General features: G+C 36.9%; 1 protein-coding gene across 1 annotated transcript; it reads left to right on the top strand.

The window, feature by feature from the left end:
- The first annotated feature begins 67,227 nt into the window (after nucleotides 1-67,227).
- On the top strand, nucleotides 67,228-71,407 carry Ripply2 (ripply transcriptional repressor 2). Its single transcript, XM_047558621.1, has 4 exons — nucleotides 67,228-67,531; nucleotides 67,707-67,788; nucleotides 68,074-68,138; nucleotides 71,155-71,407. The coding sequence occupies exons 1-4, from the start codon at nucleotides 67,413-67,415 to the stop codon at nucleotides 71,300-71,302; spliced, it is 414 nt and encodes a 137-aa protein (XP_047414577.1). The 5' UTR covers nucleotides 67,228-67,412; the 3' UTR covers nucleotides 71,303-71,407.
- Nucleotides 71,408-72,089: the final 682 nt, after the last annotated feature.

Below are 72,089 nucleotides of genomic sequence, written 5' to 3'. Positions count from 1 at the left end.
AAAGATCTCCCATGTTCTTGGATAGGCAGAATTAATATTGCCAAAATGGCCATACTACCAAAAGTGCTATACAGATTCAATGCAATTCCAATTAAAATCCCAATGATGTAACTCACAGAAATAGAGCAAGCAATTATGAAATTCATCTGGAAGAATAAGAAACCCAGAATAGCTAAAGTAATCCTTAGCAGAAAGAGCGAAGCAGGGGGTATCACAATACCAGATCTTCAACTCTACTACAAAGCAATAGTAACAAAAATGGCATGGTATTTGTACCAAAGTAGACAGGTAGATCAATGGTACAGAATAGAGGACATGGACACAAACCCAAATAAATACAATTTTCTCATATTAGACAAAGGGTCCAAAAATATGCAATGGAGAAAAGATACCCTCTTCAACAAATGGTGCTGGGAAAACTGGAAATCCATATGCAACAGAATGAAATTAAACCCCTATCTCTCACCCTGCACAAAACTCAACTCAAAATGGATCAAGGACCTCGGAAACAGACCAGAGACCCTGCATCTTATAGAAGAAAAAGTAGGTCCAAATCTTCAACATGTTGGCTTAGAATCAGACTTCCTTAACAGGACTCCCATAGCACAAGAAGTAAAAGCAAGAATCAATAACTGGGATAGATTCAAACTAAAAAGCTTTCTCTCAGCAAAGGAAACTATCAGCAATGTGAAGAGAGAGCCTACAGAGTGGGAGAAAATCTTTGCCACTCATACTTCAGATAGAGCACTAATTTCCAGAATCTATAAAGAACTCAAAAAACTCTACACCAAGAATACAAATAATCCAGTCAACAAATGGGCTAAGGAAATGAGTAGACACTTCACAGAAGAAGATCTACAAGCAATCAACAAATATATGAAAAAATGTTCAACATCTCTAGTAATAAGAGAAATGCAAATCAAAACTACCCTAATATTCCATCTCACCCCAATTAGAATGGCGATTATCAAGAATACAAGCAACAATAGGTGTTGGAGAGGATGTGGGGGAGAAGGTACACTGATACATTGCTGGTTGAGTTGCAAATAAGTACAGCCACTCTGGAAAGCAGTATGGAGATTTCTCAGAAAGCTTGGAATGGAATCACCATTTGACCCAGCTATCCCACTCGTTGGCCTATACCCAAAGGACTTAAAATCAGCATACTACAGAGATACAGCCACATCAATGTTCATAGCTGCTCTGCTCAATTCACAATAGCCAAATTGTGGAACCAACCTAGATGTCCTTCAATTGATGAATGGATAAAGAAACTGTGGCATATATATACAACGGAATATTACTCAGCCATAAAGAATGATAAAATTATGGCATTTGCAGGCAAATGGATGAAATTGGAGAATATCATGCTAAGTGAGATAAGCCAATCTCAAAAACCCAAAGGATGAATGAAATCGCTGATAAGTGGATGATGACACATAATGGGGGGTGGGAGGTGTTAGTGTTATGGTTAGAGTTAGGTTTTGGGTTAGGGTTAAGGAGGGTGGAAAGAGTAGAGAAAGGAAAGACTGTATAGAGGGAAAAGAGGGGTGGGAGCGGTGGGGGGAAGGAAAAAAATAACAGAATGAATCAAACATCATTGCCCTATGTAAATTTATGATTACACAAATGGTATGCCTTGACTCCATGTACAATCAGAGAAACAACATGTATCCCATTTGTTTACAATAAAAAAAACCAAATAAAGTAGGAGTTCTTTTAAAAAAATTTCAAATGCTTTCAACCATATTGATTTTTCTCATTGTTTTTGAGTCTTTGCATAACTCCAAGGTTATAAACCTGTTGGTATATTTTAAAAATCTTATAAAATCTTCCTGTTGGTGATCCAGCATGGCATGCGTGGTGAGGTCTTTTCTGCTAAGATGACAAGTTAGTTTTCTAGGAAGAATAATAAGAAGACAGCCCCAATGATGGTTAGACAACCTGGGCATAAAATGCTTACTTCTTTTTAGTAAATCTATAAATTGCCAGGTATTTGGAAAGATTCTCTTTAGGAATAATTAGCCTTAAAAACTATAAAATTTTATAAGAAGTCCGGATGGATGATAAAGATGATAGCAGTAATCGATGAAATATCTGCTCTTCCTCATTCTTCAAGCCTCCTTTTGGTCTACTAAATCCTTAAGATTTTTGTCCTGGTCTTAAAGTTGCAACTTGCCTCTTATAATTTTTGCATTCTGGGATTGGGGCTCCTGACTGAATTCTCTTGCAGCTCTAATTCTTAGCATTAAACATCTGCCTGCCTTGGTTCAATCTTGAGACTTTGATTCCATTAACTTTCCTCATTTACTAGTTCAGTGAGGCAAATATCAGGACTTTACATTTATCTTGTTTAAAGATTGAAGACCATTTTGTAAATACAAGCTAGTTGCCAGAGCTTTGATCCTGTAGACAGGAACCACTGGCCACCCTATCAAGATTTCTGATATTACACACCTGTGCTTTCCATCATCTTGCCAGTTCCTTCAGCCTAATGGGAAATAACATCACAGCTGGGACTTCTCCACCCAGGGTTGACTGTGATTGAATCCTGAATGGAGCTATTCAAATAGGTCAGCCAAGCCAGAAGCTACAACCCCTAGACCTTTTCCACATGAAAGACCCCTCAAGAAATCTTCAGAAAAAAGAAATATAAGATATAGTGTCCAAATATAACATGACAAAGTCACCCAGAAAGACACAAGCTGTTACCTGAGACACAAAGATAGAGGTGCAAAAACTAGAGAGAAGAATAAAGAAAGGAAGACCCTAAGCAAAACTGGGATCAAGGCAGAATAGGCAGAAGTCTCTGGAATAAGGCCTGGGTGAATAGCAGAATCTGCACAAAGTAAATGGTGCTAGTGGGAGACAGACCAACAAGCTCCCTTAAACAGACTTGGTGTACCCTTGAGGATGTGGGTAGGGTGAGGAAAGAGTCCAAAGTGCTAAGCTTTACTAGCAGAATGCCTGCTTTTGTCTTCCGCACTACTTCATTCTAGTTAACCACTATGACTTGCTTAAAAAGAAAAATTCCCAAAATACAGCAGTCAGATCCCTTCTGATTCATCGATTCTGACATCCCAGACTACGCCAAGGGCATTTACATGAAAATAAGACATTTTATTTTTGAATACATTAAAAATTCTTTTCTTGTTGAAATTACTACAAGGTAGTTGTAGAAAATTAGGGAAATGCAGGTAAAAACAAAATTATTCACAAATATGCCACTTGTTTACAAAGTATTGTTAGTATAAATAGTTTTGGTGTTTCTACACTATTTACATATGAAATATATATATCTCTTTATCTATCTCTACTTTTTAAAATATGATGCTATGCTGCATACTATTTGCAGTTTGTTCTATGTCATGGATCTTTAACAGAATCATTTTCACAGTTCTTTTCTTTTTTCCATTTTCCTTTCACAGAATGATAAGACAACTCTTTAATTTTGTACATCCAGTAATTTCGAATCATCCGATACTAGTTTTTTTCGTAAAGTATGCTTTAAAAAAAATCTCATACTAAATGCAATTGGTTATAAAGAATTTTAACTGAGAAATTGTAAGGCAGGCAAAGAAAAAAAGAAAAAAAGACTGACTAGGGAAGTATTGACTTGAAAGAAAAGACTTAACATACTTGAAGTTTTCTTCCTGATTTTTAAATGAAAAAAAAAAATCACTCCAATTCTCAATTTGTCTCAGAGCTCTTGTGGCAGATATTTTTGATCAACTTAAATGATTACATGTTCTTATTATAATTGTATTTTGTTGTTGTTTTTTAATTATTTTTATTTTTTTAGGTGTTGATAAGCCTTTAATTTGTTCATTTATGTATAGCAGTGCTGAGAATGAATCCAGTGCCTCACACATGCTAGGTAAGGGCTCCACCACTGAGCCACAAGCCCAGCCTGCTTATGATTGTATTTCTATGGATAAAACATGCAGTAGGTGTCTATAAGGCAATCATTCTGTGAAGGTACACGTCCTAGCAATGCATTTCCACATGAGGCCTTGAATTAGTTGTGATTCTAAATTTCATGGGCTTTCTAGGACAGAGAAGTCCACTGTATGGGGTCATCTCTGAGGGTTCTTTACAGATATTCTTACACAAAAGACTTTCCTAGCTGCTTTTCGCCCCTACCTGGAGACATCTACCTGGATCATGAGATCTCCCACCTCCCAGTGTGGAATATTTCTTTTTTCTGGTTGATAACAAAGGTCAGGCTGGGGTCTATTCCCCCTCTGTCAATTTTATCAACAACTCCCTGTCTTTGACAGTGTGTGTAAATTCCTGTCTCGATCATTGTCTTGAGAAATATCTTCTAACTATCACATAATAAATATTTTCCTTGCATGATTTAATCTTGGTTTCAAGGGTTTCAGACTCTTGTTGATCCACCCCATTCAGTAGTTGTGTTATATCACTTTACTGCCTTTACAGGACTTAAACTGGTATGTGTGGCCGCTTCTAGGTCTCTTGTAGTAAAATGATGTATCTTGTTCAAAAATAACCAAAAAGATCTAATGAGTTGTCATTACTTCTGAACATGTGGATTCTGTGGTTCAGACATTCAAGGACAGTTTTAAAAAATAATTAACTTAGAACTTGTGGGGAAGGATATGGGTGCTGTTTTTACATAACTTCTTCTAGAATAGTCATGCTTTTGATGTTCTTATATTCTGTGTGTAAATCCTTATAATTTTTTTCTGTTTGTGGTCTATTCAGCAATTGAATCCATATGATTAGAGAAGCATTTTTAACATATCATTAGCAGTTCTGTCTAAAACTTTTTAAGTTTTGTGATTCTTCTTTACTCCTGAGGAGTGGTTTTCAGAAGCATGACTTGCCTCCTGAGCAGGATTTCAGTGATTTGGTAGTGGGATGAGCTGTGTAAGGACCTCTCTGGTTGGATTTGTAGGCCACTTCTTTTCTTCCCTTAAAAGCTCAACCATCTCCTTTCATTTTCCTGCTCTGAAATGTTCCTCTATATCAACTCTATGTGTGTGTGTCTCTCTCCCTCCCTCTCTTTGTTAGCATTTAGAATCACACCAGGTTTCTAAGAGTTCATAGGATGATATGGTGATCTAGGACCATCAATCTGTCTGCTCCTCTTGAGCTCCATCCATCCTTGCAATACCTGTAGTGTCAGTTCAGCTGAGTTTCTCATTTTCCCAACTTTTTCCATAAAAATCCTGGGAGCACTCCTCATTTGAGGCTCTCTATAACAGGGGACTGAGTTTTCATGCTGTATTCCTTCAACTGAGTTAACTTTCCATGATCCCCATTGCAATGCTCAGGTTTTCTGGTGTTTGTTTTGTTTTTGCTTTGTCTTGGAACACATCCTCTCCTCTCCAATCGTTCAGAACATAAAAGTGATGCCCATCAAACCCTTAGTATAAAGTCTGTAGTAAATTACATTCAAATAGTCTATGCTTGTCTACAATGTGATAGGAATGTTAAAATAATTTTTTCCTTTGAAAAATGTAATGTTAATGTTCCCTTGAACCAAGTTACATGATGCAGAATAGTTATAAATTCAGTAAACATACATTCTGTGGTCTTGTTCTTAATAAGATTCCAAGCTAATCTTTTTCAATGCACATATTTGCTTAATGTTCAGAAATTGTTCCTTGATGATTAGGGTTATGATTAAAGATTTCATCGTGAGATTTAAAACACTTGTCAAATTGGTTTTTTGACTCATATGGTGCACTCTAGTAGGGTCTACTTGAATTATAAATAGTCATGTTCCCAACTCATTCCCACCATTTTTGGGAGGATAGAACATGATTTGGAGAGATAGGAATTAACTAAAAATACATATGGCACAGCATTCATGATTTTAGAAGATGGAGGGCTTTTTAAATAAAATAATTGCAGGTTTAAAAAGGAGGTGGGGATAGCCAGCTTCCTTCATTCCTTCTAAAGCCCTTTACCTATGTCAATCAACCCCGAAGAGAGATTTCTACCCTACACCTGTGTCTTTGGGAGAGGAGTGAATCATGCAGTATAACCATGTATGTGTTCACTTTCAGAAGGTTTCAAATAGGTATTAGACATTACTTTTATCAAATATTTACAGAGCATGCAAATGTACTTGATGCTATGGTTGGTTTTTTCCTTGGGGCTACTACATGTAGTGTAACTGAAGCCAGAATTAAGAACAGGTAGTTAGTGTAGAAATAGGGGATCGGGTCAAATCAAAGAAATGGAGGCCATAAAGCCATCTGCCTCTGGAAGTTGGAGACTGCCCCTGGAAGAATGGAATGTCAAGGAGCCCACTGATTACCAAAATTACCTGCCTTTATCAAGGACTGCAAACAAGGGGCTGCTAATTGGTGCCCCCTGGGCCCTTATCTGCCTGAATCACCCTGGCCCTCCCCCGCCCATGGTTTCTCACTTAATGAAAAACCAGGCCTAGTCACATAGGCAGGAAGGAGAGATAAGGGGGAGAGAACTGGAGAACAAAAGAGACTTTAACCTATAAAAGATGTAGGGTGCGCTCACTTCTGGGGACTTTTAGAACATCAGCCATGGCCCCCTTCTTCCTGCTGGGAGAAGTCTGTATTATTACCTTTAAATAAAACCTGCTTAATATGCTTGCCTTGGCGTGCTTCTCTAGTGTTCAGTCTTGAACATTAGAAGGAGCAGAACTCGTCACCGGTAAACAGCAGTATCATAACTACTGACAAGCCACTACACACAACTATATATTTACCTTCAATTGAGAGACCAATATAGAACTCTTACAGAATGAGGCAATACCACAACCTTGTGGGAAATAGCCATGTTCTGCCAATAATGTTCAGGAGCCAGAGACACCCATCACAGGAAATATCTAGTTCATTCTCCTTCAATGTAGCAATTTGTGTGTGTGTGTGTGTGTGTGTGTGTGTGTGTGTGTTTAAGAAAGAAAATCCAATAGACAATGTAGATGTGAAGCTATGCAGTGTTGAAAAGCAGAGAAGACTGGGTTTGTGCTATTTCACAAGACAGCTGTGAGGCTAGGTAAACCAATGGACTGTCTGGGTGTCCCCTTTCTCATTTGTAAAATTAAGAAGTAGCCAAATATTTCTTCATGGTTTGGTTTTACTTGAGGTTACCTATGAAATTGTATGATTTCCAAGAAGCAAACAATTTTTAGAGTCCCTGAAAAATCTGTGAAAAATCTAGCATATTTTAACATCCATATTAAAGTCCTATCTGCACCTTACCTTAACCCTGTTAACACTAGATGCTTGTTAGCATAATTCATTCAGGCCAAGAAGTGCCACTGAAGAATATTCCTATTTGTTCATGATGTTCACATTGCCTTTGATCACTAGAACTCAGGAGTTATAGAAGTAAACCATACTGTGAGTACAATGAACTCTTGATCATAGTAGAAAGGAATGCCTCATTTCACAAGAGGTTGTTCTTGTTTTTGATAAGCAAATATACATATAGATTGATTCTGTCAGAGTTCTTACACTATATGCTTCAGCTGGGCATGGGAAATTGTTGTTCACAGGGTTTTCTCCATTATTAATATTAGATATTTATATGTTAGTATGTAATATAATAAAGATTTTGTATGCCTAAGATTTTTTTAATGAAGCCGTGCTAAAATGTATATGGATCCTGAATAACATTTCCAAATTCATACTTAAAAGTCAGATGAGCTGGGCATGGTGGTACACAACTGTAATCCCAGCAACTCGGGAGGCTGAGGCAGAGGTACTTCAAGTTCAAGACCAGCCTCAACAACTGAGCAAGGCCCTAAGCAACTTAGCAAGACCTTGTCTCAAAATTTAAAGAAAAAAATTTTTTAAAGGGTTGGGTATGTGGCTCAGTGGTTGAGAGCCTCGGGTTGACTCTGCAGTGCCAGAGGGGAAGGAAGTCAAATAAGAAAGAAATTCTACTACATGAAGCAAAGTGGAGGTAAGAATCAAGACATGAAAGTCTCCTTGAGAAATGATAAAATCCGTCTCTGTTCACAGCTAAGCCTATGCTATGTGGTCAAAAGAGAAGACTGATCTGATTTTAAATGGCATACGGTGATAGGTTTCCCAGTCCTCTTGAGCAGTGCTCACATTTCCATCTCTGTTTCTTCAGACTCCACTCTCCTCCCCAGAATGCGATTTTTAAAAATACTACTGAAGGTTGAGAATTAAATGACATATGGCACATAATTTATGTTACAAATTAATTCCCATTCCATACACATATTTCCACTGATAATCTTGTTTTGCCTTTACCTCACTATGACCATCAAGTAGATGTAGTTGAATAATAGCATCACAATTCAGTCGTTAGTTAAATAATAATTGGCTTCTAGTAGGCACTGGGCAGTATGTGAATACTAAGGTTACAATCTAGCAATTAATTTAATACCTAAACTTGCCATTTTTTCAGTTTTATTAATGCCCCACACTAAACAAAATATATTCTGTGGTTAATTATTTGATACTAAATAGCTGATCTAGTCATCATGGTGGATGACAGCATGTACTCAAAATTTAAATCAAACTCAATTCAAGGACAAAATCCCTTAAGAAAACAACCCTATTAAAATTATATCTGATTCACACCAAATAAAGTATGTTGCTAGAGTGTAATTTAATTTTTACTGGTTTCTCATATACTAGAAAGTAAAATTTTAAAAGTCATCAAAATATTCAAATATTGAATCCCAGCATTATGAACATCCACAAGAATGGGGTCCTAACTAGAATAAGATATATTACATTCTTGTATAATTATATCAAAATTATTCTACAGTCATATATAACTAAACAGAAGTAATAAGTTTAAAAATTTCAGAAAAGGAAAAGAAAGGTTGGCAGCAGCAGGGAGTGTCTCATGAAAATTGAAGGGAGATCAGTAGAGAAGAAGAAAAGGACCAGGGGTGGGGGAGGGAGGACAGGAGGGTAAGGGGGAAACATTGAAGAATGATATTAGCCAAATTATATTGTTATATTGTGTGCATGCATGGATATGTAACAACAAATTCCACCCTTATGTACAACTATAATGCACCAATAAAAATACAGGAAAAAATGTTCAAACATTGCTCATCTAAGATTGGTAAGATTTGACCCTCATACTATCAGAAAGCACTGAAGTTGAGATATGTGTCTTAGTCCACCTCCTGCTGCTGTAATAGGATAACACAGCATGGTAAATAATAAACAATAGAAGTTTACTTGGTTTTGATTCTGGAGGTTGGGGAGGCCAAGTTCAAGGGCGTCTCAACTGATGAGGACCTATTTGCCACATCATACATGGCAAAAGGCATCATAGGTGGACAGAGGAAACAAGATATGGCCAAACTCACTCTTTTTTTTTCCCATTATTATTTTTTTATCTTTAATTTTTTACTGACTGCATTTTGGTTCATTGTACACAAATGGGGCACATCTTTTTATTTCTATGGTTGTGCACAATGTAGATTCATACCATTCATGTAATCATACGTGTACATAGGGTGATGATGTCTGTCTCATTCCACCATTTTTTATATGCTCCTCCCTCTCATTTCCTTCTATATAATCTAAAGTTCCCCCATTCTTCTCTCCCTCCCCACCCCCACCCCCATTATATATCACTCTCCACTTATCAGGGAAAACATTCAGCCTTTGGGTTTTTAGGATGGGCTTATTTCACTTAGCATGATATTCTCCAATTCCATCCATTTATTTGCAAATGCCATAATATTATTCTTCTTTATGGCTGAATAATATTCAATTGTGTATCTATACCACAGTTTCTTTATCCATTTATTGGTTGAAGGGCATCTAGGTTGGTTCCACAATCTAGCTATTGTGAACTGAGCTGCTATAATCATGGATGTGGCTGTGTCACTATAGTATGCTGACTTGAAGTCCTTTGGGTATAGACCAAGGAGTGGGATAACTGGGTCAAAAGGTGGGTCCTTTATAAGTTTTCTGAGAATTCTCCACACTGCTTTCCAGAGTGGCTGCACCAATTTGCAAATTTCACCAGCAATGTAAAAGTGTGCCTTTTTTCCCACATCCACACCAACATCTATTATTGTTTGTGTTCTTGATAATAGCCATTCTAATTGAAGTAAGATGAAATCTTATAGTTATTTTAATTTGCATTTCTCTAATTACTAGAGATGTTGAACACTTTTTCATATATTTATTAATTGCCTGTATGTCTTCTTCTGTTTTATTGATTGGGTTCTTTGTATTTTTGGTGTAAAGTTTTGTAAGTTCTTTATAAATTTTGGAGATAAGTGCTCTATCTGAAGTGTGTGTGGAAAAGATTTTCTCCCTCTGTAGGCTCTCTTTTCACATTATTGATTATCTCTTTTGCTGAGAAAAAGCTTTTTAGTTTGAGTTCATCCCTTTTATTGATTATTGATTTAATTTCTTGTGCTTTGGGAGTCTTGTTGAGGAAGTCTGATCCTAAACCAACATGATGAAGATTCAGGCCTACTTTGTCTTCTGCTAGGTGCAGGGTCTCTGGTCTAATTCCTATGTCCTTGATCCATTTTGAGTTGAGTTTTGTGCAGGGTGATAGATAGAGGTTTAATTTCATTTTATTGCATATGGATTTCCAGTTTTGCCAGCACCATTTGTTGAACAGGCTCTTTTCTCCATTGTATATCTTTGGCTCCTGTGTCTAGTATGAGGTGACTGTATTTATGTGGGTTCTTCTCTGTGTCTTCTACTCTGTACCATTGGTCTGCCTGTCTATTTTCGTGCCAATACAAGCTGTTTTTGTTACTGTTGCTCTGTAGTATAGTTGAAGGTCTGGTATTGTGATACCTCCTGCTTCACTTTTACTGCTCAGGATTGTTTTTGCTATTCAAATTCTCTTATTCTTCCGGATGAAGTTCATAATAGCTTTCTCTATTTCTATGAGGAATGTCATTGGGATTTTAATTGGAGTTGCATTGAATCTGTATAGTGCCTTTGGTAGAATGGCCATTTTGACAATGTTAATTCTGTCTATCCAAGAACATGGGAGATCTTTCCATCTTCAAAGGTTTTCTTCAATTTCTTTCTTTAATGTTCTGTAGTTTTCATTGTAGAGGTCTTTCACCTCTTTTGTTAGATTAATTCCAAAGTATTTTATTTGTTTTGAGGCTGCTGTAAATGGAGTGGTTTTCTCAATTTCTCTTTCAGAGAATTCATCACTTATGAATAGAAATGCATTAGATTTGTGCATATTGATTTTATATCCTGCTACTTTTCTGAATTAATTTATTAGTTCTAGAAGTTTTCTAGTGGAGTTTTTTGGATCTTCTAAATATAGGATCATGTCATCAGCAAATAGTGACAGCTTTAGTTCTTCTTTTCCTATTTGTATTCCTTTAATTTCTTTGGTCTGTCTAATTGCTGTGGCAAGTGTTTCAAGGATGATGTTGAATAGAAGTGGTGAAAGAGCGCATCCCTGTCTTGTTCCAGTTTTTAGAGGGAATCCTTTCAGTTTTTCTCCATTAAGAATGATGTTGGTCATGAGTTTAGCATAGATAGCCTTTACAATGTTGAGGTATGTTCTTACTATTACTATTTTTTCTAGTGTTTTAAACTTGAAGGGGTGCTGTATTTTATCAAATGCTTTCTCAGCATCTATTGAAATAATCATGTGATTCTTAGCTTTAATTCTATTGATGTGATGAATTACATTTATTGATTTCCAGATGTTGAACCAACCTTGCATCCCTGGGATAAACCCCACTTGATCATGGTGCACTATCTTTTAAATATATTTTTGGATGTGATTTGCCAGTATTTTGTTAAGGATTTTTGCATCTATGTTCATCAGGGATATTGGTCTAAAGTTTTCTTTCCTTGATGTATCTTTGTCTGGTTTTGGTATCAGAAATACCATAGAATGAATTTGAAGGGTTCCCTCCTCCTTTTCTATTTCCTGGAATACTTTGAGGAGTATTGGTATTAGTTCTTCTTTAAAGGTCTTGTAGAATTCGGCTGAGAATCCCTCTGGTCCTGAACTTTTCTTGGTTGGTAGACTTTTGATGGCTCCTTCTATTTTGGTGCTTTGAAATTTGTCTGTTTAGATTGTGTACGTCTTCCTGATTCAGTTTGGGAGGATCATATGTCTCTAAAAATTTTGTCAATGTCTTTGATATTTTCTATTTTGTTGGAGTATTGATTTGCAAAGTAGTTTCTAATTATGTTATGTATTTCAATGGTGTCTGTTGTCAAACTCACTCTTACAACAACCCACTAGCAAGAGCAAACCCAACTGCTTGATAGAGCCATTATGACCTAATCACCTCCTGAAAGTCCTACCTCTTAATACTGTTATCATGACAATGACATTCCAACATGGGTCTTGGAGAGAACATTCAAACCATAGCAACATATGATGCTAACTTACTACAGAAGTTTAATCACCTACATTGTAGTTCTATATTAAGACACAAGACAAGAACAATTGAAGAATTTTCCATATAGACACCCAGAAGACATTTCTGCATTTCGTTAGCTACAAATAGATACTATATTTAGTTCTCAGAGTACTTCAGTTATTATCTCTATCTTATAAAAATATTGATGGAAATGAATCATTTTGTAAGTTTTCAAAAATAGCCTAACTTGGCAATTCATTCTAAAAATGTATACTATATAGATTAGCACAGGAAATACAATAAAAGAATTCAATTACCCAGAAATTCACATGCAGTTCATGTCATGAAAGAATTGGTCTCAATCCAATAACAATTACCTTCTATAAAGTTCTTGTCTATCATAGTTTATTTCCTGTCATCCAGGTATGCTCAGATAGTATAAATAAATACAAGGTTAGAAATGTCATGCTATGGCATCTTGATTGATATTTGTTGTGATAAATTAATGAAATATAATCACATATTTTTAACTTGGTCTTTCTATAAACACTAAAGAACCTCAAGAGGATAATCACATGAATATTCATAAAACATTCTATTATCCAGTGCATACAGTACTAAAACTACCTTTATAGAGGTGGAAACATTTAATAGAATTTAAGATCCTGGAGGAATATATTTATATATAACAGAAGTTCTCATTCTAGAAATGCACAAATTTGCTTGAGCTGTTTTCTTCCTGTTATATAAGGACATGGGAGTCAGCCAATGGACATCTTGCCGCAGAGAATTGACAGATGCTTGCAGAGTAAAAGTGGAAACAAGCCAGGAAGTCCGAATTGGCACACTTTACATTAAATCTAGACAAGACATTTGCTTTAATGAAAGATATTCAACTAGTTTTCCAGTTTTGACATAGGTCTTATGACTTTCTGAACACATTTTATTGCCCTCTTCTTTGAGGTTTCTTAATAGTAATTGGTATACTTACTTTCTTAAATGCAATGTTACATTTTATTTTATAGTAAAAATGAACTGCAATATGAAATACTGAATATTTCAATTTTACAGGTATACTCTCTTGCCTTTTTAATTTTTTTCCTATTTTATTTTTTTTCCTATTTTATTTTTTTCCAGAACTAGGAATCTGACACAGGGCTAGTGCTAGGCAAGTGAACTACTACTTTGCTATATCCCCAGTCCTTTTTATTTTTTATCTTGAGACAGGGTCTCCCTAACTTGACCAGGCTGGCCTTGAACTTGTGAATCTCCTGCTTCAGCCTCCCAAGTAGCTAGGATTAGTAGTGTGCTACTGCACCTGGCCATTGTTGCTTTTTGAAATACAGTGAGAAACTATGTGCATGGGGATGATTGATTAGTAAAAGAAAAAAATTAATCTGAAGTTTTATGCAAATAATCATTACCCCACAATACTCTTTTTTTTTAGTGTATTGTGTACTTAAGTTTCCCCTACTTGTTATGGTCATCAGCACATTTCCAGCTGACTGCACAGTATGACAGAAAAGGTGTGGGCTCTGAAACCTGATAGCTCTGTCCTCAAACCTAGCTATCCCACTCACCAGCAGAGCGACCTTGAAATCTGATCCTCTGTTCCATCATTTATACAAGTACAACACTGTTTAATGAGACTGACTGTTAGGAGGAGAAATCAGGATATAACATTTGTCACACTTGGTAGGAGTTCAATAACTGCCATTTCCCTTAAAATCCCCCTTCCACTAAAATCAAACACACACACACACAAACAAAATATAAACAAAACAAAACAAAACAAAAAACAAACAAACCAAGAAAACACCAAAACCTGGGCACTTCATATTTTGGGTAGAATTTAAGAATACAAAATTTGTTTAAAAAGTGCTATTGTTTTGATGTGTCCAAAAAATTTAATGTGTTAGAAACTTGATCCCCAATGCATCGTGTTGAAAGGTGGGATCTTTTGAAATTGGATTGGGTCCTCTGCCCTCATGAATGGATTAATCCATTAATGGTTTAGTGGGTCAATGGGTTATGGAGGGAGTGAATTGATTGAAAAGTGAACTTTCTCAGCTTACTCTTGACTCACCGTGCAATGACTTCCTGCATGCCATGATGCAGCAAGAAGGTCTTGCCCAGTGCTGACACCATGCTGTTGAACTCCTGGTCTCCAGAACTTTGAGCTAAATAAACCTCTATCTATAAATTACCCAGTCTGTGGTATTTAGGCATAGCAAGAAGAAATGGGATGAGACATGATAAATATATATTTAGAAGGAAAAAACAAATTATAACAAGTTAAAGCCTTTTAAAAGCTAATTTAAAAATCCAGATGAAGCATCATGCTTTTTCTTATCACCTTTTCATCTGACAATGTTGTAATTATACTTTTCTGTATCGATAGAAGAAGAATAATTCAGATTTTCTTCTAGCATGGTTGATTAAGCTTTGGTTTTTATTACATGTAGTTTGGGAATTTTTTTTCATACTTATAACTATTTTTGGTAGTGGCATGTTAAATTTTAGAATTGTTGCCCACTTTAGGAAATTCTGCATTACATTTCAATTTCTTTCTAAGTTGCAAGATTGGGGGAATTTGAAGTTTTAAGTGACAAATTTTACATACCTTTAAATTAGCAACATTTGACCAATTTTTGTTTGATGTCTTCATGTCATGATTTGGATAGAGTAGGCAGTAGTCCTTAGAGAAGTTATTTTTGCAACTACTCAGCCAGCAATATACTTACACATGACTTTGTACCCTGCAGTTCCTAGTAAATCCAAACTAAAGTATCTCCAATTCAACTTCCCCTTAATTGCATCTCACAGTAAGGGGGAGGTGGGATTCAAAGTGGAAAGAGAAAGCTCTTATATTCAATTATAGTTAAAACATTTTACTACTGTGATGATTATAAACTTGATCACATGGTTATATATCTAGGTCTTCTCACCAGGCCTTGCAATGGCTCCATGCAAGTGAGGGATTCTGAGACTTAACCTTCCTTAGCTTCTCTGAAAATTTACCTTTGCTTCTGATTTCTTCCATCTTTTCCCTCCCTTTCCTGCTCAAACATTGGCCACCTCTTTGTGTTTTCTCACTGTGTCAGTGCTCTACATGTTGACTTTGAGCTCTATCACATTGAAATTGCTCTTGAATGTGATGACATTCAACTAGTTTTCGTCAATTCTCACCCAACTTGATCTTCTTATCACATTTCAGGCTGATGATCACAGTGCTGTGATCCCAACAGTCCTCTGTACTCATCACCCCTTGAGCTCCAGAGAGCACTCTCAGATCTGGTGGTTCTAGCTGTGACCGCTACGGTGGTTGATTTCCAAACCTCAGCCCCTTTCCTCCTGCTTCACTTTCATCTTCCCATCCAGTTGAAGGGCAGATGTCCTCAGAGGCTCACCATAACTTTAAAATCAAATATTCAAAACCTACCTCCTATTTACTCTTCCTAAATTTATGTTATGTGTACTCTACCATTTGCACTACCTAATTACTTATTGATTTTGAATTATGAATTTTCTCAAAAGATTATAAGCTTATGTCTCCTCCTCTTTCTCATCCTTCTCTCCCTCCTTCTTTTTCCTTAAATTTCTAGATGGTGCTGGTTATATAGTATATACTCAATAGAAATGTGCAGTTTAAATAATTAAAGAATACTTTTTAGAAGGTTGAGGAAAATTCTAAAGTCTGCTTCTGATAGATCATGTTTATCTTTGTTTGCCTAATTTATTAAACTTTCAGGAAATCTTGAAACATGGGGAAATAAGGGAAAAACCATGAAGATTTATTTATGAAGATAAAGGCACATGTACAACACTCCGATTGTTTCTTCCTTTGTTAAGATGGGGAAATTTGCCATCCAAAGAATTATAAAATTAAAAATCACACTCAAGTCAACTGATGACTCATAATGGTAATACAAGTTTGAAAGGCACCACATTATATAATGAGTAATATGGTCTCAAACAATGGAGAAGCAGTGTGGATAGAGGAGGAGGGGAGGAGGAGGGGACAGCAGGGGCAGAAGGAGGAGGACTGAGGTGATTACCCAGTTGCCATGTCACTGCCGAGTTCCAAGACAAGATCATGGGGGAGGGAAGATGACTCAATTAACTATTCTCTGTCCTCATCATTAGCAACCTGCTGTTATGGTGAGCCAGGAAAGTGTTTGATTTCAGGAAGACCTCTTGTTGCGCTTCAATAATATGAATGTTTTTCATTTCTTGATTCAGTCTGATATCAGAGGTGGGGGAAAAATGAAAGATTTGAGAAGCCCTGAGGTCTCACAGAAACGTGGTTCTACCCTAAGAGAAGATTGTTCATGTTTTCTCAGGGGATGACCCACCCCTGAATAGAAAGATGCTCCTAAAAATAACTAGAGAGTGATATTACAAAATCCAAACTAGGAAGTAATCACAATGAAAATAATAACTACCTCCTATTGATTTCTTACTATGTGCCAGGAACCTCTAACCACTGTATGGTTGCTACTTTATTGATCTATACAGAAAACCTATGAATTAGGAACAATTATCACACTGATTACCAATTTCACAGATGAGAAAACTAAGGCACAGAGAGGTTAAGTAATTAACTCAAGGTTATACAGTTTAAAACTATCAGTACCAGGATCTGACTCCAGGAAATCTGATTTCAGATCTCATGTCTTAATGAAGGAACTTATATGCTAAAATACTTCCTTTATGCTAAAATACTATGGTGCATTTTAATAGTTTTAGGCCATTTTGTTATTATGTATGCAGAATAATATGAATTAGTTGTACTATTAATCTACCAAGAAAACTGAAAATTCAGTAAAAATGGGTGCAACTATAATAGCTGCTTCCATTTTAATAAGAGAAACTGCAGCATAGACTAACTGAAAATCAGTGTCAAATATTGACATATATTCATCCTTCCAGATTATATATAGTTTTGCAACTAATTAAAAATCTTAATATATGGTTATGGATTTGTCCATTTTGAAATTTATCTCATTGTTGAAAATTAAAAAATATTAAGTGTATTTATTTTCTACAATGGCAGAGAATTCAATGACAATTTTTACTTAGTTCCTTAACTTAGAAAGTTTGGAAGAATTTACAATATTTATATCTATAATGTGCTTAGGAGTATTGGGCACAAACCATATTACCAAAGTTCCCTTTAAAATAAACTTAATATAGATGAACATTGGATTTTATATAAAAATCAAATATTTGATAACTATCTATCTTGTTCAACCTTCCACAGAAGCAGAGACCCTGAGATAAAGATTTAAGTGCGAATTGTTTGGGACAGAAGACCATAACCAGAAGAAAGTAAGGAAGTGAGATAAGGATGGTAGACAGCTAATACAGGGTGTGTTAGGGAGCCAGCTATCTATGTATTCATGCAGCCTAAATCCATGGGGAATGTCCCCCTCTCCCAGTCAGTGCAGACCAGGCTACACTGACTAGCTAGTTTGGAAGAGGGAGCCAGGACATTCACACATGAACTTCCGCCAAACATTCTTCTGAATAAGGGCTGCTCTGGTGCAGGGCAAGAATCCTGCCGTTCCTCAAGCCTGCCATGAGTGAGGCAGAAGGAGATCTGGTGGCAAGAGAAAGTCCAAGACGTGTGCAGGTGCTACTGCTGGAACCCCAGTGAACGCTGGTCCCAGCAACATCTGTAGCACCACTGCTCCATGCTACCTTTCAGCTACACAATGTCCTTGTCTCCATAAACCTTTACATCCAAATGGCATCTACTCTTGGAAACAAAAATAAATAAATAAAAGATCAGATTATGCAGCAATTAGATTCCTTAATCATGTTGGCTTATGTGAGAGTTCCATGGAGGCAAATACCCAGGGAGAATTCAGGTTCCCTGTTTTCAGCTGCTCCAGATGAGCAAACACAACATTGTGTGTAGAACAGTGCTATGTGAGTTAGTGTGCAAGAAGCAAAATATTGAGTGTACATCCCTTAACGGGCTATCAAGATGCCCTCTGGTATTTTGCTGAATTCATTGATGAGGTCTAGAAGTTTTCTGGAGAAGGTTTTTGGATCCTCTAAATATAGAATCATGTCATCAGCAAATAGTGACAGCTTAAGTTCCTCTTTTCCTATTCGTATCCCTTTAATTTCTTTAGTCTGCCTAATTGCTCTGGCTAGAGTTTCGAGGACAATGTTGAATAGAAGTGGCAAAAGAGGACATCCCTGTCTTGTTCCCATTTTTAAAGGGAATGGTTTCAGTTTTTCTCCATTAAGAATGATGTTGGCCATGGGCTTAGCATAAATAGCCTTACAATGTTCAGGTATGTTCCTACTATCCCTATTTTTTCTAGTGTTTTAAGCATGAAGGGGTGTTGTATTTTATCGAACACTTTTTATGTGTCAACTGAAATTACCATATGATGCTTATCCTTAAGTCTATTGACATGATGGATTACGTTTATTGATTTACGGATATTAAACCATCATTGCATTCCAGGGATGAACCCCACTTGATCGTGGTGCACTATTTTCTTAATACGTTTTTGGATACGGTTTGCCAATATTTTATTAAGGATCTTTGCATCTGTATTCATCAAGGGTATTGGTCTAAAATTTTCTTTCCTTGATGTGTCTTTGCCTGGTTTGGGTATGAGGGTGATATTAGCTTTATAGAATGAGTTTGGTAGGGTACCCTCCTTTTCTATTTCCTGGAATACTTTGAGAAGTATTGGAATGAGTTCTTCTTTGAAGATCTTGTAGAACTCAGCTGAGAATCCATCTGGTCCTGGACTTTTCTTGGATGATAGATTTTTAATGGCTTCTTCTATTTCATTGCTTGATATTGATCTGTTTAAATTGTGTATGTCCTCCTGGTTCAGTTTTGGAGGAGCATATGTCTCTAGAAATTTGTCAATGTCTTCGGTAGTTTCTATTTTGTTGGAATACAGATTTTCAAAGTAGCTTCTCATTATGTTCTGTATCTCAGTGGTGTCTGTCGTGATATTTCCTTTTTCATCACAAGTTTTAGTAATTTGAGTCTTCTCTCTCCTCTTTGTTAGTGTGGCTAAGGGTTTGTCTATTTTGTTTACTTTCTCAAAGAACAAACTTTTTGTTTTGTCAATTTTTTGAATTGTTTCTTTGGTTTCAATTTCATTTATTTCAACTCTGATTTTAATTATTTCCTGTCTTCTACTACTTTTGCTGTTCTTCTGTTCTTCTTTTTCTAGGGCTTTGAGCTGTAATGTTAGGTCATTTACTTGTTGACTTTTCATTCTTTTCTGGAATGCGCTCCATGCAATGAATTTTCCTCTTAGTACCGCTTTCATAGTGTCCCAGAGATTTTGATATGTTGTATCATCGTTCTCATTGACCTCTAAGAATTTTTTTATCTCCTCTCTGTTGTTTTCTGTGAGCCATGCTTCATTCAATATCATATTATTTAATCTCCAGGTGTTGGAGTAATTTGTTTTTTATTTTGTCATTGATTTCTATTCTCAGTCCATTATGATCTGATAGAACACAAGGCAATATCTCTATTTTTTTGCATTTCCTAAGGGCTGTTTCGTGGCATAACATATGGTCTATTTTCGAGAAGATTCCATGTGCTGCTGAGAAGAAAGTGAATCTGCTCATTGATGGATGGAATATTCTATATATGTCTATTAAGTCTAGGTTATTGATTGTGTTATTGAGTTCTATGGTTTCTTTGGTTGGTATTTGTTTGGAAGATCTATCTAGTGGTGACAGTGGTGCGTTAAAGTCACCCAGAATTATTGTGTTGTGGTCTATGTGATTCCTGAAATTGAGAAGGAATCCGTTTGATGTACAGAAATGCACCATTGTTTGGGGCATAAATATTTACTATCGTTATGTCTTCCTGATTTATGGTTCCCTTAAGCAGTATGAAATGTCCTTCTTTATCCCTTCTGACTAACTTTGGCTTGAAGTCCACTTTATCTGATATAAGGATGGAAACCCCTGCTTTTTTACTGAGTCCACGGGCATGGTAGGTTTTTTCCCATCCATTCACTTTTAGTCTGTGGATGTCTTTTTCTATGAGATGAGTCTCTTGCAGGCAGCATATTGTTGGGTCTTCCTTTTTAATCCAATCTGCCAGTCTGTGTCTTTTGATTGATGAGTTTAGGCCATTAACTTTCAGGGTTATTATTGAGATATGATTTGTATTCCCAGTCATTTGGCTTATTTTTGGTTTTTAAGTTGGCTTGGTTTCTCCTTTGAGTGGTTTTTCTCTAAGGTAGTTCCTCCCTTTGCTGACCTCCATTGTTGTTTTTCATTTCATCCTCATGGAAAATTTTGTTGAGAACATTCTGTAGCACAGGCTTTCTATTTGTAAATTCTTTTAACTTTTGTTTATCATGGAAGGGTTTTATTTCATCTTCAAATCTGAAGGTTAGTTTTGCTGGATATAGGATTCTTGGTTGGCAACCATGTTCTTTCAGAGCTTGAAATATGTTATTCCAGGCCCTTCTAGCTTTTAGAGTCTGGGTTGAGAAGTTGGCTGCTATCCGTATTGGTCTCCCCCTATATGTAATCTGATGCTTTTCTCTTGCGGTCTTCAAAATCCTATCTTTATTTTGAATGTTTGGCATTTTCATTATAATGTGCCTTGGTGGATCTGTTTTGATTTTGTGCATTTGGTGTTCTGTAAGCCTCTTGTATTTGATTTCCCATTTCATTCTTCAGGTTTGGGAAATTTTCTGATATTATTTCATTGAATAGGTTGTTCATTCCTTTGGTTTATATCTCTGTGCCTTCCTCAATCCCAATAATTCTTAAATTTGGTCTTCTCATGATGTCCCATAGTTCTTGGAGATTCTGTTCATGATTTCTTACCGTCTTCTCTGTTTGGGCAACTTTATTTTCAAGATTCAATATTTTGTCTTCATTGTCTGAGGTTCTGTCTTCCAAGTGGTCTAGTCTTTTGGCGATGCTTTCCATTGAGTTTTTTATTTGGTTTATTGTTTCCTTCATTTCAAGGATTTCTGCTTGTTGTTTTTTGAGAATCTCTTATCTCTTTGTTGAAATGATCTTTTGCTTCCTGCACTTGCTCTTTCAGCTTATTGGTATTATCATTCATTGCCTGCATTTGCTCTCTTATCTCATCCTTTGCTTCATGAATCATCTTAATCACGTATAATCTGGCTATAAAATCAACACTCATAAATCTAAAGCATTTTTATATGCAAGCGACGAAACAGATGAAAGGGAAATGAGAAAAACAACTCCATTTGCAATAGCCTCAAAAAAAAAATAAATAAAATAAAATACTTGGGAATCAATCTAACCAAAGAGGTAAAAGATCTCTACAATGAAAACTACAAAACATTGAAGAAAGAAATTGAGGAAGACCTCAGAAGATGGAAAAATCTCCCAAGTTCTTGGATAGGCAGAATTAATGTTGCCAAAATGGCCATATTAACAAAAGTGCTATACAGATTCAATGCAATTCCAATTAAAATCCCAATGATGTACCTTACAGAAATAGAGCAAGCAATTGTGAAATTTATCTGGAAGAATAAGAAACCCAGAATAGCTAAAGCAATCCTTAGCAGGAAGAATGAAACAGGGGGTATCGCAATACCAGAACTTCAACTATATTACAAAGTAATAGTAACAAAAGTGGCATGGTATTGGCACCAAAATAGACAGGTAGATCAATGGTACAGAATAGAGGACACAGACACAAACCCAAATAAATACAATTTTCTCATACTAGACAAAGGGGCCAAAAATATGCAATGGAGAAAAGACAGCCTGTTCAACAAATGGTGCTGGGAAAACTGGAAATCCATATGCAACAGAATGAAAGTAAACCCCTATCTCTCACCCTGCACAGAAATCAACTCACAATGGATCAAGGACCTTGGAATCAGACCAGAGACCCTGTATCTTATAGAAGAAAAAGTAGGTCCAAATCTTCAATTTGTTGGTTTAGGATCAGACTTCCTTAACAGGACTCCCATAGCACAAGAAATAAAAGCAAGAATCAATAACTGGGATAGATTCAAACTAACAGGATTTCTCTCAGCAAAGGAAACTATCAGTAATGTGAAGAGAGAGCCTACAGAGTGGGAGAAAATCTTTGCCACTCATACTTCAGATAGAGCACTAATTTCCAGAATATATAAAGAACTAAAAAATTCTACACCATGAATACAAATAACCCAATCAACAAGTGGGCTCAGGATATGAACAGACGCTTCACAGAAGAAGATCTACAAACAATCAACAAACATATGAAAAAATGTTCACCATCTTTAGTAATAAGAGAAATGCAAATCAAAACTTTCCTAAGATTCCATCTCACCCCCATTAGAATGGCGATTATCAAGAATACAAGCAACAATAGGTGTTGGAGAGGATGTGGGGAAAAAGGTACACTCATACCTTGCTGGTGGGTTTGAAAATTAGTGCAGCCACTCTGGAAAGCAGTGTGGAGATTCCTTAGAAAACTTGGAATGGACCCACCATTTGACCCAGCTATCCCACTCCTTGGTCTATACCCAAAGGACTTAAAATCAGCATACTACAGTGATACAGCCACATCAATGTTCATACCTGCTCAATTCACAATAGCCAGAATGTGGAACCAACCTAGATGTCCTTCAGTTGATGAATGGATAAAGAAACTGTGGTACATATATACAATGGAATATTACTCAGCCATAAAGAATGATAAAATTATGGCATTTGCAGGCAAATGGATGAAATTGGAGAATATCATGCTAAGTGAGATAAGCCAATCTCAAAAATCCAAAGATGAATGATCTCACTGATAAGCAGATGATGACATATAATGGGGGGTGGGAGGGAAGCAAGAATGGAGGAAGGAGGGACTGTATAGAGGGAAAAGAGGGGTGGGAGTGGTGGTGGGGAAGGAGAAAATAACAGAATGAATCAAACATCATTACCCTATGTAAATGTATGATTACACAAATGGTATGCTGTTACTCCATGTACAAACAGAAACAACATGTATCCCATTTGTTTACAATAAAAATAAATTTAAAAAAAAAGATGGAAAAAAATAAACACCAAATCTGTACATTTTGGGGTACAGTTTGGAGAGTGCATCTATAAAAACAGCTTTGCTTGTAAAATCAAAATCTCTCTCTGTAGTTTTGTCATGTGAGTCAAAAGTGCAAACAATGAATGCTCTCCATCTTTGTTCATATGTGAATATTTGTTCATTTTAAAAATTTATTTTTTGTAGTTGGAGGCGGATAGTATTTATGTTTACGTGGTACTGAGATTGAACCCAGTGCCTCACATGTGTTGGGCAAGCGCTCTAGCACTGAGCTACAACCCCAGCCCCTGTTCATTCATTTTGAGGGTCATGTTTGCTGGCTGTATGATTCTTGGTTGATTGCCTGCACTTCTTTAGCAGTTTTCCATTGTGCAGCTGCCTGTCCTTCATTGCTTCTAACACGTCAGAGAAACTCAGATAATTGTTACCCTGTGAGTGATGCCATCTTTCTCCTAATATTTCCATAATTTCCTCTTTGTCTTTAGCAGTTTATTATAAGTGTGTCTAAGTGTGGATAGATTTTTGTTTGTTCTATCTGAGGTTAGATGCTACCAATATTGGACAGTGTTAGTCATTAATTCTTCAAATATTTTCTATTTTTTTTCTTTCTATTTTCTCCCTGAGTACATTTGATGTTCCACATACCTCTGAGACTTTGCTCATTTTGATCTTTCCTTTTTTTGATGTTATTTATATTGAAATATTTGTATTTCCCATCTTTAAATTAGTTCCTCTACTGTTACAGATCTGTGCTTGTACTCACCTAGTAACTAAAAAAAATTTTTTTGAAAAAAAAAAAAAAAAAAAATGCCCTCCGGGAAGCCTTTCTCCTGCCCAGCTCTAAAGTAAAATTGTTGCTACTGTGCTAAGCCTTGTGGTCATCCAAGGGAACTAATTTTATTTATTTTATTTTTTATTGTAAACAAATGGGGTACATCTTGTTTCTCTGTTTGTACATGAAGTAAAGGCATACCATTTGTGTAATCATGCATTTACCTAGGGTAATGGTGTTTGATTCATTCTGTTATTTTTCCTTCCCCCCACCCTTCCCATTCCTCTTTTCCCTCTATACAGTCCCTCCTCCCTCCATTCTTGCCCCCTCCAACCCCCCATTATGTGTCATCATCCGCTTATCAGCGAGATCATTTGTCCTTTGGTTTTTTGAGATTGGCTTATCTCACTTAGCATGATATTCTCCAATTTCATCCATTTGCCTGCAAATGCCATAATTTTATTCTTTATGGCTGGGTAATATTCCATTGTATATATATATCACAGTTTCTTTATCCATTCATCAATCAAAGGGCATCTAGGTTGGTTCCACAATCTGGCTATTGTGAATTGAGCAGCTATGAATACTGATGTGGCTGCATCACTGTAGTATGCTGATTTTAAGTCCTTTGGGTATAGACCAAAGAGTGGGATAGCTGGGTCAAATGGTGGTTCCATTCTGAGGGGACTATTGATCCTTCTTACTTTATTCATGAAACCCTAAGGTTCTGTGGGTTTCCAAATCCTTCATTTATGGAGCAAGGGGATTTGTAGTCCAGAGAGACTTGTAGTCCAGAGGCTTGTACTTGGTCATAAACTGAGTCAATGGTTTAACTAAGTCAGAACTTACTCCATATGGTCAAGGAGATGGAAGGATCCAGATCCTGCCTCAGCTTACCCACTGTCCTATATGTTAGACACATGCCAGGTACACCTGCCTTCAAATTTATCTCATTCTTTTCCTCATATGAATTTCAGTTCCCCAAATGACCAAATGACCAGATGGATATTTTTCTTCTCTAGTGTTTCTGTTTCCCATGGCTCTGAGTGATGAGTTGCAGCTCCTTTTTCAGGAGTGAAAGATATGAGATGTGAGATAAATCCTTATGGGTTTATGCATGCATAAAAATGCATAGAACATTTTTACCATCCCTACTGTACCCCGATACCCAGTTTTTACTCATCTGTCTCTCACTTATACAGTCATATAGATAGAAAAATGATTTTATTAATATATATCTTAGAGTTTGTTCCAATTTTTCCCATATTAACTTTCCCTCAGAATATACCCTCATGCCTTGTCCTGAAACATGCTTACTCACTCGTTAGGTAACTTGGTAAGGATGACCAGAAATATCCCCCAAGTTGGGAGAAAAAGCAGTCAAGAAATGTCATGTTTTTTTTTTTCTTTTATTGTAAACAAATGGGATACATGTTGTTTCTCTGTACATGGCGTAAAGGCATACCATTTGTGTAATCATACATTTACATAGGGTAATGTTGTTTGATTCATTCTGTTATTTTTGAAATGTCATGTTTTTAACAACAACAACAAAAACAAAAGCAATGAAAAGTGAAAGTCATGTGTTTGCATAAGAAAGGTGATTTCCACTGTTTTGTTGGATGCCTGGCAGGACTGCTCGGAAGAAGTAAAAAAAGAATTAACTATATGCTTTATATTTGCTCTTTGAAATTTCTCCCTAGCCAGAAATCAGATCTCTGTGTTTACTCAGCTATGAGATGGAATCATATTACTCCTCCAGCTGATGACTCACAGGAATTACCAGATGATTTTTAAACTGAAAAATAAGCCTAGCATTCTTTTTTTCTGGGCATCCTGAAAGGCAGATAAGAGTAGGAGAATGGAAAGTGTCTTCCCACAGTCACCACTGAATAATCCTCATCCAGCTGCAAAAAAAGCAGAAATGCTATTTTTCTTTGGTCTATACACTGGGAAATGTGGAAGTATACAGTTACAATTTAAGTGGATTTATTGGGAGATTTTCTTCCCAGCTAAGCCTCCAGGGAATGTGTGCATGTGTGAATGCATTTATGTGTGATGGAAAGGAGAAAGACATTGACATAGGGCCAGGAGGATAGAGCTTGTAAATCTTCATAACTAGGCTTCATGTGCATTTCCCTTTTTTATCTTTGGAGAGAAACATCAGAAAGGTTTGAAGTACATAAACATAAAGATGGTGATTACAATAATAGAGCAAAATACAGCAGAGGTATCAGAGATACATATCTCTGCAAGTATTATATCAGCCTTACCATAATAACATGTATTCCTATGAAAATATTATATAGAGTACAATATATGCATTACTGGTGTATCTTAATTGCATTAAGAATACTGCTAATCAGCAAATGTTGATTTGATTAAAGCTTTTCAAGAGCATGATGATAATTTAGGGTTAATTTACTTTGCTTGGATATGGTCAAAACTGGTTCAGTTACATACGTAATCCTTTTGTTAATCTGATCTGTGGCATGTCTCTTCATCTATGCTCTAATTCAGACACTAGCTCTTAGGTATGTACTTAAGACAGATGCTGTATTTATTTATAAACATCATGATTTCCCTATAAGGTGCTTAGATGTTCAAGTCAGACAAGAAAATGAATGCCAAGTCTTGATTTCCCAGTGAACTTTTATGTTCTCCTTTTATGTCATACATTGAAGTTTCAGGCTCAAGGAATACATAGGAAATCCAGGTCCTTAAATATAAAGACAACATTATATAACTTTTATAGATATTCATAACCACCAGAGACATTTGAGAATAGTGGTAAATTACTTTAACTATTTCTAACTGATCCACTTAAGTGGAAGTTTAAATTGATGGCAGGAGGAAAAGAAGAAAAGTATCAGATTATTCTAACATTACATAGAAACATTGTGACCTGCAGATGGAAAATGCAGTATATTTTTATCCTGTAAAAAATTTGTGCCCTTGAATCTGCAACACAGAACTGTTTAATGGAACTGTGATGACGAGATGTTCCCTATCTGCTCTGTCCTTCATAGTAGCCACTAGTTACATGTGGAATTTGAAATGTAGCTTGTGCAATGGATACACTGAATTTTTAATTTTATTTAATCAATAAATTTGAATATAAATATCCACATGTAGAGTTGAAGAAATAGCTCATTTTGGAGAGCACTTGCTAGCATGCACAAGGACCGTGGTTCAGATCCCTGGACCCTCACACGGGGATGGGGTGGTTGGGAAAAAAAAAAAAAAGAAATATCCACATGTAGATATTTCTATGGTTACCATTTTGAAGAACATAGTTCTAAGGGGGAAAACCTTTTATTTGTTTATTTTTTTGGTGCCAGGGATTGAACTCTAGCATGCTAATCACAACACCCGCTCTGCTCCTGAGCTATACCTTGACCTCCAAAAGCTCACTTTTGATCCCTGAAGAAAAGTCACAGTACAGTGGCAGGAATGACACAAAGTTAGAGATTTTGGAACCAATAAGCACAGACTGGAAATTTGTAAAATTTAAAAGTAGGTTCTAACTCTAAAGGTTTGGCGATCCTATTTTTAGGACAAAGTTTTTTCAATCCAACATTGACTTCTTTGAGACTTTTGACATAGGTACAAACTCCTCAAAATTCTCTCCTCTTTTTAGGGTTCTTTGACGTTGATTTCTGCATTCTACTCCTATTCCTCTTTCCTTCTCTGACTCTATTGCTAGTTTCTTTGGTTCTCTTTATTTATAGACCTCTTATCTGGGGCACATAAGTAATTTTGCCCCTTAATCCCATAAGACTTTCCCTTGAGAGCTGCTTGCTCCACCCAGTTTTTCAGTTTGCTTCTTGCTCACATAACATACTTTTGACTCTCAAACCATCATCTTGAGCCCTAGACTTAATATTGGGCTACTACCTTCTTCTCAGACCCCTTGTGCCTGAATGGTTCACACAAACCCAACGTAAGAGGTTTGGGCTCAATGACCTCCAATACCTTCTGATACCATTAGGCTACAGTTCTATTAAATTGTAGGGATATTTGTGTGCTTCCAGGTTTTCATCAGTAGCTCAAAAAAGTCTTTCTACACTTTGTTTCCACATTCGTCATCCCATTAGATTTTCATCCATGTGCCTTTTACTTCTATTACAAAATAGCACTATAGCTTAAGCGTTCCAACTTCATATAACTGTCCCAAGGTGGAAAGAAGTATCAATGACAAGTATGTCATCCTGAGCTAGAGAGACTAGGGGAAGGAGAAAAGGAGTGCCATGATTCAGTACTTGGAGGCAGGCCCTGCTCCCCAAACGAAACTGAAATCATGGTGGGAAAAAGAAATGAACTTTGACTAGGCATCTCAGATTAGTGTTTACCCCTCTCTTGCATTTCAGTCTTGGCTGTAAGTTCCTTGAATGAAGAAAAAAAACATTTACATACTCCAGTGTATGCAGTAGTCTGGAAAACATAGTAGCCACTCAGTACTTATTTGATGGTTGAATATTTAGCTACTATTTGGGACATTCCCTATAAGCTCACATTAGGTCTTCATTTTAGGTTCATTTCAGAGTCAGTAACAGTTACTATTTTGAAAATAAGAAAGTCCAACAGTGCCCTGTGAACATAAAGGACAGACATACAAATTTAACATGCTTTATGTGGATTCATACAGAAGCTCAGAAGCCAAAATACAAATACCGAGAAGCTTTTTTTTTTTTTTTTCATTACTCACTGCCTGATATAAACATTTTGTACTTGGCTAAGTGAGAGTCCTTTAATTATCTTTTCAGGAAGGCTTGCTGAGAGCATAGATCCCTAAAGCTACCAGCCAGAGCAGCCATCTGACAGCCTAGGCTTCTTTTAAAAAAGGAGTTAACTCCAAATAATAGTTCCTTTCCCCACACATTATAGTATTTATCTGAACACAAAGTAATTAACATCTCCATCAAGTTAAACCTCTGATTGCATCATATGGCCTGAGCTACTCTCAAGCCACTCACCCATCTGGTTGCATCAATTTTGCCATTTGCCGGCATGTGGGCTTGTGTGTGCAGTGAGGTGGTGTGTAGGGGCAGCAGAGGATTGTTGGGTGTCTGGAGTAACACGTTACCACATGTGCACAGACAGATTTTAACATGTACCCAATCACTCCATTCCTCTGATCAAGTAAGAAAGGGACAACTACTCCTGGTCACACACTCTTGGGTTTCAACTCTGAACATTCCCTGCTTTCTAGAAGGTGCAGAAATAAATGCTTTACAATTAATTGTGTGAAAAACAATAGCCTCGTAACTCCTAAGCTATGAAGGTAAAATTCTAGAGATCAGGAAAATAACAGGCAATTCTAGGTTAAAGACACAAGGAGATTTTGAGCTGTTTGGAGAGAAAAATATATTGAAAAATAGATGCTAATAGTTTCAGCGTACCCATAGTATTTCCAAAGTATACGTACATAGATTAATTTATACATACTGCCCAAACACTGGGGTAAAAAGTGAAAAATTACAAAAATCACTGAGACATTTGTTATAATGACGCTGTGCACCCAGATAATCTGCATCCAACTCTTTAGTTTCCTTTCTGTTGCTTTGAAAGCAGGTTAATGAGATAAACAAACCTGTATAGACATAAAGTGAATTAGTCTAATTTATATAATAATTAGTGCTGAAATTAAGAAGTATTCCATGAAGGATTTTGAGTTGTTTGAAGTTGTTATTTATTAAGCAGGCCTAAGTTGTCATTGAGGGAATCAGATAACAAAGCATATGTGTTAACTGTAACCCATGAACACCCATTCCATGTATATGTAGAAATAAAAGAAAAAACAAGCTACTGATACTCCTACAAGCTAAACAGAGCAGTTGTAACGAGTATCAACAACCAACAAGATTTGCACCAATTATAAATTTTACTTTTATTTCAATATACTGTTAAAATGAGTTTGTTTTCCCTGAGAGAAAAACGCAAACCCAACCTCGATATACTCTCCTGATAGGAGCCACAATGACCTTGTCTGGATATTAACAATTATAGATGCCAAGATGGGTTGGGAAGATGGGTGACAGAGGCACAAGGAGGAAAATGATCAAAAGGTTCCTAACACCCAGCAATGTTCAGTTTGCAATTTGCTGCTGCCCATTGAGTCCAAGCTGATGTTTACCACTGAGAGTGACAGAGGGTGATAGAATAGCCACTGAGTTGTTGGAGTGGTGCTTCTGCATGGGTTGGAATCCTGTTCCACTAGGCTGCAACATGGCTTGGCTTGGCAGCTTGGGCAAGTTATTTGACCTTTCTCAGCCACAGTTACTTTTTTTAAAATTTGGGATAAGTACAGTAACTATCTCAAGGGCTGTGGACAGATTGAATAAAATAATCACGTAAAAAACTTAGCCCAGGGTAAACTCTATAAATGTCAACTGTTATTATTTTAATTATAGTGGTGATAGAGGGGAGGGGCCCAGGAAAGGAGGGATTTTAACCCGACCCTAGACCTCATCCATCCATTTCTTTCTCATTGATTTTCATACTGAGGACCACTATGTTTGGGTAGGCATAACTGTCTAACGGCTTTGGGCGTGACACAAGGTCTTGGTAAAATTCTCAGACAGGTGAAATATGCCTCTCACCTCTTCCCACCTTCCTTGCAGTTGCTGTTGCCCACCCCTGCAGAGAATTGTTTTCTTCCACTGCCCCATGGATCCTGGCCACTCAATGAAACTCTTATTTATAGACCACACTGTCACCTCAGTTATGTCTCACCAAAGTCTCGGATGCTTCTTTTCTCTTCTTTTTTTTTTAATGACTGCTGAATTTTCTGGTGTATGTTGTATTAACAATTTCAGATAATAAGTGCATTTCAAAAGGGACCCTGTTGAGATCCAATGGAGTGAGTTCTTCTCATGCTAGAATTTCAGAGACAAAAGAAGGTTCAGGGTAAAGACTTGTAGTAGATAAGACGCTTAGCACTTCTTAAATTGAATCACACATGTGGTTTTGACTACACAGAGGGGTAGTATGGGAAGAGGAAATGAGGTCCTGCGTAGAGATTTGATGGAGCATAGCATTTAGTTGGAGAAAAAATCTATCAATTAGATAATGATAGTATAAGACCCAATACATGATAACACTGTTTTGAAAGCATATAAAAATGCCAAGTTATTTAGTAATAATAATGAATGTTTGTTGAACATGTCCTAAGTGATATAATATTCTATTGTGGTAAAATGCAGATAATATAAAATATACCATTAATGTCACTTAGACTGATACCAGTGTGACATTTAGTATGTCATTTTTGTATTCACCTTGTGTAAACACCACCACTATCTAGTTCTAGAATATTTTCATCAATCCAAAATTATACTCCCTGTTGTCCCCTTGCCTTTAGTCCCTGGCAACTACTAATTTACTTTCTGTATCTATGAATTTGCTTATTCTTGATATTTCATATAAATTAAATCATATAAGATCATTTTAGATTTGGTTTCTTTTATTTAGAATAATATTTTCAAGGTTCATCCATGCTGTAGTATGTATCATTGCTTTATTCCTTTTAATGACTGAATAATATTTAATTGCATTAATATACCACATTTTGTTTGTCAGTTCATCAATTGGTGGATATTAGGGTCTGTTCTATCATTTGGCTGTTATGAATCGTGCTTCTCTGAATATTCATGTGTAAATTTTTGTTTGGGCACTTATTTTCAATTCTTTTGGGCATATAGTCAGGAGTAGAATTGAGGGATCAGATGTAATTCTATATTTAACTTATTGAGGATCCACCAAGCTTTCGACTTCCATTTTTACATTACCACTGAAAACATATGAGGTTTCTAATTTCTCCACATCATCTTCATACCTGTTATTTTTCAATTTTCAAAGAAATTCTGGACATTCAAGGTGATTAAAAATAATATTTTTATTGTGGTTTCAATTTGCATTTTTTTAGTGACTACTGATGTTCAACATCTTTTCTTATGTTTATTGGTGAGTTGTATATCTTTATATTTTAAATACCTATCTCATTTAATTCTTTTTTTTCTTTTAAAATATATTTTTATTTTTTTCTTCTTAGTTATACATGACAGTAGAACATATTTTGGCATAACATACATACATAAAGTATAACTTATTCTATAGGTTCCCATTCTTGTGGTTGTACTTGATGTGGAGTTACCCTGGTTGTGTATACAAATACAAGGGTAGGAAGGTTATGTCCAGTTAATTCTACTGTCTTTCCTATTCCTTTCCCCCTCCTTTCCCTTCATTTCCCTTTGTCTAGTCCAATCAATTTCTATTATTCCCCTCCCCGACCTCCTTTGTTTTGGGTTAGCATCCACAAATTGGAGAGGACATTTTGACCTTTGGTTTTGGGGGATTGGCTTATTTCACTTAGCATATTTTCCAGTTCCATTCATTTACTGGCAAATTCCATAATTCCATACTTCTTTATGGTGAGTAATATTCCATTGTGTATACATAACATATTTTTTTAATTCATTGAAGGGTACCTAGGTTGTTTCCATAGCTTGGCTATTATGAGTTGAGCTGCTATAAACATAGATGTGACTACATCACTGTAGTATGCTGATTTTAAGTCCTATGGGTATAAACTTAGGAGTGAGATGTCTGGGTCAATTGGTGGTTCCATTCCAAGTTTTCTAAGGAATCTCCATATTGCTTTTCATAGTAGTTGCATCAAATTGCAGTCCCATCAACAATGTTTCCCCACATCCTCACCAACATTTATTGTTACTTGTATTCTTTATAATTGCAATTCTGATTGGAGTGAGATGAAATCTCAGTGTAGTTTTAATTTATATTTCTGTAATTGCTAGAGATGTTGAACACTTTTTCAAGTATTTTTTTGATGATTTGTATTTCTTCTTCTGTGAAGTGTTTGTGTAATTCCTTTGTCCATTTATTGATTGGTTTATTTATTTTTCTGATGTTAAGTTTTTTGAGTTCTTTGTACATCCTGAACGCTAATGCCTTGTATGAGGTACTGGTGGTGAAGATTTTCTCCCAATCTGTAGGATCTCTGAACCCATTCTTAATTGTTTCCTTTGCTGTGAAGAAGCTCTTTAGTTTGATACCATCCCATTTATTGATTCTTGATTTTACTTCTTGTGCTTTAGGAGTCTCATTTAATTCTTATCGTATAGATCTAACAGATATGTTATAGATAAGTAAACTGGGGCTTGTAATTAATATGAAGTAAATTTTCAAGAAATAGGGGAAATGAGACTGAAAAGTGATGAACTTGGGTTGCTGAAGAGTATCCAGAATTCTCAGATGAAGCAAACTTAAGCACAGTGTAACTGCAAACATGTGGGAAGCAATTCATTTTAAGGCAGCCAGTTCTTCCTGAAAGGCCACATAAGGAGGAGATCTTTACCAGTGTTTAGATGGCCTGGCCTGAGGCTTTCACTTTCGCACAGGAGGCTTTTTGGAAGACTCTGTATACCTTTAGAAACTTATTTTTATTTTAAAAAAAAAAAAAAACAAAAAGAAGTAGCCTATCATAATTGTATCAAGATTTAATAGCTTTCATAAAATTTATTTTTATTTGATTAACTGGAACATTGTGAACAGAATGTAAAAGATGAAGTGAGACTTATATAGCCTGATAGGAACAGAATCCAGACTGCTTCAAAGAGCTTCTGATCACTCCGGATGTTCAAAGAGCTTTGAATTAAACAGATGAACAAAGAACACATGTCCCAGAGCCAGCACTTTCCTAACTCACAAACTGGCCCAATGGCTGTGCACGGACATGTTACAGGCATCGCACACACGGAATATATGGGTGCTACTCAGAGGCACACCACATGCATGCCAGAGAGCAGACTTCACACATTTCCTGGTTGACTATCCTACCTCCTCCTGAGATTATTCAGCCATTGATTACATCATTTGGAAATGAAATAAAGCCCAAATTATAATCAAAGTTCCTTAAAGTGCCTTTGATATAGTAGCAACCTGGGTGAGTTTTTCAGGGTAAAAAGATGCCTGAAGTCACATGAATACTGAGCCAAATATGGGGTATTTTAAGTTCTAGTCTATTTTCTCCCAAATACTGAATAACTTTTCATACTCTAAGAGATAGGATAAAAGTGAAGTGTAGTAGGCCATTGTAAATTAGAAGTCTCAAGAGAATTAAATAAACACCAGAACCAGTCAGAGAAACCAAAAGTTTAAATTCAGGTAACTATAAAGCATCTTGACAAGCTACATTAAGGGGTGGAGCTTGCTGCTGGGGCTCTGTGGGAGCACTGTATTTTCCCAGGTACTCGTGTAACACTCGCCTGTCACGTAGCCCTGGACCATGTGGGGTGTTTTCATTAGCACTCACAGGCAAAACTCCAGCAACACCAGTGCTTTCTGTTTATTTTAGAGGAAGTGCAAAGTATAGATGTTTACCAAACCTGGACTAGACTGCCTGATCTTCAAACCAGTTTGGATGAGGTTTCTATTGTTTTTTTAAATGTGTTTCAATACGAATAGAGTAATTTTGGGACAAAACAGGGCAATTCACTTGGATACCTTTTCTCCTGTGATCATGCCTCCCAAGGAATAAGGAAATTGGCAGGAATTTTCCTATCAAGGATGTATATAACATGACCTGTGTTAAGCATACAGTATAACACTTTTAAGAAATACTTCTTAAAGCAAGTGGGGTTTCAAAAACATTTTCCCCAAGAATCTTCTCTCCTATATTAAAAAAAAATCTCAGAGCAAAAGTAACATTCATGCAAAGATTGAGGCATTCGTGGAAACAACTGGGAAGCATTTGCTGGTGCTAGGACTGTATCTGGAGCATTTGTTTCCTGGAGAGTGCAGTGAGATAAAGAAGCTTTTATCCTCAGCATGCAAAATACAGATGCCTCAAAACCTGTCCCAGTATAGGGCTCAAACCCTGAAAACACAGATCCTTCATATCAGGATCTTTTTATATATGACTGACTGATGTAAAGGTACGATCCAGCTGAATTCACTTGAACTCCCTAGATATTGTAAAAATTCAAATGGACCTTTCAAAGCAGCTATATGTATATTTGAACAATGCAATTCCAAAAGTAAAAGTAATAAGGTAGTCCACATTGAAGTTTGTAGCTAATTAAAAGAAGTGAATATTGCTTACTATTTTTATTAAATATTTGAACCTGATCATTTCCTTTGGATAGGTGTTAGAATTGGTACTAATGAGTGAAATATAAAACTTTGAAACTTCATAATATATTTTGCCCCTTGTGCTCTGAACAAACATTCCAATGGAAATTGCATAAAGTCTCATATCATGTTCTACTGCATTACAATCTTATCCAGATTTACTTATTAACACTAAAAAAATAGTTTTCAGTTTGGCATGCTAAAAGTAGCACCTCACTATTCCTTTAATTTGCTTTTTTCCTTGGTGCTGGGGATCAAAGCTGAGGCCTTGTACATGTTAAGCATGCTGTTTACCACTAAGCTATATCCCCAGACCCTGCTTTCTTTCTTTCTTTCTTTCTTTCTTTCTTTCTTTCTTTCTTTCTTTCTTTCTTTCTTTCTTTCTTTCTTTCTTTCTTTCTTTCTTTCTTTCTCTTTCCTCCGTTCCTTCCTTCCTTCCTTCTTTCTTTCATTTTTGAATTTGTTCTTTTTAGATATACGTGACAGATATTTTGACATTTTATACATACCTGGAGAATAACTTATTCTAATTAGGATCCCATTCTTGTGGTTGAACATGATGTGGAGTCACACTTGTGGTGTATTCATATATGAACTTAGGAAAGTTATATCTTTGGTTGCCACCACGACAGTGCAGAGCAGAGGACTGAGTTGTCATCCTGCAACTTGTCCTCTGCTGAGGTGGTTTGCTACCTGTAGTTACTGAGCAGATTGTCACTGGCCACACCTGCAGACCAGGAGGGGCCTGTTTCCAGTGTAGGAAGTTCCACCATTCAGCGCAGCCCCATCCCATCCCCTGCTTCTAAGCACCGTCAACCTGGACTGCCAGCAGAACGGCCACGCCACCTGCCATCCTGCTTCAGGAGAGAATGATGGAAGGATGCTTTCTTATGCAGGCCCATCGTTCACAAACTTACTCTTGGGAATCCTGGGAGGGGATGACACAAAATCCATTCACGCTCTCGCTCATTTATTAATCATACATTTATGAAGTGCCTCCAAAATGTCCTTGGTTTCAAATATCTTGCTGGGTAGCAGGGACACACCAATGAAGAAAACATTGACCTCCCCCGAACCACAGATGGACACCGCACATGCCAGCCCCTGCCTCCCGTGCCCGCGCCCCTGCACCGCGCTGACTCTGCACACCCTTGCTGGGGCTCCCCAGCTTCTTTGTTGGCTGGTGCAGGCATTTTGAATTATCCCTGAGGGCATGGCCACCATCACTGGAGGGGCAGCTCCCTTCCTGAGACACCTACAGGAGACTAGAGGCCCTTTGAAAGGTACCTCTATTTACTCACTTACATCTTATGCCCTTCCCCATTCTCTTCATTCACTACTAGAAATACTGTAAATAAAAATCGAACTCATCCTGTTTACCACAATAATGCTAAAGTCTTTATAGGGGCAATCTGGTTCAGGGCTGCATTTTCTTTGTTTTGGGTGCTGCTAATATTGACCTCCTCTTCAAAGGAGAGGTACTGGAAAACTGCAAGATCACAATAAACCTGCAGGGAGGAAACTTCAGTACCTCAGATCTTCACTGCTAGAAGGGAATATACAGAAACAATATGAAAAAACAGGGGAAGAAAGTGTCCCTAATGAAAACTGGAAATCCATATGCAGCAGAATGAAACTAAACCCCTATCTCCCACCCTGCACAAAACTCAACTCAAAATGTATCAAGGACCTTGGAATCAGACCTGAGACCTTGCATCTTATAGAAGAAAAAGTAGGTCCAAATCTTCAACTTGTCAGCTTAGAATCAGACTTCCTTAACAGGACTCCCATAGCACAAGAAATAAGAGCAAGAATCAATAACTGGTATAGATTCAAACTAACAAGCTTTCTCTCAGCAAAGGAAACTATCAGCAATGTGAAGAGAGAGCCTACAGAGTGGGAGAAAATCTTTGCCACTCATACTTCAGATAGAGCACTAATTTCCAGAATCTATAAAGAACTCAAAAAACTCTACACCAAGAATACAAAACCCAATCAACAAATGGGCTAAGGAAATGAGCAGATACTTCACAGAAGAAGATCTACAAGCAATCAACAAACATGAAAAAATGTTCACTATCTTTAGTAATAAGAGAAATGCAAATCAAAACTACCAAAGATTCCATCTCACCCCAATTAGAATGGTGATTATCAAGAATACAAGCAACAATAGGTGTTGGCAAGGATGTGGGGAAAAAGATACACTCATACCTTGCTGGTGGGGTTGCAAATTAGTGCAGCCACTCTGGAAAGCAGTGTGGCAATTCCTTAGAAAACTTGGAATGGACCCACCACTTGACCCAGCTATCCCACTCCTCAGCCTATACCCAAAGGACTTAAAATCAGCATACTACAGAGATACAGCCACATCAATGTTCATAGCTGCTCAATTCACAATAGCCAGATTGTGGAACCAACCTAGATGCCCTTCGATTGAGGAATGGATAAAGAAACTGTGGTGCACATATATACTGTGGAATATTACTCAGCCATAAAGAATGATAAAATTATGACATTTGCATGCAAATGGATAAAATTGGAGAATATCATGCTAAGTGAGATAAGCCAATCTCAAAAACCCAAAGGATGAATGATCTCACTGATAAGTGGATGCTGACACATAATGGGGAGTGGGAGGGGGGCAAGAATGGAGGAAGGAGGGACTGTATAGAGGGAAAAGAGGGATGGGAAGGGTGGGGGGAAGGAAAAAATAGCAGAATGAGTCAAAAACTATTACCCTATGTAAATGTATGATTACACAAATGGTATGCCTCTACTTCATGTACAAACAGAGAAAGAAGATGTATCCCATTTGTTTATAATAAAAATAAATTTAAAAAAAGTAAGTGTCCCTAACATATCAAGATGCTATTTTGATAGAATTCAATGACAGCATGGCAGTAGAAATGACAGAAAAAGAGTTTAGAATCTGCATAATTAAAATGATCCATGAAGCAAAAGATAAGAGAGCAAATGCATACAAAGCATGATCACTCCAATAAATAGTTAAAATAGCAAATGCAGGAAGCAAAAGAATACTTCAATAAAGAGAAAGAGGGCTGGGGAGATAGCTCAGTCGGTAGAGTACTTGCCTTGGAAGCACAAAGCCCTGGGTTTGATCCCCAGCATCGCGAAAAAAAAAAAAAAAGAGAGAGAGAGAGAGAGATAGTTTGATCCCCAGCATCGCAAAAAAAAAAAAAAAAAAAAAAGAGAGAGAGAGAGAGAGAGATATTCTGAAAAAAAAAAACTCAGAAACACTTGAAATGAAAGAAACAATAAACAAAATTTAAAACTCAATAGAAATCATCACCAACAGAATAGATTCCATGAAGATAGAATCTCAGAAAATGAAGACAAAATATTTAATCTTAAAAATAAAGTTGAACAAACTGAGAAGATGTTAAGAACTCATGAATGGAACCTCCAAGAATTATAGGATATCATGAAAATACCAAATTTAAGAATCATTGGGATTGAGAAAGGCACAGAGATACAAACTAAAGGAATGAACAAACTGTTTAATGGAATAATGTAAGAAAAGTTCCCAAACCTGAAAAATGAAATGGAAAATCAAATACAAGAGGCTTATAGAACAACAAGTGCACAAAATTACAACAGATTAACACCAAGTCATATTATATTGAAATACCTCACACACAAAATAGAGATAGGATTTTAAAGGCTGTGAGAGAAAAGTGTCAGATTAGAAATCAATGATAAAATAACAAACAAAAACTACTCGCACACCTGGAGACTAAATAATATGCTATTGAATGATGCAATGATAACAGAAGACTTCAGGGAAGAAATAAAAACATTCTTAGAGGAAAAGGAGAACAATGTCACAACATATCAAAATCTCTGGGAGATCTTTTCTCTTGCTTTTCTCTCCTACACACTTGCTTACGTTCTCCTCCTCGCTTTCCACTCTCTCTAGTGTGCACCCTTTCTCTTTCCTTTCTCTTTTCCTCTCATTTTCTCTCTTACCCTGCAGGGAGACACTTTGTTTGCTTAATAAACTCCCTTATGTGATTTCCCGTGTCTGGCATGGTTTTCATGGGATCCCTTACATTGGTGCCCTGACTCGGGATGGGATCTTCCACTGTCTCATAAGCTAGTGGAACCTCATCTGAGCCCCAGTGACCCCGGGACACAGCCCCACCTTCCATTCTGCCCGGATGCTCTGCTCTGTATTCATCACCGGACTTCTGATTGGTGAGTCCTCTAGGCGGGTTCCCCTAGGCCGATTTATCTGGGACCCTTGAGGCGGGTGAGGGGTGGGGGTACCACCTGCCACAACTTTTATAGTTGGCCCCTATAGTCGGTCTTATCTGCTGGGTGGATTCCTGTTTTTATGGTGGAGATTCTCTCTCAGGGTTGAGGCTCATCTCACACTCGCGCTCTCACTCGAAAACCCTGATGTCAGGTCCTCAACTCTTCTCAGCTTTTGCCTGGCCCCACATTGATGTTTGTGTGAAGACACCATCTATGTGCTGCCTTCTCGTCTCCAGTCGACTACTCTGTGGTCTCGGGATGCCTGGACACAGACTCGGCTGTATCAGCTTCCACCATGGAATCTAGGTCCTCCATTCCTGCAGATTCAACCCCTCGCCTGACTCCCGGTTTATATTTGGCCACAGTACCCTTTATATAATCAATCCAAAAATGGCCGCGTACGCCCTGGCCACAGACTCGGCTGTATCAGTCTCCACCATGGGACCTGGGTCCTCCAATCTGGCAGATTCAACCCTGGGAACCCTTCGCCTGACCCCAGGCTTAAAGTCATCAAAATTCATTTGTGTAATGGCACACAGCTTCCGTGAGCAAGCGGGCAGATGGAAAGGGATTCCTTATCTTCGAGTCTCTTCTTTCTTGCTTCAAGCCTGTGGGTACGAGCGCCTCTGGCCCCTGTTTCTCCATCTTCCCCTGCTTCTCCATCTCCTTTACCCTGTTCTGTTTCTGCTTCCATTCCCCGGCCCAGCCCACCTAGTCCCCGTGCCAGGAGTTCCTGCATACGCCGGTGTGGAGGGAGTAACCAGCCCAACCATCAGTGGCATGTCCCAGTAAGGAGTATGACCTGTTAGCCCCTTTCAGATCTGAGTCAACGCTTACATTGAAATGTAAATGGAGGAAGCCAGAATGCTCAGTGGGAGACCAGTCTCAAACCCAAGGAAAAAAAGTGTCCATTTAAAATTTCTCCTGGGCTGCAACTCAGAATACTTTTTTTCTCCCTTTCACCTCTTCTCTCTTTCTCATTTTCTCATGCTATAATTAATGGCCATTATAATTTTTCTTCTAGGACTCTTGTTTTTCTTAAATGCTATATTTTTGAGCTCACAATTTTGATCCTACATACCTAGGTTAATGATTTTTGATCAGTTCTTTTTATCCAACTCTAGAGTTATTTTTGAACATCTGTTACATTGCAATGGAGATAAACATTACAAGGCCTTTACTTTTGTGTTAAATATAAGTGCATGTAAAAATTAAAATTTAAAAAATGGATCCAAATACTTTTAATTCACATGATTTAAAAGGTTCAATTTAAATCGGGTAAACTAATAGAAGCAAAATGTCTTTAAAATTAACTCACAAGTCTCTGGGTGGTCAAACTCATTAAATGTTGATGTTTATAAAATGTCTAACATCAATTTTTCTAGGACTTTTCTTCCACAGGAAAGAGACAACAAATACTGTTGGTACACTTGTCTGATATCTTGGTTGTTTCACAATAAGATGAGTGAATTAGAGTTGACATGTATGGAATCACTCAAACATGTTCGTTAGAGACATCTGATTAATTTATAGTTATTCCATTGAGTAACATACTTAAAACATTATTCTTTGTATATTAAATGTGTTCATGTTTTCCAGGTATACAAGTCTTTAAAGCAGAAAATTTAGCAAGCTACTATTCTTCAAATTAAACTTGTCTGTAATGGTAAACCTATCATTTAATATTCTATATAGGATCTGTCATCAGTAGGGTATATGTAAAATTTGTTAAATGTATTTCTAAAAGTTATTGAGAGCCTGATTTGTTTAAAGGTTAAGCATGAAAGCATTTTACCACTTTGCCACACAAAAGGAAACTTAAAAGCTCTCTCAGCCTTTCTTTAATTCATGTTATAGATATAATGTTAAATTGTGTTAACTAATGCTCATATAGACTCAGGAGTCAATATATGTAAACTTCTTAAAATGACATTTAAGAAAGAGTGTAATGCGCAGTAGCAAAAATGGGACAACAGTGGCATGCCTGGTGCCTGGGAGTGCTCCTGTGCAGGGGCACAAGGTGCCTAACTGCTGTGGCAGTACAGTGATCTCAGGCACACAGCTCTTGGGCAGGAAGGAATTCTTTTGCTAGATAACCAGTGTTTCATCAGCTCCCTTCTCTGGTTCCCGCACACCTTACAGTAACTTTGGAACCTAACATGGCACATATATAAAGATTGCTGACATAACTCTTTAGATCTGCATTTTCATCAGAGAACAGAGCTAAAAGCCCCGCCTTACCTGAGATAAGGCTCTGCCTCACAACCCTGCTGCACATTAGAATGGCTCCAAAGTAAGCCAGACTTTAACTCGTTTAAAGTTGTGTTCAAAAGTTTGATGTTTGTTGAAAAGATTACTGTGATCTCAAACAGGGGATATAATGAATAACTCAGCCAAAATTCAAGATAGCTATTGCACAAACTGAATGTTTTACTGTTGGTGATTCCATTTTGTATTTCCTTGTAAACTCTAACTGTTGCCTGACATTTTGCAGAAGTATACCGTAGATTAACCTGAAAAGCCATCACCTAAAGGACAGATAATATAGACCCCAATTAGATAAAAGTGGGTAAATAACTGTAAAGTTATAGACATTGAAGTTAAAGTCCAGTACTCTTACTTTATGACTGGTGAGACTGGCTTGCTGGATGGTTAAGATCAAACTTAGAGATTGAGATTAAATACAGAGGCCAAGAAAAGTCCATATTTGGGTCTTGCCCTCAAAGTCAGCCTGAACCCAGGGAACAAGAGGACTTCTCTAAGGAGCTTTGCAACTCTGGGTGGGTCACACAATCTCTTGATCAAGGAGATTGATGAGGCCACTAGAGAATGAAAAGCCACTCAGTGCACCTGCTGCAGAGAAGGGTCATGGAGAAAGGGAGACACCCCTAATGCTTCTAAGGGAAGCCACCTCATCAAGGAGACCCTGCCTAACCAATGGCACTAATGGAGCTAAGAAGCTGCTCTTAAGTTCTCTATGAGTGACCCCTGTGGGAACTCAGCTGACTCTTTAACAGACAGGAACAGGTCACTTCGACCAATTTGATCTTAAACTCCTAGCAAAACAGTTAAAACCAAAATATAGCCATTCTTGGGCATTTAAAAGAAATAATAGTTAAATGTAACTTAAGATGTATACTTATGTTAGCACACTAGAATAAAAACTAAAAGCTACAAAAGAGAGATTCTTAGGCAAATGTGCCTGATCTCTATCAAGAGAAACTGCCAGAGTCAGAAGTTTCTAGTCAGTTTAAGGTCTAAAGACACAGGTAGGCTTAATCTATGTTTGCTAGTAACAGAAATATAGAGATCTCTACTAAATGTTGTGTTTACATTCCTGATAACCTGGACAATGTTAAAGTTCCCAAATAAAGGCCTTATCCTCTCCAGCCTTTGTTAGGCCTTGTTATGGGAACAACTTCTCAGTTCTTCCACCCCCTGGTGAGGAATTATTGACTTCTCTCATCTTCATGATATTCATTGGCATGTTCCAGATTCTGCAACACTTATATTGTATTAATCTCATTCCAGTACTCACGTCTTTTGTTCTTCTCTCATAGAGGCACCCATCCCAGATGCCTTTACAACCTGCTCTTCCCCAACCAGATTTCTACCATGGACCCCTCGATTAACCCGATTTCTAAAAAGGGAACTCCAAACTGCTTGCCCCACGCTGCCCGCTTCCAGCTCTAAGAAGCCAGAATGGTCATCGCCCCCTTTCCCTACAGCAGTAAAGGAGTTAAGCCACAATTGGGGACAGGCAGTTAGTGTAGATATCGGGATCAGTCAAATCAAGGAAATGAAGTCCATGAAAACCGTCTGCCTCTGGAAGTCTGGAAGTTGAAGACTGCCCCTGGGAGAATGGACCTTTTACATCTCACCTGCAAAACCAGCCCCAGTCACTTAGGCAGGAAGGAGAGAGAAGGCTTTGGAAAGAACTGGAGAAGAAACGATTTTCTTATAAAAACAGAAACGGGGGAATGTAATGTACAAAGATGCTCTCCTGCCCTTTCAGTTGCAGCCATTTCCCCGCCTCCCAACTACTGTCAGTCTGTAAACATCCTAGCTAGCTATTGGTTCTTCAGTCAGCTTGCAAGTATCCTTCTCTGTTATTGGTCCCCTGTTAGCCCGGCAGAATTCAACTGCTTTACGGTAGCTACCCCCGCCATCTTTTCTCTTGCTTTTCTCTCCTACACACTTGCTTACTTTCTCCTCCTTGCTTTCCATTCTCTCTAGTGTGTGCCCTTTCTCTTTCCTTTCTCTTTTCCTCTCATTTTCTCTCTTACCCTGCAGGGAGACACTTTGTTTGCTTAATAAACTCCCTTACGTGAAAAAAAAAAAAAAATCTCTGGGACACTCTGAAAGAATACTAAGAGAAAAGTTCAGTGCATACATTAAAAGTTGAGCTCATACATTAAAAAAATAAAAAAGTCAACAACTAAATGACCTAACATTACGTCTCAAAGTCCTAGAAAAAGAAGAATAGATCAACACCAAAACTAGTAGAAGTCAGGAAATAATTAAAATCAGAGCTGAAATCAATGAAATTGAAACAAGAGAAACAGTTCAAAATATTGACAAAACAAAAAGTTGGTTCTTTGAAAAAGTAAACAAAATAGATAAACCCTTAGCCATACTAATGAAGAGAAGGAAAGAGAAAACTCAAATTACTAGAATTTGTGATGAAAAAGGAAAGATCACAACAGACACCATTGAAATATATAACATAATTAGAAACTACTTTGAAAATCTATACTCCAACAAAATAGGAAATATTGAAGACATTGACAAATTTTTAAAGACATATGATCCTCCCAAACTGAATCAGGAGGATGTACACAATCTAAATGGATCAATTTCAAGCACCAAATTAGAAGAATTAATCAAAAGCCTACCAACCAAGAAAAGCCCAGGACCACGTGGATTTTCAGCTGAATTCAACAAGACCTTTAAAGAAGTACTGATACCAATATGCCTCAAAATATTTCAGGAAATAGAAAAGGAGGGAACCCTTCCAAATTCATTCTATGAGGCTAGTATCACTCTAATACCAAAACCAGACAAAGACACATCAAGGAAAGAAAACTTTAGACCAATATCCCTGATGAACATAGATGCAAAAATCCTCAACAAAATACTGGCAAATTGCATACAAAAATATATTAAAAAGATAGTGCACCATGAACACTAGAAAAAATAGGAATAGTAGGAACATACCTCAACATTGTAAAGGCTATCTATGCTAAGCCGTGGACAACATCATTCTTAAAGGAGAAAAACTGAAAGCATTCCCTCTAAAAACTGAATCAAGACAGGGATGCCTTCTTTCACCACTTCTATTCAGCATTGCCCTTAAAACACTAGCCAGAGCAATTAGACAGACTAAAGAAATTAAAGTGATACAAATAGGAAAAGAAGAACTCAAGCTGTCACTGTTTGCCAATGACATGATTCTATATCTAGAGAATCCAAAAAACACCACTAGAAAACTTCTAGAACTAATAAATGAATTCAGCAAAGTAGCAGGATATAAAATCAATACACATAAATCTAATGCATTTCTATATATAAGTGATGAATTCTCTGAAAGAGAAATTAGGAAAATGACTCCATTCACAGTAGCCTCAAAAAGAAAAAAAAAAAAAAAACTTGGGAATTCATCTAACAAAAGAGGTGAAAGACCTCTGAGAATTCTCAGAAAACTTGGAAAGGACCCACCTTTTGGTTCAGTTATCACACTCCTTGTCCTATACCCAAAGGACTTCAAGTCAGCATACTATAGTGACACAGCCACATCCATGATTATAGCAGCTCAGTTCACAATAGCTAGATTGTGGAACCAACCTAGATGCCCTTCAACCAATAAATGGATAAAGAAACTGTGGTATAGATACACAATTGAATATTATTCAGTCATAAAGAAGAATAATATTATGGAATTTGCAAATAAATGGATGGAATTGGAGAATATCATGCTAAGTGAAATAAGCCCATCCTAAAAACCCAAAGGCCGAATGTTTTCCCTGGTAAGTGGACAATGATATATAATGGGGGTGGGGGTGGGGAGGGAGAGAAGAATGGGGGAACTTTAGATTATGTAGATGGAAATGAGAGGGAGGGACATATAAAAAATGGTGGAATGAGACAGACATCATTGCCCTATGTACATGTGTGTTTACATGAATGGTATGAATCTACATCATGTACAACCATAGAAACAAAAAGATGTGCCCCATTTGTGTACAATGACTCAAAATGCAGTTGGAAAAAAAATACATAAATAATTTACAAAAAAAGAAAACATTGGTTTTTATCCTTTGGCAGCCTGCTGTGTATTAAAATGAGATTGATGTGAACAAATGATAACAATAGCACAATTAGTACCAGGCTGGAAATGTGTACAGGTTAGAGGAGGTACAAAGGAAGATATGAATTATTCCTACTTGGGGGATGAGGAGAGTAGGAAAGGATTTTGAAAGGAGGGCTGTTGGAGACAAGTCTGTTGGTCCTCCAAGCACTGATTTTCTGTGTGTCCATTGATGTCCTCAGTGTCTCATAAGCTATGTCTGACTCCACAGCCAGGTCCTAATGAGCCATTATGTGCTAGCTGAGCATGGTAACTCCAGTGTCCGGGGGTGTGGGTAAGCATCAAGTGGAAGGCTTCTTAGACCAGAGAAAATGGGTCCCAGACTAGAACATAGCATCTCCAAATCAAAGACCCAATCCTCAGAGAAGCCATGGATTTGAACCTGGTGGAGTTTCACTTGGTATTTGTCTTCATTTGTGTTTCTCCATAAACATATGCTGAGACAAAAGTAAATCTTCAATAAGGGCAGAGTGAAAAGCAGATTTATTGTTGATAATTATGTGACATCAATATCTCTGCTTCTCCCAGGTCAGGGTACAGAGAGCACTGTCCACACCCACGTGGTTCTGAGAAACCTTGGTTCACTGGCAGGACTAACAGTAAAAAGAGATCTAGAAGTTTGGTTTCTGACAAGAACCTCCTCCCTAAGGTATGGAATTTCTCAAAGATAATACTTTTCTATTTCATTTCATGAGAATTTAAATAAGCTGCATCCTCACTGATAATAGTCATTCTATTTTTGAAATTAAATTTCAATCAATAAACTCAGTTCAAATAATTAAATATAATATTATGGAATGGATATGTCTTAGAGAGCAGACTACTGAGTCCATTATTTCTTACAAAATGAGCACTATTACACATTACCTGTTTATCTGGGGATAGGCACCTCCAATTGCGAAGTCAGTGGTGGGGGCAGAGAGACATTCTGGATGGTCCTGGAGTCCCTAGACCTTTTGATCCTGAGCTGTGCATACCTTACTTTGAAGATAGTTGACTCATATTTATGAAATTACACAAAATTCTAATGCTGGGTCATGGTTTTAAAATATAAATTTTACATAAATTGAGTATATATGCAGCCCAAGACTGTACACAGATTTATGTTATGTCATTAATATATTATAAAATCTCAATTAATTTGGCATATTCTGAAAATTGCTATCTAGTAATCACTTGAGCAAGAGAGTCTCAAGCCTTTGGTTGTTGTTGCAATCAGCGAGGTTGATGTGACATCATCCTTTATTGCATTTCTCCACCTAAAAATTAGGAATACCAATTTTAGACCATTGTGAAGATATATTAACTGAGAATGATTACACAAGGATTCCAATTGCTTTCCTTCTGGCTTACAGGCCTGAATGTTGGAGCTGGGGTTGGGGGTACAATGGAATAGAGTGCAAACAGAGGAATTTTCAGTGCTGTGCTGGTAAACAGGCTCTTTGGGGAAGAAGGAAAGAAAGAGACCTGATTTGTAGAATTTATTAATTCCCAATATAAACACCCCCACTCTGTTGAATTTCAGTCTACCAGTAGTTTAACAACCAGCTATTCAGATTCCTGAAAAGTTCGCCATCCATTCTTGAGCTAGAGGAAGTGGAGAGTTTATTATAGAACCTCACTGGATTTTGAAACAGAAATGGTCAAAATCCCCATGTCATCAAGGGGGTGACTGAGTTAGTGGAAAATTAATTAGTTTAGCATTAAAATTCATCCCCTTTTCCCATTCTACCTGTATCATAGGTGACAGCATCTACATTTTGAAGTGTATGCAGAAGTAATTTGAGCATTTAAAAGAAAGGACCATTTCTAAACAAAGTAGTCAGTTTCTGTCATTATAACAAACACCTGAGATAATCAACCTATAAAGGAAGAAGGTTTATTTGGCTCACAGTTTATAGGTTTCAAACCATGGTTTCAGCCTCATTGCTTGGGGCCTGCAGTGCACATCATGGTGGAGCACATGGGAGAGCAAAATTGCTCCCTTCATGACTGGGAGATGGGAGCAGCGGATGAGGAAGGGGCTGGAGTCCTGCTCTTTCCTTCAATGGCATGCCTCCAGTGCTGAAGACCTCCCACTAGGGCCCACCTCTTAAAAGTCCCACTACCTTCCAAAAGTGCCACATTGGGGAATAAGCCTTTAACACAGAGAGCTTTGGGGGATATTAAGAACTAAGCATAGCACTAAGTATAAAAAATTTTAGTAATCCCCAACACAAAACCAGATTATGATCAATTTGTCATAGACTTTGATTAGAATCTATGTCAATATAACTAATGATTCCCTAATTCTGATTTAAGTCACATATTTGTGTAATAATGGGAAAGAACAAAAATTAATAGACATATATCCATCATTTATTTTACAAATATATATTTAAAAATAAGTAAGCTTTTTACTTCTTCTTTATTTCCTACTCCCCCCTAACATTATCCTAACCTAATCTTCATCATTAACTGTTATGAGTTTCTTTTATCAAAATAGTTGGAATTAAAGTTATGATTAAAACACATTGCTAACCTCTGCCTTTAAGATTGTAAGACTTTGTGGATGGATTTTAGATTATCCAGTGTTTATTGCTATTCCTGTAAATTCTAAAAGGGTCTGATTTCTCTAGGAGCAAGTTACTAAATTTGCCTTTCTTGTTCAATGAAGGGAAGAGATAACTCTAGGAAAATTCCATTTATTATTCTGAGTGGTGATTTCATAAATTTCTTGGATTCTGATTTTTTTAAGTCATAATTTAAAAAAATTTCACCTCAACATCAGTTCCTTAGCATCTGTCTAGATAACATAACTTGATGAGGAGCCTATATTTGTGAGCATATATCTGCACATAATGCCTATACAAAAATTTGTCTTTCAACCAGACTTGACATATGAAAATCTGAGAAGGGCGTTAATTGCTTCAAGTGTTCACTCAAAGAAATTATTTAGCTTCATTACACAAAATTTTGCTATGATTATTATACTGTCCTGAAGTCCTTGTATATTTTCAAATGTAAAAGTATGTCTTAGATGTCTTAGAAACAACTATAATTATTACCTATTACCCAGAAGTTGACTTATAAATTTAATCCAGATTCATTAAATAATTGGATCCCATCATTGTGATTATTTCTGATTCTATGACCACATGCGTGGGGATAGTATAGGTGAGAAGATTGTCTAACATTGCATAGAACTTGAAGCCCCGTTACATGAGGAAGTCTCTCCTCAGATAGATAGTGGTTGTTTTTTCACATGTAAAGCATATCACATGGACTAATATGAAAAACTGAATTTCTCTCATCACTTTTTAAACACATATTGTAGTTTAGATACTGATTTTAAAACTAGAAATACTTAAATGATGTTTTCTATAGAATAGTGCATGCTGTGGTGTGGCAAGGGAGAAAGTCCTAAATAAGAGATTAGGTAAGGTAATGGGGAGGGAAGGAAAAATGGACTGGGAATGTCCTGAACAAAAGGGATTTTGAGCTGATCATTAAAGCCTGAGTAGGGGTATAGTAAGTAATTAGGTGGATAAGAGTAAGGAGTTGGGGAATAACAAAGATAGATTTTCCAAATGTTTGAAAAACAGTGGTTCTTTTCAATGTGGTTGAAGGAAATAGAGGAATTGGGGTGACATTGGAAAAGTAGCCTGAGACCAGGATGGAAAGATCCTTGGGCACTATATTAGTTTTCTGCTTCTGCTCTAGCAAATTATCATAAACGTACTGCCTCAAAATAACACACATTTATTCTTTTATAATTCTGAGGCCAGGAGTCAAATATAAGTTTTCTGAGGCTAACAGTCAGACGTCAGCAGGGCTGGTTCCTTCTGGAGGCTAGAGGGGAGAATCCTTTCTGTCCTTCTAGCATTTGGAGGCCGCCTGCATCCCTTATCTCAAGGGTTCTTCCTCATCTCACCCAACATCTTTCTGCTATCGCATCTCCTACTACAAACTTTTGTCCTTTTGCCTTCTTCTCATGAGAACTCATGATTGCATTGGGCCCACTCAGATAATCCAGGATAATCTCCCATCTAAGGTCCTTAATCACATCTGCAAAGTTCCTTATACCATGAATATTAACACAGTCACAGATTCTGGGGAATAGGATTTGGACATCTTAAGGAGGGCATTATTTTGCTCACTCGTGGGTATCATACTCTTAAATGTAAGCATATCTTTAAGACTATTGGGAACGATATAGGTTTCTAAACTATGCAATGCCTTCATTAGATTTTCATTTCAGAAGATGACAGTATTCCCTCCTTTGGAGGGAAGAATCAGGACAAGCCCAGGTGGGAGATGGTGAGGACCTGGACCGTAAGAGGACAACATGAATGGGAAGGAAGGGCAAGAAACAGTCAGAGAAGAATATGACATTCCTTCATTTTTACTGTAACATGTGTCTTATTCTTTATTTCCCTTTCTCTTTGCTAAATTAGAGGGATGGATATAATTATTTCCTCTTACTCCCTGGGAGATTTCAAAGACCTTTGTGCCTTTGAAGAAAGGGAATTGACCATTTCTCAGCCTTTCATCTAGGGTCTAGATTTAATGAGTCACTTAAGTCTGTTGTGAGATCACATGGGACATGGGGAAGGATGAAGAGGTTGTGGGGTCGGGGATGACTAAGGAGAAAAGTGCCAGAGATGGGCAATACCACATGGTCCCCCAGAAGCTGGGGAATTGATCTGAGGGAAGTGGTTCAAGAAAGGGAAAAATTCAGTGCCAAGAAAGTGGAACTTGAGTCCTCTTCTGTGATGGTGCAGCTCTCACTGAGTAAGAGCCTCCCATGAGGCACAGCAGAAATATTTTTGGTCTCACCACATGATTTGGTTTTCCTCCCGGGCACACAGGCATCTCCAGCCCCAAGGATCTGAGTGGTACAGTGTGACTGGTTCTGGCCATGGTATACGGTGGCTATAATGAGGGCCATTTCCAGACCGGAACATAAGAAATCATCTATGCCTGATCTTGCTTTCTCTTTCATTGCACCCTGCCGCAGGGATAATAAATGTAATGATGTTTAGTCTGTATCATCTGGCGTTGGGAAGAGCTTGGAGGTAGCCTGTCCTGGAAAGCTGCTTGATGAGGAGCATCTGCAATGGACTTTACCTAAATAATAAATAAACCTTTATTATGTTAAGCTGCTGAGTTTGGGGTTTATTTGTTGATGCAGGATAGCTTATCCTGTCAAAACTATCACCCAGTTGACTGCCAAGGCTGTAAACATTGCAGAGAATGAGAGATTGTAAGGGAGGGTCCTGCCGGTGTCTGATACCAGTCCCCTTCCTGATCGCACCCTGATGTCTTTATGGAGGACTCTTGTGAATGGAATTCTTGGCTCTGATCCCACAATTCCCTGAAAGAAGGGAACAGTTCTGTATTCTTCCTGACCTGAGTGTACTGTATTGAGGAGTAGATGATTCTGGGAGGCAGGTTGTTCACAGCCAATAGGAAAAATCCAGTTTCCCACAGTAGTGTACAACTCGATAACTACCCTTGCAGTTCAGATAAAGGACACCTCCAGACCTTGCATCCTGAGAGAGTATAGCAAGGGTGGGAACAATCTGACCATCAACCTTACACAGTGGTGGCCTTACCAACAATGTTCTAACCAGGCTGTACCTTTTGGGTGATGGTCTTTTTTCCACTTCCCACATCGACTTGAGTTTTCTTGTTTTTCTCATTCCTTAGCTTGAACTTTAGCCTCCCTAGGAACCTATGAACTCTTGATATTATTCTAATAAGTTCCCTTTTATTAAGCTAGCCATAGCTAGACTCCATTAGATAGTTACTGACAAGACGGAAACAAAGTTGAGGTGGATCAGGGGAGGAGAAATAACATCATCATCCTCTTCAATCAGGTTTAAACTCATAATATAAACCTTTAGTAATCTGTGTAAGAACCACTAGATTCAACCTTCACTAAGCATTATTATGTACATTGTGTATACGTAAGTGTCTTGGGTGTGTTATGATGCATTTGTAAGTAGAACTAATTGTGCACAGAAACAGCTTTGGCACTGTCTGGCTAGAAGAGCATTGATTAAGAAAAAAATCCCTTCAATATCTGCCTCAGCAATTTATCAGTAATATTCTGATTAGAATAAGAGTATGTACTCTGATTTTTTGCTGCCCTATAGATTTTCTTAGCATCCTATAACTGCTTCAAATCAACTTAACTTTAGTAATATAATTAAAGAGAGATCTAGAACTGTGGACTGAACACACATATTTGTCCCAGATCATTCTTAAATCCTACTCAAGTGATGATAAAGGAACAAAACAAAACAAAACAAAAAATCAGATATGTGCACAAGGACAAAGCCAAGAGGAGGGAATGGAGAACCTGTAACTGACTCATCTGTCTGAAGAAAGCTGACACCTAAACCAGCAGTGGGAGAAGGCAACAGCCAGAAACAAGCTGATTCATGCTGCAGGACTGTGGGCAGGCTCAAGAATTAGAGGTACAAGTTACCTTGAAGACGAGTATATGGGAATAGGCTGAAAACAGAATTGGCTGAAAGTCTGCATTTGCAGCAGTTAGACTCCTGCTCCCCAGCACACAAACAAGGAAAATACCCTTCCTGCACCACTGCTGAAACTGCAAAGGTCAACTCACAATTCTGGATTTGAGAACAACAAACACAGCTGAGGTGTAGGTGAGGTACTATACTGAAATAACAGGGACACTATACCCATTGTAAGGAAGCATCTTACACTCCAGGTACTCTAAACAATCAATTGCCATGTAAATTCCAGGAATTTTCAATATCTAGTTGCTCTAGTTTGGGTCTTGAATGGTCCCCAAGGGCCCATATGTTGAAGGCTTGGTGCTGACCCCTAGCACCATTGGATGGTGGTGGACTCATTGGAGGTAGGCCTAGTGGGGGAAGCCAGGTCACTGGGGGAGTGTGCCCTTGAAGGGGATCTAGGAAATGCCTGACCATGAACCCCATGCAGGAAAGAAGCCCTGCTCTCCAAGGCCAGTCACCCAGATACCGTGTGTTCCAGGGAGTGCTTCCCATGCTCCACTCTGGCTATGGATTATTTTTTAAAAATTATTTATTTTTTATAGACTGCATTTTGATTCATTGTACACAAATGGGGTCCATCATTTCGTTTCTATGGTTGTGCACGATGTAGATTCATACCATTCATGTAGTCATACATGTACATAGGGTAATGATGTCTGTCTCATTCCACCATTTTTGGTACCCCTCCTCCCTCTCATTTCCTTCTACATAATCTAAAGTTCCTCTATTCTTCTCTCACTCCCCACCCCCCATACCCCCATTACATATCATCATCCACTTATCAGGGAAAACATTCAACCTTTGGTTTTTTGGGATGGGCTTATTTCACTGAGCATGATATTCTCCAATTCCATCCATTTATTTGCAAATTCCATAATATTATTCTTCTTTATGGCTGAATAATATTCCATTGTGTATATATACCACAGTTTCTTTATCCATTCATCTGTTGAAGGGCATCTAGGTTGGTTCTCCAATTAGAATGACTATTATCAAGAACACAGACAATAGTAGATGTTGGCGTGGATGTGGGGAAAAAGGCACACTTTTACATTGCTGGTGGAGTTGCAAATTGGTGCAGCCACTCTGGAAAGCAGTGTGTAGAATCCTCAGAAAACTTGGAATGGACCCACCTTTTATCCTACTCCTCGGTTTGTAACCAAAGGACTTAAAATTAGTATACTACAGTAACACAGCCACATCAATTTTTATAGCAGCTTAATTCACAATAGCTAGATTGTGGAACCAACTGATAAAGAAACTGTGGTGTATATACACAATGGATTATTTCTAACAGCAGATACAGAGTGGAGTCCCTGAAGTTAATTGCTTAGGTTCAAATTTCAGCTGTGCCAGTTACCTACAAAGCAATCTTGGACAAGATACTTAAATTCCCTGTGCTTCAGCTTCTTTATCTAAAGTAAATTTTAAAATTCTTCCAAATATTGGGTAGTATAATGTACTTAGGCAATACCTCAATTAGTTATAAAAAGGACCTATGAAAATTATATTGTTCTGAAAGACAGAATTCTAGGATATTCATTTATAAATATCATGGATTGCTTTATTCTTTCCCATGGCCACAGAATCCTGTAATTCAGAAAACAGTGATACAAAATAAAATCACTGATTTTTAAAAGTCTAAACACTAAGTCTTAGAATGCCAACTAATGAATCATTTAAAAATAATCTTCATAGTAGTAAATTTAGGCAGGAATTATCAAAGGATACTAATACTAGAGGTAAAAATTTAAGGAAAACCAGGATATTTACAAAATATCCAAATATTTCCTTATGATTTTCTAGTGAAGTAATCAGGCAGACACGATGTCAAGCAACTGACTAAGGTTAATAACACACTAATGGGCCAAACCCCATCATGTGCCACTTATTTGAATGTATTGAAAAACATACAATGTCATTGATGAGTTAGTCCACACAAATGCACAAAACCTGAAATAATCATAAGGAAGAATCAGATTCAAATATTATTCTATAAAATAATGGGTCAGTACTTTCAAAAAATGCTAAGGTCCTTAAAGACAAAGGAGTACTGAGAAATAGTCAAATATTAAAGGAGAATAAAGAGACATGCAAACAAAATTCAGTGCACAGCCTGGATTGAATTTGGCCAGGAAAAGAAAAAGATCTGAAAGACACTATTGGGATGATTGATGGCATTTGAATATTGACTAGAGATTAGATAATGGTCATCCTATCAATGTACAAATTTTGTTAATTGTGTTGTGGTTATGAAAGAGATTGTCTTTGGTTTTAGGATAAATGCAACTAACTAGGGGTAAAGTGTCCGTAACTTACTCTCAAATTGTTAAGAAAAGAATGTATATACAGATACAACAATAAACAGGGAGGGCAAAGAAGAGAAGGCATAGGGCTTCTTACTCTAATTGTTTTGTTTTCCTCTATCATATTGTTTCTTGGAGTACTGCTGTGATGCCTGGATCTGCAGCAGCTATCTTGAACAATGAAAGCAAGGTCCATATACTATAGATGGTAGCACAGAAAAGCAGAAGAATTTGATTAAAAAGGGCTGTCATATCAACTCTGGAATGTCAAACTTGAATGACTATCTGAGAAAAATAAACTTCTATTTTTGTTTAAGTCACTGATAATTTGAGTTTTGATTTATCACCAAACAAGTAGTATTTAAAGAAAAAAGGTAAGGTGCTAAAAGTCTGACATAGACTCAATTTCTGTGATTTTTTGGGATGTGTTTCATTCCATGAGGGTAGATTTCATCCTGTATCCCCCAGAGTCTAGCAGTATTTTATATAGTTTTAGTTGATGAATATTTTTAGAATGAATGAATTTTTTTATATTAAAAAAAACTTCAAAATGTTAACTACAACAGCTAAAGAAATTCATCTAAATTTTGGTACAGTTGATTCTAATAAGCAAAGATCACATTAAATATATTGCCTTCCCTATAGACTTTTGGTCAAAACAATACAATCTTCATCTGGTTTTCCAGTTTGTTAAAATTATAGAAATAAATTTTTATTAGATTATTTACTTCTATGGTTCCTTCATTACTGGATCATAAAGTAAGGTGAATCAGGCAATACAGGCTGAGTTATACCAGAACACACAACTCAAAAATCTCACTGGTTTAGAACAAAGGTTTTTTTTCAGGTCAGTAGAGGTTCTCTTCCAAATCATCCTTATTTAGGCTGATGACTTCTCCATTCAGTTAAGGCAGGAAGCGTGATACATTGCCAAACAGTTCTTAAGACTTCCATTCAGAAAAAAGACACATCACTTCAGCTCATATGTCATTTAAATCACATGGCTGCACACCTCACCTAAAGTGGCAGGAAGTACAACTCTACTTTGTATATAAGAGAAGCATCTTAGAATTACTGGAGAGCATCATTAACTACCACACACAGCATTGCATAATCAACATTGAGCTCATATCTTCTCACTTTAGCCTTCTGAATCTGCTTTCAGGAATTTTTAAAGATAAAAATTTGGTTGGTTAATAGGATGAGCCAGTTACATTGATTATAAGTATGGAAAGCGAGATATTTCTGAGGAGGGAGAGAATTGTATGTAGTTCTCTTAATCTGCTGATATTTACTTTGACTACCTGGTGATAAAAAGCAAGTCAACCTGACTTTTCAAAATATTGTATGACTGTGTGTCTTAAATTAGCAGTAGGAGACATGTGCAGGACTCCTGGGGAAGCTCCAGAATGCAGGTAAGAAGTCTATGAAATCTTTCCTTTTCTAAGTATATCTGTTGGAGAGCAGATTTTCTCCATGTCCTTCAATCAAGACAATATATTGAAACAGATTGAATATAGAGCAGACATGAGAAGCCAGTCATCTTGTATTAAGCCATAAATTAAAATTTAATTTAAATTTTAAATTAAAATTAGCAAAGGAAACTAGTTCTGGAAAATTTTGTACTTTTAATATAAATATATATTTCATGCAATGAATTGTTGTTATTTCAAAGGAATTAGTAAATATAAAATTTAAATTTTTCTGTTTTAATTTTAATACAGTAAACACCAAAAGACATAATCAATATAAATATAACATAAGCCCTGGGACTCTGGAGTCTTCAGTAAGTTTTGGTTTAAATTTTTTTCTTTGAAATAATTATTCTTGATATTTTTTGAGAGCTTAAAAGATTCCTAAAACCAAAGTATTTGAGAACTACTTCTTAGATAATACTTTACTTAGGAAATTTCAACTTTTCAAAGGGAAAAACTATTAGATAACATTGTCTTTGTGAAGATTATAAGAATCAAGGAGATAATGATAAGAATTTGTATTTATTTATTTATTATTGTAAACAAATGGGATACATGTTGTTTCTCTGTACATGGCGTAAAGGCATACCATTTGTGTAATCATTAATTTACATAGGGTAATGTTGTTTGATTCATTCTGTTATTTTTTCCCTTCCCCCTCACCCCTCCCACCCCTCTTTTCCCTCTATACAGTCCTTCCTTCCTCCATTCTTGCCCCCCTCCCTAACCCTAACTCTAACCCTAACACTAACCCCTCCCACCCCCCATTATGTGTCATCATCCACTTATTAGCGATATCATTCTTCCTTTGGTTTTTAAGAATTTGTATTTATGTACAAAAGGGGCATTGTGAAAACTCATTCCACTGCTAGGAAAAGTAAGTTGACTTGTCTATATTGAGACAACAAATGCATTGCATTTTTGGATTATATGAAACCATGTTGAGTTAGTTCATTGAATTATACCTGAATAGAACCAGTTACTGAATGAAAATATGTACAACTGCAAATAATTAAAATTCATCTAAAACGGATTAAAATTTAAATAAGCAAATTTGAATTCTGATATTATATGAAGTCTAGATTTGGGTGGGGTATTTCCACAGATGGCTATTCCATAGACTTAACAGCATCAAAATATCCCCAAGATATATACATCCTTCCAATTAGCTAGTTTCAGCATCTTCTGTCTCATCTTGTGTCTTTATGCTCATGAGCCCCAAATCCTGATGTCAAAAGTAGATACGAGATTGGGCAGTATCTATGAAAGAGTGAATGTTTTCTCCCATGCTTTCTTTCAGGGAATAAGAAAGACTTTTCACAGAAGCACACTGCTTGGTATCTGCATAAAATTGAGATTCTTTGAACAAGAATGAGGGTAGGGGTGGAGAGTAGCTATGGGATTGGCAACCCGTGAAGTCTTATACAGTCACAACTGAATGTATTGTTCAGTAACACTATCATGAGATACTTGACAAAATTTAGGGAACTTCTTTGATGATCATACTTGCCTGTTTTTCTTCTGTCAGTTAATCAGTAGTCACTGAGAGCTAAGGATGCCTAAAAGCATTACAAATGTGTAGTTTTGTTTTCTAAACTCTTCATGGATAACCCAATTGTCAATTTGTAGTTTTCTATAAATCCTCATTTATATTTCATTCAATAATAACAAAAAGTAGTTCTGTTCAATCTCATACTTCCTTGTTTAAATTATCATGCACTTGCCATTGATAACATAATATAGCATCCCATCTTTTGAACTTACTACTTTGAGTTAAAACTTGTCACTCTCATTAAAGTGGAAGTCAATTACATACTTAAAGAAAATAAATCTTATTCTATAATTCAGCTAATTCTCTACTCTAGGTAATTAATAAAAGTCAGAAACAAATATAGAAATCTATTATTCAATAAAGCCTTCTTATTTTGGAATAGTCTACACATTAGCTGCCTGGTCTACTACTAATATAAACCAGCCAGAGGAGGGAAATATTTTCTGCTATGATTTTGCTATAGCAGCAATAATGGACAGAAGATTTAAGAAAGGACTGTGATCCTTTTCCTTCAGACTTTGGCTCAAGTTCCTTTAGAGGCCTTTCCTGATTACCCTGCCTAGAAAAGGCCTCTTCTAACCCCTTTCTATTACATCATTCTCTAACTCTGTCTTTAGATCTATTGCAAATCTACAGTTGTCTTCTTCATGTATATTTTTATGTATTCTCCCAGGAGAATGTAGGCACTGTAAGAATTGGAAAATATGTTGCTCTTCTTCTCTGTTCTATATTGTATGCTCAAATCTTGTTTAGTGCCTCACTCGTAATGGCTGACCAATGGATATTTGTTAATTGAATATACTTTCTTTTCCCAATCACTTCTCCTTGAGACATCTTATGTTATAAAAGCAAAACTTAAATAAGTCTTGGTATTTACCAAAATTTGGTCAAAGATATTTAATAATACAAGAATATTAAATTTGTATAGTTAATGGATACTTAATATGTCAGATGTAGTAAAACAATAAAATATAGTTTTATGATGGGAAAGATCAATCTCTTTTTAGGTCAGATTTATATACTGTATTTTTATTATAAATACTTTTTTAGGTATGAGGAATTAACCTACTTGAGGCTAACTCAGAAGTTGAAAAATGTATAGAAGTGAAGCCATCCAGAACCTATAACATCCTGAACTTCTGAAAATATTTTGTATCTTCAATAGACTTTGAATTGGAACCACCTCCCATGAACTCTCTTCTTTTGGATTTTATAATATACTTTCATTGTGACTATAATGTGAAGCATGAAATATTTTGGACCATTAAATGTTATACTTTATTGTAATTATTAACCAAGTAAGAAAATCACATGAGGAGCACAACGAAGTGTGGCTGTTTTCAGTGGAGATATTCCCATGTATGAGTGTGATTAGCACAGACTTGCTAAATCTCGCTCTGAGCCATCTGTGAGCACATTCTTGGTTTAAAACAACACACGCCAGCTCTGCTCAGTTCTAAGTCAGTTTTTGCCACAACTGTTAACTTCATCTGAAACCTGGGAACATTTTCTAATGCTGCAGTTTGGAAATGTCACCTTTGATTAAGAATCTGGTCCTTGAACTGAAAAAGATTTCTGTTAAATCAACTATTTCAAATGAAATTTTACAGGCATAAAATATTGATCACAGAAATTCTAATACGTTTGTAGAGAAAAGATTAGAGGATTTTGGTTTACTTGTGAGTTTTGAACATATTCATATATTTAACATCTAATCATTCAAAATAAAATTGCTAGTCACTTAAGCTCACTTGTTTGCTCTTTAGTTCAACTTCAAGAAAGAGTGATGCAAAATGCTCCTTTTATACTGGCTTCTGTGTGAGGTCCTGGGTTTTGGTAAATCAGCAATAGTGAGGATTTACTAACAAAGACCTGACAGTAAATAATGCACTGCTTAGCTTGGTGGCTGAGGTCTTTACTGTAAACCCAATACTATCGTTTCTGAAGGACTCCTGATCATGATGAATCAGAGCATCCATGCAGAGCCTCTGGAAGACTGCACTGCAGTAAAATCACCTAGCACTGCCCAGAGACCATGGTAAACACAGGATGTACTTTGAAACAAATTATAAAGTTGTAGAAGACATTGAAATCATGTTTTCTATTAAAGATGCCTGTTTTTAAAAACAAGCAAAGCACTTAAAATAGGTTTGTGATGTTTAGTTTTTCAAGTCCATCCAGAGAACAAGGAAGAATCAATCAATAATAATCAATGTTATATTGAAGATTTTTATACTCAGCTATACTTTAAATACAATAAAATTCATACATATTAAAATTCATGCAAGTTAATGATATTTAGTAATTTTTACAGAACTGTGCAACCATCATAGCAATCTAATTTTGTAACATGTCTATTACCCCAATATGGTCCCTCATAAACATTGTGTTTATGGTTTTGCATTCAATTTTTCACAACTTTCCTGTGAAAACATAGCTATGTCATTGAAAAAGAATGCCAAAATGTTAATAAATCTGACTCTTCTGGCATTCAGACATATAAAAATTTGTCTGAAAAGGAACACGTTTTGTGTGTGCAATTTTTTTCACCAAGGAGTCTAGCTAATTAGGCAGGTATTACAGTCTTCCTTAAATAATATTCATGAAATCATGAAGCAGGGATGTGTATGAACTTTGTTCTTGTTACAAGCAAAACCAGCATTATCAGGAGGCACACAGTGCAGTAGCAGCTGTGAATCATTATATTCCCTATATTCCTTCACACTTCTGTTTTTCACCTCAGTTTGTAAGTGGGGAATAAGTCATTCCCTAGCTGAGGTCATCCTGTCCATCAGAAAGTGTTGGGAACACAAGGTCACATTCAAAATGCAAGCCTAGTTCAAGCTCCAATTTTCTTTTTGTTATTGTTTTCTTCATAATACACATGCTCATATACATTTCTTACAACAGGATCTTGATTTCTTCCTTGATTCCTCCTCTGGGACTATCACTTAGCCATAACACTTTTCCTCCAGGGTACACTTTCTTTTTATCATCTTATGGTCTTGCAAAAATTCTAAGATTAAAAAAAAGAAAAGAATGTTAGCCACATAGACACCATGTATACAGTAAATTTATAAGGCATTTTCTTGGTAAAATATAAAGCTTGATGGCTTAAAGGGCTGTTATAATATAGCTCCTTGAAATTATGGGATTATATCTACATTGTTCAGCGATATAGCCCAAGATCCTAGAGCACTATCTGGCACATTGTAGGTGTTCATTAAATACTTATTGAATAAATGAAGTTTTTTATATTTCAATCCTAATGGATTATGTAGGTTGGTCTTACTCGCTGGTGTGTTATGAAAAGTCTTTTGATATGTTACTAAAACACATTCTTTAAATGCACTAGTAGAATTCGGTATAAAATTCTAAAATAAATCTAAACTATAACATGTTATATACCTTGCATTATATTATGATTCTGTATTTCTTTGTACTTATTTTATATGACTTTATATTCTTGTACTTCATCAAGCTTGCTGAAGAATTATGTATATCTGTTCTAAAATAATACATGTAAAGTCCCTGAAAATTACATTGTTTGCTCCTGTCTTCTGGCACTTCTTTTATATTTAACTAACAAATTAATGATTTGGGGGAGTATTGGGGGACTCAAGGGTACTTTACCACTAATCTAGATCCCCAGTCATTTTAAAATTTTTTATTTTGAAACAGAGTCAGCTAAGTTGTGGAAACTGCCCTCCAACTTGTGATCCTCTTGCCTTAGCCTCCCAAGTTGTGAGGATTACAGGTGTACACCACTGTGCCTGGCTGGCATTTCTTAAAATCAATATTCCACTTCATGATTTAGCTAAGATGTCCTACCTTGATATGAAAAACAAACAATAAAATATGCAAAAATATTCCACAAACAAAAAGAAAAATAGCATTTTGATCCTGAAGATTAAAATTTTGAAAGTTAGTTTCAAAATCTGCATAAATAGATGACATAAATGAAATCAATGTATGAATGGAAGGTTTGAGGTCTTCTAGCTCTAGTTATCCATATTTCTATTGCTTAGTATATCATTAATTTTTAAATTTGTTTTATTCTTAAAATTTTATTTGTTCGAATTAGTTGTACATAACAGTAGAATGCATTTATACACTTTGATATATCATACATAAATGGGGTATAATCTCTCATTTTTCTGATTATACATATTGCAGGATCACGTTGGTCATGCAGTCATACTTGTATATGAGGTAATAATGACTGTTTCACTCTACTATCATTCCTTCCCCCATATCCCTTCCCCTTCCTTCACTCCCCTCTACCTAATATAAAGTAACTCTATTCTTCCCTATCCACCCCATCCCGTATTGTGAATTAGCTTCTGCATATCAGAGAAAACATTCAGCCTTTAGTTTTTTGAGTTTGACTTATTTCACTTAGCATGACATTCTCTAACTCCATCCATTTGCCAGCAAATGCCAGAATTTCATTTTTCTTTAAAGGTGAGTAATATTCCATCATATATATACATTTGATCAATAATGAATATTGCTTTGTTTTTGTTAATTGGTTCTTTCCTTTTTCCTTCTAGTAATGTTCTCTTCACAATTTTAGGAACAATGATGTTCTTTCAGATTTATATGTCATCAATTACATCAAAACCCTCCTTCCCCATGCCAGATCTGATTACACTTATTTCTCAGGTGTTTGCAGTCCTGAATTACTAACATCATTGATTCAGGCTCTCCAACCTCATGGTATTATGGAGCTGGGAACTTCTAAGAAACTGAGGCAGTGCAAAGACTCCATCTTCAAACCCCAATTCTTGCAATCAAGTCAGAAAGATTTCAGACATGTTGCTCAGAGTAACAGGAATGAGTTTATTGAAGGGATAGGAAAAGGAAAAGGGGACACTCTCAAAAGAAAGAGTGGGTCCTCTCAGAGAGGAGAGGGATGATGTGCCTCTTTCTTCACTCCAGTTTTATTTGGGATGCCAGAGAAGTTTCTAGAGAGTACTGCCCAGTTCTACCTCTTGACTTTTGACTGACAGCAAGGTGACATCAGACTTTCAAGTCCTACTGTCATAGCAATTCTAGGTCACCTTGGCCCCTGCTTATCATTCTAATTGGATCCTTAATCATTCATTCTTATAGATTTTATGGTTAAGAGGAATTATTGTCATCTCCCAGAGTTTTGGGATCTTGTCACAAAAGCCTCCTCCTTCGGGTAACTTAGGTTCCTCTTATCAACATTATTTTGGGCCTGCATTTCTCCTGCAGTGAACAGATAGTTTGCTGAGGAATGTGACATATCATGTCCACTGAGGCCAGGCAGAGCTGCAGGTAAATTGCTTCTTGGAAAAGAAATCATATGGGAGTCAGCACAGTGGGCCCATTTTATAGAATTATTCTCTTAACCTCATGTTCCCACCATTCACATCTGTCTGTTTCCCAACAATGAGAATCCTCCCTGGGGCTAAGGATCTCAGTTCTTCCTTAATCCTTGGGGACCATGAGCCATGATCTAGTCCTTTGTCTACAGAGGTGCCTCCTCTCCTGACTTCTCCCTTTAACTTATAAACATACTTTTGCCTCTTACACCCTGAAAATAAGTTCCTCTAATGACCCAAAGTCCCTCTTCTCTCTTTCTTCCTTTCAAGGTGGTAAGCACTTTTGGAACTCAGTATAAAATTAGAAAATAAAACTAAGTGGTCCCATAAATATTCTCTACCTTTAATTGTGTTATGATTCTGTATTTCTTTATATTTATGGGCTTACAATTCTTTATAATCTCAATTCATTGCTTTTATTGCTTCATGTCAAACTTCTGTTCCCATATACTCAAGTGATGTTGTTCTAAAGTCACTCATGACCTTTTAATTACCAAATCCAATTAACACTTGTCCTTATCTTGTTTGGCCTCTTGGTAGCACTTACTGTCTTGAACCTCTTGTTCCTCATTGAAATTCTTTCACCCCATGTTTCCCCCACACCTGCTCCACAGATTCACCTTCTACCACCTATCACTATTTCCTTTCAGTGAGTTTTTTTTAGGGCATATTCTTTCACCTTACAAACAAATGTTGATCTTGAGAGCTCTGTCCTTGGTCCTGTTCTCAAGCTATAAAATTCCCCTGGGACAATGAATACGATTCCTATTTTTTTAATTACTACTTTCTTGCCTACAACTTCCAAGCTTAAATCTTTAGTTCTACATTTTCTATTGAGCTCCAGATCTCATCTGTGGATTTTCCCTGTAATGTCTTCTCCACCTACACATTACTAAATCTAACCAAACCTATTAGATCTCTTCTGGGTTCCTTTCCTTGGGGTAATTGTATTTTACATGCCCAAAGGAAGGTAAATTGAATACTCAGTAGTCAGCAGGGCAGACTTGGTACTCTTATATGCTGTTTATTTCTGGTTTTCCTTTTTTGGAGAATAGGGTGGAAATACACGTCCCCTGGTCCTTTGAAATTACGTGTGTCATATGACTTATTTTGATCAGTGAAATTTATTGGAGGTGATATGTGTCACTTTAGGCAGAAAACTGGCACACAAACTGACACTGAAATGTCCCTGTAAACTGGTGACATTTCAGAGGAAAGAGGCTCCATCAGCTTGCATTCTAGTGAAGGTGATCTACAGCCGATCTTCCACAGACTAACAATGGACATACATAGCATGCGTGAGAAATAAGTCTTTGCTATTTTAAACTTGTGAGATTTTGGATTTCTCACTGCCGCATCACCCAACCTATCCTGACTGATTAAAGATGCAAAACCAAATTTGGTATTTTTCCCCTGTACATCATGATTAGAATAAAACAAAATAAAAAAAGAAAAATATGCTCTTTCTCCTAGAGTCCCTATCTTCTTTGTCTTTGTTTGAGCCATCTTTATCCACATGTTTACCCAGTTTAGAAACCTGGAAGCATATTTAGACTCTACTTTCAAGTCTATCTGCATTTTATGACTCTATGATAGTTCTGTGGATTCCACTTTCAAAGTATCCTTCAAGTCTATCCTTTCATTTCCATTCTTAGTATACATCTTATTATGTATTGTCTAGACAATTACAGCAATCTTTTAAATGATCTCCTTGTCTCCAGTACCAGCCTTCCCAATCTCCCTCTTCCATGTGGCTACCAAAATGATTTTTTCTGTTGTTGTTGGTAATGGGGATTGAATCCAGGGGCTTTACCACTGAGCTATATTCCCAGTCTTTTTAGTTTTTTATTTTGAGACAGGATCTCAATAAGTTTCTGAGAGTCTTGCAAAGGCTGGCCTTGAACTTGATTGAGATCCTCCCACCTCAGCCTCCAGAGAAGCTGGGATTGCAGATGTGCACCACTGTACCTAGTTTCTGAAGTGCTTTTTTATAAAATGCAATGTGACCATTCCTCTCTCCTTCTTAAAATCTTCCATTGGTGCTTACAGAATAAAGTCAAAACATTTTAGCGTGGCATGTTAGACTTTGAAGAGTCCAAGTCTTTTACATCTCTTCAGCCACTTCTCTGCTTCAGCAACAACTCATTCCTTTTCCTCCCACCTCTGTACCACACATACAAAGACAAAAATATCCTTTGATCCTTCTAGAAATCTCAATTTAGGTTTCATTTACTCTAAGAAGTTTTTCCTAAATAGACTTTTTAAAGTCCCTCCTTGTGTCACTTCTCTGCCTAAAATGTACTTTTGCTTTTGGATGTGTCCTTTTTAGAAATCTACTTATGTGGCCATTGTAATGGCCATAGATTATGATTACAATCTTCGTGGAGATCAGGGGGAAACTTTATTCACCATTACATATGAAGAGTATATTACTTAATACCTTGTAGACACATCAAAAATGTTTATGAAACTGAAATAAAGAGTCATTTCGTCAGATAGCCCAATATCTGTAAAGAGCTTATATTTTAGACAGCTTTTGTATCACTGTGACCAAAATATCCAAAAAGAACGACTCAGAAAAAGAAAGTTTATTTGGAGCTCACAGTTTCAGAAATTTCAGTCCATAAATGGCCAACTCCATTGCTCTGGCCTTAAGGGGAGGCAGTGCATCATGGGGGAAGGGCTCAAGGGAGGAGTGCTGCTCAACTCTGGGAAGCAAGGAAGGAGAGAGTATGTGTGGCTGGGAAGATGTACCCTACCAGGGCATGCCCCCAGTGACCCACCTTCACCAGCCACCTGCCTACAGTTACCCCCAGTCAGTTCATTCAAACAAGGATGGACTGAATCGGCTACATCTCTCATGATCTAATCATTTTACTTCTGAGTATTCTGCATTAACTGTAGCTTTGGGGGACACCTCATATCTAAACCATAATAGCTTATAATCTGTTGAGGATTCACTATGTGTCAGGCATGCAACTAGCATTCATTAAGCTTTATTTTATTTAGCCTAACAATAACTCTAGGTCATTGCGACATGCACTGGGTATCTTTCCTCATTAATTTCATCATCTGAAGAAAACCATTTCTAATTCTCCTGGCAGCTAGATCATTACAGGCCCTTAGGTACTAATTAAATGGATTATTTTCTTAAGAAGTAACTGAATGAATAGTGGCGACATCATGGTATTCAAGGTTTTTATCTACAACTCTGAAAAAAATTCAGCTCCATTATTTAAAATATTTGAAAAATTGTAACATTTACATATTATTTTCTCTTTCAAGAATCTCTTACTAAGTTTAATGGACCTAAATAGAGAAGAGAAACAGGACAGAAAGAATCACTAACTTGTTTCATATCATAACTTAAGATTTCATTATTATTTCACACATACTCCCACCTTCACAAAAGAATTCTCTAATTATCAACGAGTGACAAAATGCCAAGTAATGATGGAAATGTAGAGATGAAACTCAAGACTAATTGGAAGAGGATATTGACAGACGTTGGAGGAAATCACACAGGTATGAGAAGATATATGGGCCATTATTTATGCCTAAATCACGTGAGTACAGCCTCTGTCCCTCTTGACTGTAATATTCAATCTTTTACAATTCTCTTCTTGTTACCAATGATTTTCTATGTTCTCCAAATAATAATAGGTAAATGTGTGAACCTAGCTTATCAATACATTAAACAAATCCGATATTTCTTTCTTAAGAAGTCCATCCACACCTCCTAACCCCTTTTCTTCAATTGTTTCATAGAGGGGAATTAAGGTCATTCCTTTTCATTTTGGTCGACATCCAGCCTTCAGGACACGGGCCGCAGATCCAGCTGCATTTGCCAAAGCCCAAAAAACCGTAAGACCAGTAATTACCGGCTACTTGGCCTTTTTGCAGAAATACACAAAACGTGTAGAATCGCTTAATTTTATTCCCTCCTCACCTTTTCACATGGAAATTGGCTGCTCGGGCGAATGTTGTTTTTCACCGTAGCCATGTGTCCAGGGCGATTAACACTCGCTCGACAAAACCCCTTCCCAGGCCATTTGGGAGTTGCACGCGTTCACACCCGGAGTTCAGCCCGGTGCGCCTTCACGCGCAGCCTTTTTGTTTATGTGGGGAGAGAGGGGCAGACAGGGTGCGAACCTCTAAATATGCAGCAGGCCGCAAGGGCTATATAAAGCCAAGGGATCGGTCCTGGTGGAAGCCGCCAGGATTGCGTGCGAGTTGGCAGCTGCCTTCTCCAGAGCCGCCTTGCGCCATGGAGACTGCTGAGAGCTCGGAGAGCGCGGAGAGCGCAGCTTGCGAGCGCGCGCGCTGCCACCGCCGGCTGCCTACTGTCCATGACGTCCAGACGCGGCGCGGGGCCGCGGACTCCGGGTAACACTCCTTTGCGCGGCCCAGAACACTCCTCCCAGTCCCTCCCTCCTCATCTCCCCAAATCCTACCCTTCGCCCTCAGTCCTGACACCGGCATCAGAGCTTGGATTAGGTGGTTCCTCCCAATCCTGGTTCGGTCTCACGTTTCCTTTGCGCTGCTTGTGTTCCCCATTCAGCAGATCCGAAGTCTTTTGGAGACCGTGGGTTAAAGCCAGAGGCGAGAAAGAGGAAGGGACGCATCTCCACGTAGCTGAGACGGTGAGTGAGCCCTGGGTGGCGGGCTACCCTGCTAGGGTGCAGAGAGGGGGTTGGAGACGCAGTCCTCTGTCTGCCCCTTGCTTAAGATCACGCCTGCCGGTGGCCCATGCGATGTTGAGAAGCGGGAGCGTGTTTTCGAGTGTCCATACGGATCCAGTCAGGAGCGGGGTTGCTGAGGAACCGGGATCACTTTACCTGCGAGCTTGAGCGACTCTGTGGCATGCCCATTTCCATTTTCGAGAAGGAGGTGGGTGGTAACTGCGAATCATCTCCTTTCGTCCCCAGATACCCAATGGCCCAGGAATGATCCAAACCTCAGGAAAGCTTTCCCAGTACACACACCCAGTCAGGTGAGTGACAGGCCCTACTGAAGATCTCCTGCTTCTCCAGTCCCAGGGAGAAGCTGGAGGTTTCACACAGCTCAGCTAGGCAGCCGATCCTGTAGTTTTTCTTTCTTGGAAAATCTATCTTTAAGGTTACTCTGTTCATCCCACTCACAGAGGTCGGTTACTCATCGACTTGAAAAATGTAGGAGTTCTCGCCCCCACCTGAAAGAACAGTTAAATCAGTACATTCTCAGTAAATGCTTAAGGAAAATGTTAGGAAGAGAGAAAGTGGATGGTATAGGCAAAGTAGAAGAATGGTGACATCTTGTGCCTAAAAATGGTTCTCGTTTTCGTTTTGTTTTTAATTCCAAAGGGTTGGGATGAAATTGACTTCATACCAGACAGAAATGTGTATGTTATTCTCTTGCAAACCAGAAGCAAGAATGGAGTAAATGATTGCGGTTTTACCGAAAATCAAGCTTGACACATGAGAGAAAATCAAAATGTAACAAAAATCCTAGATTATTAAAGGTGATTCTAAAAGAGGTTAAAAGTTATTTAACATAACAAGGAGAACAAGGAGGAATCATTTACTATTTCTTGCCTCTGGAAGTCAGTCTGTAAGATTCTTTATAGCTCTTATTCAGGTTAAAGGTTAATAATCATGCCATTTTCCTGCTTCAGAGAACTGTTAAAAGAAGAGCCACAAGATGTTTGTCAAGTACTCATGCCTTTATAGATAGCATGTAATAGTTGATACATGTTGATTAATTTCCTACCATGTGCTAGCAGTTGTTGAAGAACATAGGAAAAAATAATGACAGCACCTTGTAAATGTCCTAATGGAGTTTACTCTGGTCAATTTTACAAGTGTGGAGAGGGCATGAGGTGCCTGAGACTCTGGGAGGTGTGCCTCATAGGTTATGATTGCCTGAAGTCTGGAGGAAGTTAGCCAGATGGTTGGGAGGTGGGGGCACAGTGGAATTTGAATGTGTGAAGCTGTTGTCATTCCAGCAAGGTAGCCAGAGGTCAGAGCTGGTATACTTTGATAGAGTTTTGTCAAGACCGCATAGCTTTACTCTGTAGATGATATTACCTGTTTCTCAAGGGATTTTAACTATAGAGTGGTGTGGTCAGATTTATGTTTCAGAAAATCAGTAAAGAAATGATAAATAGACTTAGAACACCAAAAGAGAAATTGGAAGCTATTGAAATTGTTCAGGTAAGAAATGATGATGAGCTTTCCTAAGACATGAGAAAGGAGGATGGGTGAATTTGGAAAATACTAAGGTGACAAAGTTTGACTTTAAAATGTATTGGATATGGTAGGTGTAGCAGTGGTAAAAAGTCAGAATCCCTCCCAAGTTTCTGATGACCAGATGAGTCCTCCACTAAAAAAAAAAAAAAAAAAAAAAAAAAAAAAAAAAAAAAAAAAAAGAAATTAGTGCTTAAAACAGATTTTGGGAGCAAGATAATGCATCTGACTTTCCATTTTTCATATTTAATGTGCTTATGTGGCAACCAAACAGAGATATCAGGTAGAGAGCTACATATATGTTAAAATCTTAAGCACAAACTTGTGAGTTTATGGTAAATCAAGGGTTGGGAAACTCATGACAGTGGGATACTCAACTCATCCTGGGGAATAAAGGAGTGGTGAGCTGATCATTCTCAATGAAGCTTTGGGGGAATGCCTGCATCTCATCAGTATATGGAGAAAGAGAGGTCTGCAAAGGAGGCAGAAGAATCAGAAGAGGGAGGAATTCAGTAAAATATGAAGTCCCTAGAAGAAAAATGGTCTATAGTGGAAAATTCTGGGCAGAGTGTGATGATAACAACTAAACAACATTTGTTGGGTTTGGCGATTCCAGTTATATATTAGAAAATAAACTGTTAACTTTATAAGTAATTATTTTATTTTCTGAACTATTATGACAATTTAATTGTTTCTCAAGTTTATTTTTTATTAATTTCTATCTTGACTAATATCTTTTCACTCAATTGTAAACTTCTTGAGAGTAGGGGCCATGATGTATTCATCTTTGATTTATGGATTATGTTGGCATTATAAAGAATCACTACAATATTTATTGAATGAATAAATGAGATACATATTTAAGCATCAAAATTATAAAATTTAAAAATGTTTTGCTAGAAACATGTATAAAGTTCACTGTCTTTTTTCTGCAATTTAAAATTGAGAATACTGAATATAATATAATCCTTTGGTTGTTAGAATCACTCAGTTATACACAGGGCTATTTACCCTAAACTAAAATAACTGCGCTGTAGTCAGTGATTCAGCTTCATCTCTCCTCTTTTATTTTCCTTGGATAAAACATTATAGAAGACCAGGTGGCAAGATTAACACTTGTCAGATTTTTAAAATTCTAAGGTAATCATGCTTACATGCAAATTATTTGTGTAAAACCTATATAATTTCTCAATATAGTGTTCCAAATTGGGGAGTGAGAAGAGATGGTATCAAGACTTGTGTCAAAGGTAGCCTTTCTATGTCTCAAGTTGTGAATGCATAGACAGATTTTTTAAAAAATATTGGTTTTGGTACTTTTCTAAATGGACATTGGCTACATCTGTAACTAAGAGTTAAATCTGTGAGTTTTAAACAAGACAGTAGGTTATGGGCACCTTGTTTAGGGTGCATAATATTTATCATCTTTATAAAGTTGGTTTCACTGGAATTTTTATTTTAGTGGTAGAAATCATTTTTCCCCCCTAAAGGAATATCGAAACTGGAAGGTAAACATTGATCTTATACTTATGCAGGGTTTGTATAAATTTGTGTGATCTAATATTTATAGTTTGGTTAAATATTTAAAATAATTAGCCACTCATTGATACTTTGACCAGTAGATTCAAAGAAAACTGTGATATTAGCATTTAAACCTATCTTAAGGCTGTACCTAAATGCATAAATCTATTGCAAATGGTATAGCACTCTTGAAATTTGGTGTTTTCATGAGTATAAGGATTCTGAATGTAACAAAATAAAGCATACTATGTTGTCTGCTTCTTTCAGGCTATTTTGGCCAAAATCAAAGTGTTATGATTATTTATATCAAGAAGCAGAAGCTCTTCTGAAAATTTTTCCAATTCAAGCCACAATTTCATTTTATGAAGATTCTGATAGTGAAGATGAAATTGAGCATCTGACTTGTGAAAATTAATTAGTTAATTCTGATGATATTCAAAGTTCATGGGCATTAGTGTATGAATGTATCATAATTTTTAAACTAATTTATTTGTATATAATTTATTAATAAAAGGAAACATTTTATAAATACTATGGTAGTTTGACTTTTTATCCCTTCATTAGAATTTCATTGGAATTAAATGTTGAAATTTAAAATAAGTGCCATTTACAAATTTCTTGGTGATATTATAACTATTTGGGGCTTACAAAGGATAATTTTGGTCTTTTCATTAAATTACACATTTATCTCTATATATAATATTGCAAAGAATGACAATATTTAATCTCTCGAGACTAGATCTTGTTACATATAGTATTTTGTACTGACCTCATTTGGATGTAGTAATTACAGATAACATTATTTTATTAGACAATGAAGAAAATCACCTGTTACCGAGTATACATTTATTATTATGTGTTTGCTAGCAGATAGTGTAAATGCTTTAACTCATTATAATTAAGAAAGGAAATCAATCATAGGGCTCTGAAACTTTTAGGAATTATAAAGGAATAATGATAATAATACTCTTCTTAAATCTAGTAGTAAAATAGTGTGGGTATTCAATATCTATTGTGCTACATTGAGGGAGGGACACTTATAATTAAAACGAATTTTTAAAATGGGAGTGATTTACACGGAACCTCAAAAAGTGGAGCATACAGACCAGAATTCAAAAGTATTGTTCAATTTTTGCCCAAAGGGGAGCTATTTGGTAGATATGAAACATTATTCACATTATCAATTTTCTTCATGAGAAAGA

This window comes from Sciurus carolinensis, chromosome 7, assembly GCF_902686445.1.
Source record: "Sciurus carolinensis chromosome 7, mSciCar1.2, whole genome shotgun sequence".
Classification (NCBI taxonomy): domain Eukaryota; kingdom Metazoa; phylum Chordata; class Mammalia; order Rodentia; family Sciuridae; genus Sciurus; species Sciurus carolinensis.
This window is presented reverse-complemented; position numbering and strand designations above follow the sequence as displayed.

Bases quoted from the DNA above. Each gene is read 5' to 3' on its own strand.
- Ripply2 (XM_047558621.1), top strand. From the start codon at position 67,413: ATGGAGACTGCTGAGAGCTCGGAGAGCGCGGAGAGCGCAGCTTGCGAG. The intron at 67,532-67,706 runs GTAACACTCCTT...TTCCCCATTCAG, and splicing joins CGCGGGGCCGCGGACTCCGG to CAGATCCGAAGTCTTTTGGA. The intron at 68,139-71,154 runs GTGAGTGACAGG...TGCTTCTTTCAG, and splicing joins CAGTACACACACCCAGTCAG to GCTATTTTGGCCAAAATCAA.